The sequence below is a fragment of the Culex pipiens genome, chromosome 2 (genome assembly GCF_016801865.2).
Source record: "Culex pipiens pallens isolate TS chromosome 2, TS_CPP_V2, whole genome shotgun sequence".
Classification (NCBI taxonomy): domain Eukaryota; kingdom Metazoa; phylum Arthropoda; class Insecta; order Diptera; family Culicidae; genus Culex; species Culex pipiens.
Window position 1 is genome coordinate 65,896,440 of NC_068938.1, and position 72,089 is coordinate 65,968,528.

At 34.7% G+C, this 72,089-nt stretch overlaps 2 protein-coding genes across 2 annotated transcripts in view; both read right to left on the reverse strand.

Annotated features, from left to right (window-relative positions):
* Positions 1-12,095: 12,095 nt before the first annotated feature.
* LOC120418422 (cGMP-dependent protein kinase 1-like) lies at positions 12,096-40,294 on the reverse strand. The gene is made up of 8 exons (XM_039580800.2): positions 39,884-40,294; positions 27,584-29,146; positions 27,289-27,527; positions 19,087-19,184; positions 18,167-18,377; positions 12,890-13,121; positions 12,477-12,826; positions 12,096-12,301 (listed from the first exon to the last, which is right to left on the reverse strand). Exons 1-8 carry the CDS (start codon positions 39,965-39,967, stop codon positions 12,139-12,141), a joined length of 2,940 nt encoding a protein of 979 aa, XP_039436734.1. The 5' UTR covers positions 39,968-40,294; the 3' UTR covers positions 12,096-12,138.
* A 21,310-nt stretch (positions 40,295-61,604) lies between these two features.
* LOC120418429 (ATP-binding cassette sub-family C member Sur) overlaps positions 61,605-72,089 on the reverse strand; it is a 303,151-nt gene continuing 292,666 nt past the window's right edge. The window contains exons 24-28 of the mRNA XM_052708136.1: positions 65,582-66,027; positions 65,041-65,168; positions 62,776-63,067; positions 62,518-62,714; positions 61,605-62,084 (exon numbers count right to left, since the gene is read on the reverse strand). Of these exons, the coding sequence (XP_052564096.1) occupies positions 61,890-62,084; positions 62,518-62,714; positions 62,776-63,067; positions 65,041-65,168; positions 65,582-66,027 (1,258 nt within the window). The 3' untranslated portion in view covers positions 61,605-61,889. The remainder of the gene's footprint in view (positions 62,085-62,517; positions 62,715-62,775; positions 63,068-65,040; positions 65,169-65,581; positions 66,028-72,089) is intronic.

Here is a 72,089-nt window from a genome sequence, read left to right on the forward strand (position 1 = left end):
ACCCCCCCCCCACCCTTACGGGTATAAATTGCGAAAATTTTAATTGTTAAATCTAATAACAGAAAAAATAATTTTATTCAAAATATTAATTATGAAGTAAAACGATAAAATACAAACCATATTCTTAAAATTTATTTGATTATAGAGTTTGTGACAGCTTCAGGATATGTTAAAGGTACTTTTTATGATGTTTTGTACTAACCAACATAGAACTTAAATGTGGATCAGTTTCATGGATTGATCGCAGAAATTCATCATGCTAAGTCAACATTTTGATGAACACTTTTTTCGGTATCAAACTGAGATTCTCCAGTTTCGCTTGAGAAACTTCGGTACGAATACCTTATTTTGACTAAGGTACTCAATTTTAAATGTAGGCAACAGAAAATTCCAATAAAGTCATTTCGAACTTCTTGAAACCAGGTATTGATTTTTGAAGCGACGATGCCCACGAAGTAGGTAGCAAAGCAAGTGAAATAAACGGGCGCATATGTAGATTGCAGCAAATTTTGATAAAACGTAAATGTTCAAAATGGCATATCTCCGAAAACGCAAAAAATCGCAGGCTGGAAATTTCAGCAATGTTAGATTATAATCCAATCTTTCAAGTGATCTTAGTTTCATGTTTAGCATCGGTTAGCAAAAAAAGTACTCGATTAACAAACACAAAAAAATATGATTTGTCAAAAAAATGCTCCAGTTATTCGATGAAAACTTCAGTTTTTGGTTTGGAAACAACATTTTATCTATTAATAGCTTCAAAGCATATCTCAATACCTTTCCAACGATGTATATTTGTCCTAATAAAACATTTAAAATGGCTGAGCTATGTTAAAATTTAACAATCAGCCTTTTTTACGAAAAACGCTAGTTTTTTTCTCTCCATTTTTTGACTTTCAGCTTGCGTATCTCCGTAATGAACAAACTTAGAGCTTTGAAAATTTGGATTTTTCTTAGTTAGAATGTTTACTTTCGAGAAAAAAATACCAAAAAATATTTGGAGAAGGTCACTTTTTTGAAACTTGGCCACCCAATGTACCATAGTGGATTGTTGAGGCAATTACAAACCTCTTTTTACACCTAAGCTTCCATCCACCCCGGTATTCGAACTGACGACCTTTGGATTGTTAGTCCAACTGCCTACCAGCGACTCCACCGAAGCAGGACCCAGGGAGACGACTCCTACACCTGGACTGAGCTAACGACCTAACCTCTAGGTTAGACCGGGGCCAACATTTACTTCCCCATCCGACGGAAGGCGTGATCAGACAAATAAAAAATATAAATAAAAAAAATTAAATGAAAAAACTCTTTAATAAATTTCTAAATACAACCTAAAATATAACATAAATGTGAGGAAGACTTCAACCACCTTAGGGTGGATTATGTAACTTTTTTTTTAAAGGTCCAATAAACCAAATTTTCAGTTTTTGCTTTTTGGGTGATTTTTAATATTCCTGACTCAAGGCGCTTTCAAAAATACCCAGAAGCAAAAATTGGAAATTTGGTTTATTGTACCTTTCAAAAAAAAGAAAACTCCGGATGTATTCTTGGACCACCCTACTAAATTTGAGTTAACCGGTGGAACTAATGAAGACAGGTTATTGCGTTATGTCTGTTTTTGAGCCAAATTTACATAAAGGTGCAACATTTTTTATTCATTGGTAGTGTAGTTGAAAATGCTAATTTATTTTTCATCACCCTTTTAACAATCCATCCGACTTAAAAATATAAGCAAGCGTGAATAATAAATTAACATGTTTTAACTACACTTCCAATGTATAAAAAAAAGTTGCACCTTTATGCAAATTTGGCCCAAAAACAATACACATCAAAGTAAAGCAAAAAAAAATATTTGGGAAATAGTACCATACGCCATAATGAAGAAAGTTGTATCAGAATCGATTCCCAGCGCTTCTTGTTACCCGGATCAATCCTATAACCTTTTCTAAGGATAAAATCATGTGGAAGAGTGTTATGACTTTTTCTCAAGCAAGGTGTGTTAAGTGCTACTTTTCCAAAGTAAAAAGTTCAATATCCAGTAGAATGCGGTGAAAAACAACAATTTTTGTTTTTTTTTTACATTGATTTATTTTTGGGGAGAATTTCAAACGAGAAATATATAATTATCTACGTCGTTCCGAAACAGAATGGCAATTTTACCTTTTACCTCTTTTATTCTTTGCATTTTCGTGAGCCAAACATAAAACATTTATAACCCAAATTCATCAATGAAGAATATTTCGTCTCTCCGAACAGCGCCTAAAGGCGTTACCTACCTTCAAATGGATTGCACCATAAGCTGTTGAAAGAGGCATTTTTCGAAATTATTTGCTCTGCTGTCCCTTGTGTACATTCGAAAAAAAAAATATATGTTTCAGACGATAGTCAAACAACCTTTTTTTTTGGGGGGAAAATAAACAGAAATTTCCAGGTCTAGCTCCCCAGAGGTTTCATTCATTCCAATATTTTTCACGGCTAGTTGACTGACTTTATTTATTGCTATCACTTACTAAATGAATCACGAGTTTTATCACTTCTTCGCCAATATCTCAACAAAACGTCGCCCATCCCACATTGAAAATCGTAACGACAAGACGCACAATCTTTGAACCCAATATTTTTCAATAGATTAACCTATCGTTATCAGTCTTGCCATATGTGACCAGCTGATAAATAACGATGTCCAAAATGCCTCTCGGACGTGAAGTTTTATTTTGTTTTGGTGGAACAACAACAACAACCCACTCCCCCTCTCTCTTTTGCACCTGTAATCAAATCCCCGAGAGTCTTATCAGTTGAGGTAACTCTCACAGTTTACTTAATTTCTCAGAGAGTTCAAACGTTTCTCTTTTGAGAGTGGAACCCTCTCATCTGCACCACGCTGCCGACACCGTTAGCACCAGCCAAATTCCTCCACACACCGACGTCCAATCATTCCCGGGATTTTATTACTGACTGCTCGTCTCGTTCCATCCGGACAGTGCTGCCAGCTAGCACCAGCTACCGCAGGGGAAAAAAGCCGAACTTGTTTGCCGCGCTTGCGCAATCGCGAACCTATTTCCGGAACGAAATCGCCGAAAAACAGCTGCAGCAATCAAGTGACAGTGACTGTGGTCAAGAACACGGGCCTGGAACCGAACTCGGAACGCTTGGATCGCCGGATGGGGGACAAGTTCAACTTGGAGATTTACTCATTGTCACCTGCTACGGGGAATGCTGAAGGGGTTTGGGGACACGGACACGGTGTTTGCCCTTTTAGTTTCTAATGTGGTCCAGACCCGGCGATAGAATGGAATGGCGTGTGGACTATAGATGGGGAATACCAGTGGCGTAGAATACGAATGTCTTAATTATGTTGCACTTTGAAACATCAAATTAATTCAGGCAGGAAATTCCCTGAATTCAACATCCTAAACAAAAAACAAAAAACAAAAAACAAAAAACAAAAAACAAAAAACAAAAAAAAACAAAAAACAAAAAACAAAAAACAAAAAACAAAAAACAAAAAACTCAAAACTCAAAACAAAAAACAAAAAACAAAAAACAAAAAACAAAAAACAAAAAACAAAAAACAAAAAACTCAAAACTCAAAACTCAAAACTAAAAACTAAAAACTAAAAACTAAAAACTAAAAACTAAAAACTAAAAGCTAAAAACTAAAAACAAAAAACAAAAAACAAAAAACAAAAAACAAAAAACAAAAAACAAAAAACAAAAAACAAAAAACAAAAAACAAAAAACAAAAAACAAAAAACAAAAAACAAAAAACAAAAAACAAAAAACAAAAAACAAAAAACAAAAAACAAAAAACAAAAAACAAAAAACAAAAAACAAAAAACAAAAAACAAAAAACAAAAAACAAAAAACAAAAAACAAAAAACAAAAAACAAAAAACAAAAAACAAAAAAAATTGGGATTGGGATTGGGATTGGGATTGGGATTGGGATTGGGATTGGGATTGGGATTGGGATTGGGATTGGGATTGGGATTGGGATTGGGATTGGGATTGGGATTGGGATTGGGATTGGGATTGGGATTGGGATTGGGATTGGGATTGGGATTAGGATTGGAAGTTTTCCGGTAAAACACCATAATAAAAAAAATAGTTGAAAAATAAATAGAGATAAATTTTTAGGCAACATTTAAAGACATTCTCCAACGGCACTGCATTCCTATTGCCCAAATCTAGAACAAACTTTCGACACTTTTTCCCTCCTAACCACACTTTATAGCTATCGCATCAGTTCTCTACACACCAACGACCGAACCACTCAGGTACACCGTCCAACAACAAACACAGCTACCACCACCCGTTGACCAGTCAGAGTCCGGTGGAACCCAAGGTTTCCTTCCTGTTGTTGCGGTTCCATTAAAGCCTCATGTTTGGGGCCATTCATAAACAATGTGGTTTGAAAATGGCCACTTATAGAGTTTTCTGCTGAAAACCGCTGGAAATTGCGAACGATTTCCCTTTTAAAATATCGTAGTTTGGGGACGGCCCCCATTTTCTATTGGCGATGTATAATTTTTGGCATCATTTTGCGTGCTAGTGTTTGTTTTACTAGCATCATTACTGCAGCGCCAGGTCGCTCCGAAAAAGTGGCCCTTAGGGAGGAGTTGGGAGGTCCTGCGAAAGGGTTCCGTTCAGCTATTTTGCATGCTGTGCGACGCAATCGAGGCTGAAGCATTGTCATTGTGTTGCTTGCGAAATTCCATGTCAAATCAAAACAATCAGAAAAAAAAACGAGTTGAAAAAGAAAAAAAAATGTAATACTAGTTCTTAAAATGACAATACAATTCTAGAAAAAATAAGAAATCCACCTGAAGAGTACCTTCAACCATCCTGTTTTGAGCTGGATTTACCCCCCTCTTCCTACGTGTGCCATAGCAAATGTTGCCACTGCTGTGACTATGTCATGCCATTCCACCACCCATGGTTGCACCAGAATCCTGAATCCAGAAGCAGCCAAAAAGCAGAGCCAATGTCATGCGCTGCTCCAGTTCTGCTTCTGCTTGCCGGGCTTTGTCATAGAGCGGAACCATAACCTATGTCATGCACTGGTGCATTGGGCTAGACAGACATCCAAGCCTAGACACACTGTGCACCAGGGTTCTGGTGTTCTGGAAGCGTTTATCGAATGTCATGATGTGTGATGGAGAATTCTAGGTAGATAGAAGAAAAATTGCTTGAATAATAACACTGCTGTGATTTTTTAAAGAATTGGAGTCTTGTTTGAGTATTCATCAATGATTATTTTTCTAATCTTTGCCAAAACATAACCAAAGTGTGCAGTTAATCAGGGTAACATTATTAGGATTTCAATTTATTTTTTAAGTACTTTTTGACTCGCTGGGCGAGTCTCCGGCTAAACATTGAAAAGCGTATCAAATCTGCATCACGTTATAAAGAGTACCTCAATTCAATTGCTGCCCAGTTCAATATTTTTTTACAATCCGAATTTCTCAATATTTTTTATATTAAACATGAACTTAAAACAAAAAAGAATAGTTTAAAATGTGATAACGTCAAGTGGAATATAAGCAAGATTAAGTTTAAGTAAAATTAAATGAAACTATGCCGGGACCCGTGGTGTAGGGGTAAGCATAGTTGCCTCTTACCCAGTCGGCCTGGATTCGATCCCAGCCGGTTACCCCCCTCCCCCCTCCTTCCCTTTGTCTCGCTTTTCTTATACTTATAACATGCAATTTCACACTTGCTCATCTTAAACATCTAAATTAGTTACATTTGTCCTGATCTGCCCAGATGCCGGTGTTTGAATATTTAAATATGATATTTATTTCATGTTCAAAATTATAAATACACGTTAATATAAAATCAAGTCAATTTAAAAATGTATAAAATTAAAAGAAAAAAAAATAATGCGCTAGGCATTATGCGGATTTGTAAACTATATATGCCGGATACAAATTTCAAAGCTTTAAAATTCTTATCGATTACCGATTACTTGTTTTGGAAAAATCCCGGGAATTTTGTCCCTGTAATTCCCTGGATAGATAAACTAATAAAACCTGTATGTTTAAAAATGTTACAAGTGTGTGTGTGTGTGGTCCAATCCAATACCCGCTAACCGGTAGCGAAATTATGGGAAAGTATAATTTGTATCAGACTGTGTATATGCCGAATGCTGATACAGCTTATCTCAGTCCCGGGTATTAGGAGGTGACAGCCCTCGCGCTGCTTCCAACGACCCATTTCAGAATGACAGAGCTCCTTGCGGTCCAATTCCGAGGTCGCTGGGCATTGTTCGGCCCCGCCTATACATAGAAGCAAGCATCTGAAGGAAACTTGATCTATATTTAGACTTCCAACCCACTCAGGCAAATCAGGGATCAGCGCGTATTTAATATGAGAAGATAACATGTTTCAACACTACGGATCAATTCACTGCAAGAGTGTGAATCTTCTGATGGCCGACTGTTTAGCGTCCCAGACCACCAATCCAAAGGTGTGAGATCGAATCCCACCTGATTCATTTTAGTTTTTATTCATATTCAAATTCCTGATTCCAAATCTCAAAGGTACCGCCCGGGATTAGATCCCTGAACCTTCTGCTTGGGAGACAGAAGCCGTAACCATTAAGCCACGGAGCCGGTTATGTTTAAAAATGTTACTAGGGTATTTAAAATACATTGCATAAAGTTATTATGTTTATTGTATTTTTGGTGGGGTGGGGCCAATGATTAATTTTCAAACCACAGATCGAAACAAGAAAAAAAAAATAAGAAAACTAAAATGCATAAATTCATGAACATTTTGCAAATTTTTGGTAGTTGCATTACTGCACTAATGTATAAGGGTCATTCCATCTGAAGCGGAACAGCATTTGAAAATTACCCTCTCCGATCCTGCTCAAATTTGGCAGGGCTGTTGATACTATCAAAACATGCAAGAATCCCGAATTTCATCCAAATCGGACCACCCCCTCCATTTTTGTACCTCCCCAAAAAATCGACTTTTTGGCGATTTTTGAGCAAACCTCCTAGTTTCAAACAACGATAACTCAGGAACCACAAATCTTAGAGGGTTGGTCTTAGGCTCAATTTTGAAGTAAATTGAACGTCGAATACATTTCCGTGATCAAAATTTTGATTAATTTTTTTTCTACCTGTATTGCGCAATTGAAAACTTTAAACGGCCGTATCTCACGGCGTGTTTTCTAGAACAACCATATCATTAAAAAATAGTCATCGCTACTTTCAAATGTGTCTTATAGGAAATTTTCTCAGCTTTCCAATGCTTCTAAGAGCGAAATGTTTCATCGGGAAATTCCTGAGATATCTCTATTTTATTATTTTTGGTTTTAAATTCCTTTATTATTTATTGGAAACTTTTAAATAACAGTCCAGGAAACTTGTCTAATGATGTGTTTCATGTGTCTTTTACTCATCAAAATGTGCAGAATAAGACAAAAAAAACTTTGTAGAAGGTTGCAAACCGCTAAACATTTTGCAAATCATGTTTTGTCTAAGTTTTTGAATATATGGAATTTATTCAGAAATTAAAATCATAAAACAGTGTAAAAATATATTTTGTACAAGAATTATTTGATAATTACATTTTTTTTTTGTACAAATAACACGTGTCTACTCAGATTTAGCTTGTTCAACCGAAACTATGGCAGGTTTGTGATTGTTAATGGTATTATTGAATTTTAATGAATAAATTTGATATTTTCTTAAGCAAACATTAACCTGGAACATAAATACAAATATGATTTGAAATCGAAAATATACTACATATTACTGTAGCAAGCTTCAAAAGTCATATTTTCATTAGTATAAAATAAAAATTAAATTTTATAAAATGGTTTCTGTTGAAAATGCACTTAAAAGTAGCACTTAAAGTCGAGTCTTCCAATTCAGAATGCTGAAAACACCGTCACAAACATTTTTTTTGTTTGAACAAAAATTAAATAATATTTTAACAAAAAAAAAAAAAAAACAGAAACTTTCTTATCAAACTATTTGAAAAAAAAAATCAAGAAATATATATATTTTTTTATAGATGAGATTGAAGATGAGAGTCTTATAAACTTCTAAAATATTGCTAATCATTTAATCATTTAATACAAAAAAACTAAAACAATCATTTCGTACTAATGAAAAGTATTTCTCCTAAAGCTCGCAACAGTAATTTGCAGTTTAATTTCTAGTATTAAACATGTTTTGTATCCATGCAACTGTTTAGTGTTTGATTAAGGAAATATTATATTTATTCATAAAAATCATGTAATACCCTATCAATCTCAAACCTGTAGAAATTTCGGTTGTATCAGCTAATTCCAAGCTGGATCAGAGCAGACCGGTGTTATTTGTACACATAAATTATGTAATAATCTATTTGTTCTTTTAAAAATAATATTTCAATACGATTTTATTATTTTAATATTTGAATAAATCCCACATATCAAAAAATTCGGTTAAAACATAATTTTCAAAATGTTTAGCGGTTTGCAACCTTCTACAAAGTTGTTTCTTGTCTTATTCTGCACATTTTGATGAGTAATAGACACATGAAACACATAATTTGACAAGTTTCCTGGACTGTTATTTAAAAGTGTCCAATTAATAATCAAGGATTTTAAAAGAAAAGGCTTAAAATAGAGATATCTCAGAAATTTCCCGATGAAACATTTCGCTCTTAGAAGCATTGGAAAGCTGAGAAAATTTCCTATAAGACACATTTGAAAGTAGTGATGACTATTTTTTCTACTTAAGGTTGCCCAGAAAACACGCCGTGATCTCAAAACACCCCAACTTATTTTTTTTATTGGACCTCACCATCGTATTCCCCGGACAATTTTACATAAGAATCACTTATCCACAGAAATGAATATGTTTCGTTCCAGAGATATCGAATTTTAAAGTTTTGTGTTTTCGAGATTACCTACATCAGCTTCATTCGCCGCATCTGCTAGAAGCACACAGGCGGGCTGATCAATAACTGCTACCTGGTCATTTATTGAAATAATATTTCATCATAAATAATCTTTATCAAATTGGGAAAAAAATAACTGTATAACACTTTAGAAAACTGGAGTTTAATCGCGAATGTTTATCCGCTCAAAAAAAAAAAAATAATGAAGTGAATTTCTGTGCTAACCCACAGGACAGAGCAATAACGAAACACAGTAAAGGGCAGAATTGGATTCCGACGGAGCGAGCAGGAAAATGCAATTAATCTTGTTAGTAACACTGAACAATAAGTGCACGATATATTATTGAGTAAAAAATATGAATTAAAATGAATAAAATTTGTTGATACGTTGTACTCTAGTGAAGGACGATCACAAGGAGTAGGAAAAGGATTTCTGGAAAGTATAAAACTGAAAAATGTAAGAAAATCACAAAGTTTGATCTGCTGCAAAACGGCTAAATCCCCAAATTTAGTTGCGATGATTTCGACACCGTCCGAACAACAGTGTTTTTTTTCTTCTATCATTCTTGGATTCTTGGAACACAATACGGCTGCTGTCCTCACGTATTTGCCAAAAAAAGTTTGTCCGAAGAGATAATTTTTGTCCCTGATCACGAATCTGAAGCCCTCTCCCCCCCCCCCCCCCCTGCTTCCATCACGAGATATCGAGTCAAGGAATCTTTTTTCCTATTTCATGTAAGTTGGCGAAGAATTATGTATTTCTGATTTTCAGAACTATTATACATAAATGAAATAGTGAATATCAAAAATGCTAAGGATTTTTTTTAAAGTTTCTTGTTTTGTCTTCCTAACTGAGGTAAGGGTATAATCCTGCTCTTAAAATGAACTTTTCACAGAAAGCTCGTAGACCCACCTTCATGTATACCTATCGACTCAGAATCTAAACTGAACAAATGTCAGTGTTTGTGTATTTGTGTGCGTATTCGCCTTGGTGCTTAAAATTCATGCCAAGTTTTCTCGGCACTGGCTGATCCGATTTGAGTCAAACCGGTTGCATTCGATCTGGTTTGGTGCCCTATACTGCGCTTTTAAATTTCTTAGAGATCCGATAAGTAGTTCAAAAATTATGTATCAAAAAATCGTTGAGAATCAGATGCTGGATTTTTATGGTCGGATACATTGCAATGAAAATAAGGTCCGGATCCACTATTTGACTCCTGTTAGATTAGTTTGTTAAACTTACTTTTTAATGAGTCTGAAAGTTTGATGATCTGGCAACCCTGTCTCGAGTTATGAGCACTTAAGTAATATTTATGTACTTTTATGAAGCCGGATCTCACTTATCTTTATGAAAACTATGTCCGAATCTAACATCTAACATCTCGCTGGATAGGTGATCGAAAGACCTTTCAAAGGCATCTAAATGTTTGAAGATCTGCAAACCCTTTCTCAAGTTATGACCACTTAAGTGATATTTATTTACTTTTTTGAAGCCTGAACAACATTACACGAAGTTGGCTCTATATGCACTTGGTATTCAGTTTTTATCATTCAGATGAATATAATTTTCAGATATTTTGTGTTATCCATTTTTGTAAGGAGTGAGGAAGGCACCAACCACATAGGTGGATTAATTTATTTTTTTATTACGTCATATAAGCTTTGTTTATATAATTAAAACGTTACTTAATCCACCTTAAGGTGGTTGGTGCCTTCCTCGCATTCATGTTGTATTTTAGGTTGTATTTACAAATTAATTTAAGAGTTTTGATTTAATTTTTTTTTAATTTTTTTTTCATTTATCTTTTAATAATTATTGATTTTACTTGAACAGCAATTTTCAATTCTTTTTTTACCAACACTTTTTCCAGAAGAGACGCAGACATTGCTTAAGCAATGTGGCAACCCAGTCAAATCAATCCGAATTCTGAAACGGAATTTGAATACGATTCTAATTAGATTGCGTACACGATTCTAATTAGATTCCGTTTCAGAATTCGGATTGATTTGACTGGGAACCAGGCGATACGCATGCAAAGGGGTGTGGCTGCCAACCCTCCGCGTGGTCAGACCAAAATCCCTACGCATGCTGCGCGACTCTCGCGCGTAAGCAAAAAGACACGGCCTTTGAGGTTATGCAAAAATCACCCTTTTTTGTAGCTACAAAAAATCTTTTTCTTGGCATAACATTAAAAGTACTTCACTAAACAGAAATAAATTTAATAGGGTCTTAGGGGACCCCAAAGCGAACAGAATAAGGCGGATCCGGCCAAAATCGGTTCAGCCAATTCTAAGATAATCGTGTGGAAAAAAATCATGTCTACACACATCCCCACAGACATTTGTTCAGAATTTGATTCTGAGTCGATAGGTATACGTGAAGGTATATCTAGGAGTCGTATTTAAGAAGTTCATTTTTCGAGTGATTTTATAGCCTTGCCTCAGTGAGGTGAGGAAGGCAAAAATGCCAAAATATTATGGATCAACATGAGAAAAAATATCTACTACAGTTTCACAAATATTCAACCAGCAAAATTTTCTTTTCCAATGTTTAATAAAAGTTTTAAATGTTGAAAAAAAAAAAGGTTTGTGTCATATGACGATATCCATTCTAAAATAAATTAAAATTTAAAAACGTGATTGATCCATGAATGTAATTACACCAAATTATTTAAAATCTTTGATGTTGGAATATTAAACCACCTCCAGGTTATTAAATCCTTTTCCATGCACCTATGCCCACACATTTACGATGTAAACGATCCCGTTTTGACGGAAGTGCATGCATCAACGAGCAAAAAAAAGTGTTGCCAGAATTGAATAAAATTGAAAATTAATCCCCATTCCGGATGGGCGGCGGCGTCGCACGAAAACCAATTAGCACCTGGGCGCGCGCACGTTACACGTTGATTGAAAAACACGCAAATTAATGTGCGTAAGTCCCGCTGAAATCGCCGCCGGGCCAGCAATCAGGACTCGATTCATTGCGCCGCTGACGGTTTATATCAACACCAATTAGTACGTAACTTTTTTTGTTTTTTCATCCTGTGTTATTGTGTCGAAAAACAACCTATAATTGCAACCGGCTTAAAATCGGTAAAAAGCGGAAAATTTACACGATAAAAGAAAGAGAGGTCGTTTTTTATTTCCTTCGGATTATATGCTGAACGGCCAGCATTTATTTTAATTAGTAAATATCGATTGCAGCACACACACAGACACACGTATGATGACGGTTAAAAATTGATGTCCCAGCCGGAGGTCTCATCTGGCGGTTCGTCCTGATCCTTGGGGTACTCGTCAAAGTTGGACAGATCCGTGTCGGATTGGATGGGCCGGATGAGGGGGGCGACCAGGGTGCGCTCCTTTAGCCGTTGCCACTCGAAACCGGAGAACCAACTGGATAAAATAAGAGAAACAGAAAAAAGGATGAAATTAAACGCAGGATTAAGCGGCGGGTGATGAATGTTACTTTGGGAAATTTAACCGGGGAATTAATTTTCATCGACCTTTCTGGTGATCCGAGACCACTTAAACCTAACGAAATGTGAAGTGAAACAGCATAAACACTTACGCGTTGTTTTTAATATCGGCGATCCCGTTCTTGCCGTATCCGAGCCGCTCAGCCGGAATCTGCCGGCAAAGACGCTTGATCAGCACCTGGGCCTTTTTGGGGATCCGCGAGGGCAGCTCAATAATGTCAATCCCCCGCAGGATGGCGTTGTACGTTTTCATGTGGTTTTTCCCCCGAAAGGGTGGCTTCCCCACCAGCAACTCGTGGATAAACACGCCCAGAGCCCAATAGTCGACGGCCCGGTCGTGGCCCTTGTTCAGGATGATCTCCGGCGCCACGTACTCGGGCGTCCCGGCAAAGGTCCACGTCTTCTGGTTCGCCCCGATGCGCTTGGCAAAGCCAAAGTCAACCTTAAAAATGTAATTGTTTAAGTAGAGCATGCCTTTTCACAAATGTCCCCCTTAAAAACTCACCAGCTTGATGTAGCCCCGCTCGTCCAGCATCAGGTTCTCCGGCTTCAGGTCCCGGTAGATCATGTTACGGCTGTGCAGATACTCGAACGCCTCGACAACGCACCCCGTCATGAAGCGGGCCGTCCGCTCGTCAAAGTACTTGCTCTTCTGCAGGATGGTCCACACGTCCCCGCCGAGGCAGGCCTCCATCAGGAAGTACAGGTACTTCTTGTCGCGGTACGTTTTGTACAGTCTGTGGAGGGGAAATGCAGTCAGTATGTGTATCATTGAGGCTGACAGGAACAACAAGTGGTAATGGAAGGTTGGTTGCATTAAATGTATTTTTAATGTGATTTTAAAAGCTCAAATGAGGGTCGTGATCCAATTGAAAAAAGAAATAATTGAAATTATCAACGACATGGAAATACTTCTACTAGCTTCAATTAGTATTTGCTGTCAGAGGAAACAATGCTGAATAAAGGGGCTACCTCCTGAAATCAAAGATTGACCCAGGCTAAATTCAAAATTTGAGCTCATTCTGACCACGGGAACTCCTCCCTCTAAGTCGTTGAAGTTTGAATGGGAAAAATTTTCAAAATGGAGAAAAGCAACTGTTTCAGTTTTTTACTTGTAGAGGGCGCAATTGTCGTCCAATCTTTAACCATTCTCACATGTAAGGCATTAAATAAATTCAGAACAACTTTCTACAAGACACCATATTTTTTTGATTTTTGCTGAAAAGTTATTAGCTTCCATTTTTGCGCGAAAAGAAAATATCGCTAAAGATCAAATACACAAAATAAGTATTTTTTTATTATAGAAATTTTATGATATGTTTTGAGAACTAAAAAAACATCTTTGATAAAAATTCATTAATGAAAAAGAATTGGAAAACAATAAACAAAATAAAAACTATTTTTTTATCAAATTGAATTTGCAATTGAAAAGATTTTGACATTTTTTTTAAATAAATTGTACCATTCTCAAGTTAAATCTACATTCAGGTATAAATCTTCGATCTATTTTGGTTTTTGCATTTCAAAAATACTTTTTGAAAGAAAAACAATGAGGGTGTTTTTAAGCTGAGTAAAATACCAGCCATTTTCTGTCTAGAACTTTGAAAATCGGCAATTAATTTCAAAGATACAACCTCACAAAGAATTCTATTCGATGACAATATTTTTTTTTCCAGGTGTCACCTAATTAGTCTGCAATTTTCAACTGACGATTTCTCGGAAACTATTGTTCTTCGCCAACTCACACAGCAGTTGCCCTGACCCCTCTTCGATTTGCCTGAATCATTGTCCTAAGGGGTAACTTTTGTCCCTGATCACGAATCCGAGGTCCGTTTTTTTGATATCTCGTGACAGAGGGGCGGTACGACCCCTTCCATTTTTGAACATGCGAAAAAAGAGGTGTTTTTCAATAATTTGCAGCCTGAAACGGTGATGAGATAGAAATTTGGTGTCAAAGGAACTTTTATGTAAATTAGACGCCCAATTTGAGGGCGTACTCAGAATTCCTAAAAAACGTATTTTTCATCGAAACTAAATACTAAAAAAGTTTTAAAAATTCTCCAATTTTCCATTATTCGACTGTAAAATTTGTTGGAACATGTCATTTTATGGGAAATTTAATGTTCTTTTCGAATCTACATTGACCCAGAAGGGCCATTTTTTCATTCAGAAAAAAATATTTCATTTTAAATTTCGTGTTTTTTTTAACTTTGCAGGGTTATTTTTAGAGTGTAACAATGTTCTACAAAGTTGTAGAGCAAACAATTACAAAAATTTTAATATATAGACATAAGGGGTTTGCTTATAAACATCACGAGTTATTGCGATTTTACGAAAAAAAAAGTTTTGAAAATGTTGGTCGTCGTTGATCATGGCCGTTCATGGTCACCCGCGACAGACACGGACGACGAAACAAAGAGAAACGCAAAAAGTAACTTTTTCAAAACTTTTTTTCGTAAAATCGCGATAACTCGTGATGTTTATAAGCAAACCCCTTATGTTTATATATATTTTTTTTGTAATTGTCTGCTTTACAACTTTGTTCAACATTGTTCCACTCTAAAATAAAACCCTGCAAAGTTATAAAAAACACGAAATTTGAAAATGAAAAATTTTGTTCTAAATGAAAAAATGACCCTTCTGGGTCAATGTAGATTCGAAAAGAACATTAAATTTCCCATAAAATGACATGTTCCAAAATTTTTTGACAGTCGAGTACCGGAAAATGGGAGAATTTTTAAAACTTTTTTAGTGTTTTTTTTTTTTGATGAAAAATACGTTTTTTCGGAATTCTGAGTACGCCATCAAATTGGGCGTCTAATTTTACATAAAAGTCCCTTTGATACCAAATTTCTATCTCATCTCCGTTTCAGGCTGCAAATTATAGAAAAACACCTCTTTTTTCGCATGTTCAAAAATATAAGGGGTCGTACCGCCCCTCCGTCACGAGATATCCAAAAACGGAGCTTGGATTCGTGATCAGGGACAAAAGATACTCCTAAGGACAAAGTTCCACGCAAATCGAAGAGGGGTCGTGGTAACTTTTCCCGATTTCGTGTGAGTTGGTAGAGAATCTACCATGTTAAAAATTGAACTTTTGTGAAATTTTCAGATCTTTTTAATAAAAATAATTTTCAAATTTTAAAATCAAGCTTTACATTTGAAAAGGTGTTCAAATAGATATTCACGGTGTATTTTTTCGAGACCTCAAAGATAAAAAAATCGGTATGTCTGATATTTGGCACCGTGAAAGAAGGGCTCTTTCCCGACATTTTGCGGGGTATACCGAAATATTTCGTCGGACCCCCCAACTTTTTTTTAAGATTATTTTTCGATTCTATGGGATATTTTTTCAAAAAAGTCACAGAAAATTGGTGCATTCTTGTTGATATCACTCAAACTTCTTATGAATATGCCTTGGGGACTCTAACCAACTATATTTGACCAATATTTGACCTCCAATAAAAAAAAATCGAACCAAATTTACCAGATTTCTAGCTTTCTTTGAAATTACCCCAAAATCTAAGTTGGAAACCCCGATACGATCGAAAGTAAATCTTTTCTTTGTACAACTTGTCATGAAATAACAGCAACACATTGCCCGGATACAAATTTGAGCGTTAAAGAATGCAAACATAACTTATTTATTTAATAAGCTGTTTATTACTCAATAGGAACCGAAAATTATTTTTTCAATCCTCTGCCACATTTCTCCGATACATTTTAAAACGTTATAGAATCAATCACATTGTAGAAAACAGTTTTCTGAACAAGTTCCATAAAAAAGTATCACTTTTGGTTCAATATAAGCAGAGATATGCCCAATTTCCTGAAATAAATAGTGCCTTTCTCCAAAATTTTCTTAATTTAATTACCTTTCACATGATGGGCACTGCCTACTAAGATATTTTTTATGATGATAATATTTTATTGAAACATAAAAATTATAACAAGTTTTGACGAAATTCATGAGAATTTATTTATAGCATTCGTTACAAAACTCTGTAGGTAGTGCCCATCGTGTGAAAGGTAATTAAATTAAGAAATTTTGGAGAAAGGCACAATTTATTTCAGGAAATTGAGCATATCTCTGCTTTATTCTTTAATAATCTTCAAAAAAAAAGTTGCACTAGACCCCCCGACGAAATATTCCGGCATACCCCGCAAAATGTCGGGAAAGAGCCCTTCTTTCACGGTGCCAAATATCAGACATACCGAATTTTATCATTAGTTTGTTCTAAAAAATACACCGTGTATTGTTTACCAATTTTATTTAATTTTTACTAAAGATAATAGAAAATAATGCAACAATTTAATTTTTTAACATTATTTTAACGGTCCAAGAGTTTCCAAGATATTTCCGATTTTCTAGAAAAAATTGAAGGAAATTTTCTCAGCTCTTCAAACAATTTTTTCAGGTGTGCTTTTTTTTCATGAAATTTTCGAATGAAATTCAATTTTGCTTCAAAAATATGTTGTTGTATTTTATTTTGTCGAGGTTTTTGATATTTTCCAAAAAAACACAAGTTTTTCAAAAAAATCATCTCTCTTAAACCAGATACCATCACGCACTTTGGTTCAGAAGTTGTCTTTCTTAGTCCCCTAAAACATATCAAAAAATTCAAAAATAAAAAATAATTATTTTTTTTAATTTTACGTTTAATGATAAAAAATTAAATCAAAATCGGAATTGATTATCATATTATACATACCATTTTTTTTTTTCAGAAGAGCCTTATCATAACCTACAACTTTGCTGAAGACACCAAATCGTTCAGAAAAAAACCCTTTCTCACTGTAAAGGATTTCATACATTTACATACTCATTTTGTACGTCCAGCCCCCAACATTGAATGGAGACTTTTATCGAAAATCTTGACATAGGGAATGCATGGACAAAGTTTAATTCAAACCAAAAGTGGAAATAAAAAAATTGGTGAAACCGTTGACAACTATTTAGCTGTTTTCTTTTTGAGAATTAAATGTTTCGAAAAACGGAAAACTTTTTTTGCTTAATTCATTATGTATTCAATAAATATTTATTTTAACTGATAGAGATGCTGGTATTTTGTAAAGATTATGACCCTTGTCTCCACCCAAAGTCGTGGAGAGGGGCAAAAACATGAATGAAACATTAAGATTTCACAAAATTTTCTGTATTGTTTAGCTGGTTCAATCGTACTAAAAAATTCGGTATGAAAGAAGGGTTCTTCCCCGACATTATGCGAAGTCCGTCGAAATATTTCGTCGGGGGTCCAGAGCAACTTTTTTAAAGTTTTCTTTTTCGATTTTATAGGTTATTTGCTCAAAAAAAGTCGCTGGAACACGATGAATTCATGTACGTTACCACCAAAATTATTAGGAATATGTCTTAAAAAAATCTAAATTAAATTTTCCACCAACGTAAGACATGAAATAAATAGTTTCCGAACCAAACTTGCTAGGTTTCTAGCTTTCTTTGAAATCATCTCAAAATACAAGCTGGAAACCACGATCGAATAAAAATCACTTTTTCTGTACAATTTATCATTAAAAATACAGCAACAGATTGCCCGGCGATTGGGTTTCACAAATTCTAGCATTTTTGTATGACCAAATATTACTCCCCAGACACAATGTCACCCCGGATGACGGTACGAAAAGTGTCTACATTGCATGTCTCAATCAACCTTAAAATCGACTAATTGAGACAAACTACTGCTTCGCCAATCAGTTCATCAGTCAGTGCCACCTCCCCCTACCCCTCTCTAACCCTGACCACTCCAAAAAAAAAGTGACTCACCTCACGATAAACGGGCTGTTACAGCTCAGCATGATGTCCTTCTCGCTGTAGGCGTGCTCCTGCTGCTGCTGTCGAACCATCTCAATCTTCTTGAGGTATTTGAGGGCGAACGTTTTCCGGTCCTGGCACTGGACCAGCTCGACGCGGCCAAACCCCCCGATGCCGAGCGTGCCGATGTAGGTGAGGTCGTGCAGCTGGATGTGGTCGTACTCTGGTGGTGGTGGGTGGGAGCGACGAAAATCCAGAGAGAAAACGGAAAAAAGGGAAGATAACAAGAATTATATGAATAATGCCACTCACTGTCCGGGAGGGGGGAAGTTCGTCCGTTCCGGGATTCCCCACCACTCCGTAATCTGGCCGGATGGCTGGCTAGCGCTTCGGTCTTGAACTGGAGACCCTGAACCTGGTACCACTGGCACTGCCACCCCTCGTGGGAATCTGCAGCGTTTGAGGATGGTTCTCAATGAAACATGCAATAATTTAGGTACTAATTCTTTTTTTGTGGTTAAAATTGATTAAATTTTTGGGTTTATTGGGGTCTTCAAAATTGAATAAAAATCAGTGTTTATGTGAGGACGGGTTAATACAATTTCAACATTAAAATGTGTATTTAAAAAATTCTAATTTTCCAGAGGATCACCCCCCAGCAAACCAAAGTCACCACGCCCCGTGTCTAACGAGGTGAATATTGGACGAGAAGTTGTTCAAAATCGGGGAACATAAAATGCAGGCCAACCAAATCGGATTCTTTTTGGTTGCAACCTGCACACAATTGAAACCGAACTAGTCAAGTCAAATGGCAGTGTATCCCCTCCCTCCTCCCAATTTTTTTGAGTTTCAGATTTTGGAATGTGAGGAACAATTTGCATAAATTGGGCAGAGGTGGCTGGGTGCTGGGTGTCAGCTTCCTGCACACTTACCGGAGACAGTTTTCCGACTGCTGGACGTTCGTGGAATATCGTCCGATAGTACTATCTCACGGAGCTGCTCCAGGCCGCCGAGGAACTCGTTGAATGCGCTGCAATGAGAAAGATGAAGTAGTTAGGAGAGATAGACCATTAATTACGGGATTTCGATCAAAAGTTGCTAATCGCGTAGATTATCTGTTGAGTCTTCAGTTAAAAAAAAAGAAAATGAGCAATATTAATGGAACTGCTCTTCCAAAGCACAAAGAAAAACAAATTGATCGAGCTTCATGCTTTAAAAAAAATTAATTATAAAAAAATAATCATTTTTGAATATTTTGTCTGGAGATATTTCTGACAAGTTATCTAAAAAATCTTCATCCTGATTTCTGTTTTTATAAACATAAATCAATTGCTCATCGCCAATGAAATCATATATTTTTTCTTTTTAAATCTTTATGAGAAAAAAAATTGTAAAATTCAAAATGTATTTTGAACCATGCTAACATATTTTCTAACCTAATCTAACCCTAATCTAAAGCCAACCTTTTGGAAGCATCCTGGAGAATATCGGGGTGATTACTTCCAACATCCTTCCAAAAAGAATCATAAAATACCGTAATTTTTGAAAATAGTAAATTTTTTTAATTTGCAATATGGGTATCAAACGATTCAAAATGTTGCATGCATTTTCTCTGTTTTAGATTTTTTTGAATTAAATACCAAAATTTCAACAAAATACCGTATTTTCTCGAAAATACTTAAAAAATTATTATCCGCAATATGGGTATCAAACGATTCACAATTTTGCATGTATTTAACGGTTTTAGAGTTTTTTGAATAAAATACTCAAATTTTCACAAAATACCCATTTTCTCGAAAATTCTCAAATTTGTATAATTCGCAATATGGGTATCACACGATTTGAAATTTTGCTTGTATTTTAACTGTTTTATAGTTTTTTTAATGTAACACTCAAATTTTCACAAAATACTATATTTTCTCGAAAAAACAACTTCTTTATGATTTGCAAAAAGGGGTATTAAACGATTCAAATTTTTACATTGTTTGGACGAACTACTGAAATTTACACAAAATGCCGTATTTTCTCGAAAGTACTCAAATTTTTACTCAAAATTTCACAAAATACCGTAAGTTACGGAAATTGCTTTCCGCATAATTGATCGACGCCACCAACATCGTCAGCACAGCCGACAACAGTAACCCAAACTGCGAGCAAAGCTAAACTTCGTTTACCTCGCTGCGATTAAAGCAAGTAGCTTGATTAATGCTCAGTAAGCAAAACCTCAGTATCTCATGTGTGAGGCTCTGGGGGACTTTTCGATTACAATAAAATCAGAACGTTTTGCACAGTTAAACTCAACACTTTGGCGTAATCAATTAAGAGAAAACCACCCTTTCATCATGGAAGTTCTATAACTCGTATTATCTCGAAATTTGAAATAAAATTTGAGTATTTCATTCAACATACTCTAAAACAGAGAAAATGTATGCAAAATTTCAAATCGTTTGATACCGCTATTGCGAATTATAAAAAAAGAGTATTTTCGAGAAAATACTGTAATTTTGTTATTTTGTGTAAATTTGAGTTTTACATCCAAAAATCTTTAAAACAGTGAAAATACAGGAGAAATTTCGCTTCGTTTAATACCCATATTGTGAATTATAAAAATTTGTTTATTTTCAAAAAAAACGGTATTTTGTGAAAATATTTAAATTTCATTAAAAAACTTTATAAAAGTGAAAAAAGCAGGTAAAATATGGCTTCTATTTATATCCCTATTGGAAATTATGGAAATTTCGATATTCTCAAAATAATACGGTAATTTGTGAAAATTTCAGTATTTCATTCAAAAAACTCTAAAACAGTGAATATGCATGCAAAATTTCGAATCGTTTGAAACCCATATTGCAAATGAGCAATTCTCTACCAAAACCGGAAATGGATTTTATTTGCATTTTTTGATTTGGCTCAAACTTTGTGGGGGCCTTCCCTATGACCAAAGAAGCCATTTTGCATCATTAGTTTGTCCATATAAATTTCCATACAAATTTGGCAGCTGTTCATACAAAAATGGTACGTATATATTCGAAAATCTGTAACTTTTGAAGGAATTTTTTGATCAATTTGGTGTCTTCGGCAAAGTTGTAGGTATTGTTAAGGACTATTTAGAAAAAAATAGGTACACGGAAAAAAAAATTTCCCGATTTTTTTATTAACTTTTTTTTCACAAAAACTCAAATTCCCAAAATACGTATTTTTTGATTTTCGAGATTTTTTGATATGTTTTAGGGGACAAAAATCCGCAACTTTTGAGCTATAGAGAAACATGGTCAAAAAATCTGCCGCCGAGTTATGATTTTTTGAAAAACTGGTGATTTTTGGAAAAAATCGAAATTTCATACATAAATTTTTTTTGACCTCATTTTTTTATGCAAAATTGAATTTGCAATCGAAAATTACTTTACAGATTTTTCGATAAAGGGCCCCGTTTTCAAGATATAGCCACCGAAAGTTTGATTTCAGCGAAATATTTGCAGTTTTTCAATTTTTAAAAATAGTGACCATGAGTGACCATTTCTAAAAATATTTTTTTTGAAAAGTTCAGAAAATTTGCTATAAAATTGTCTAAGAGACATTGAAGATTGGACCTCTGGTTGCTGAGATACAGCGGCTTAAAGAAAAAGAAACACGAAAATTGAAGTTTTCTAAGTCTCACCCAAACAGCCCACCATTTTCTAATGACGATATCTCAGCAATTAATGGTCCGATTTTCAATGTTAATACATGAAACATTCGTGAAATTTTCCGATCTTTTCGAAAAAAATATTTTGAAAAAAATTAAATCAATACTAGCATTTTTAATGGGCATAATATTCAATGTTTGGCCCTTTTAAAATGTTAGTCTTGATTTAATTTTTTTCAAAATATTTTTTTCGAAGAGATCGGAAAATTTCACGAATGTTTCATGTATTAACGTTGAAAATCGGACCATTTGTTGCTGAGATATCGTCATTAGAAAATGGTGGGCTGTTTGGGTGAGACTTAGAAAACTTCAATTTTCGTGTTTCTTTTTCTTTAAGCCGCTGTATCTCAACAACCAGAGGTCCAATCTTCAATGTCTCTTAGACAATTTTATAGCAAATTTTCTGAACTTTTCAAAAAAAATATATTTAGAAATGGTCACTCATGGTCACTATTTTTAAAAATCGAAAAACTGCAAATATTTCGCTGAAATCAAACTTTCGGTGGCTATATCTTGAAAACGGGGCCCTTTATCGAAAAATCTGTAAAGTAATTTTCGATTGCAAATTCAATTTTGCATAAAAAAATGAGGTCAAAAAAATTTTATGTATGAAATTTCGATTTTTTCCAAAAATCACCAGTTTTTCAAAAAATCATAACTCGGCGGCAGATTTTTTGACCATGTTTCTCTATAGCTCAAAAGTTGCGGATTTTTGTCCCCTAAAACATATCAAAAAATCTCGAAAATCAAAAAATACGTATTTTGGGAATTTGAGTTTTTGTGAAAAAAAAGTTAATAAAAAAATCGGGAAATTTTTTTTTCCGTGTACCTATTTTTTTCTAAATAGTCCTTAACAATACCTACAACTTTGCCGAAGACACCAAATTGATCAAAAAATTCCTTCAAAAGTTACAGATTTTCGAATATTTACGTACCATTTTTGTATGAACAGCTGCCAAATTTGTATGGAAATTTATATGGACAAACTAATGATGCAAAATGGCTTCTTTGGTCATAGGGAAGGCCCCCACAAAGTTTGAGCCAAATCAAAAAATACAAAAAATAAAAATGGTCGAAATCGGCCGGTTTTGTAGAGAATTGCTCAAATGATAAAAATTTGAGTACTTTAAAAAAATACGGTACTTTGTGAAATTTTTGAATTTATGCTTTTAAATAGGGCGTCCATATTTCCCGGGTTTTGAATTTCCCGGGAAACGGGAAAAATATTTTTGGAATCCCGGGAATTACCGGGATCCCGGGAAATTTTTCAAACAGTAATAAAATCTAAGTTTTCATTATATTTGTTATGTTTTCAAGCATAAAATCATAGAATTAGCTCAATCATATAAATTACTGATAATCTACACTTCAATCTATACAAGGAAGACAGTTTTTAAAAAGCCTATAAAAAATTAAAATAAGTTTTTTTGTTCTTTGTTGTGCTTTGGATTTTAAATGAACTACAATGTGTGATTCAAATTAAATAAACTTATACAAATATATTTCTTTTTTATGTGACATGATCAGAAAAGCTTGAAAAATTTCTTGAAAAATAGCTTTAAAAAACAAGAGGCGACAACAAATTTAATGACACCAACCAATGTAAAATTTAAGATAAGTTTTGAATTTCATGTTTTACATAATAGAAATATATGCAACAAGTGGCAAAAAGAAGATTTTTTCAGCACGAGTTGTATATTTATCGGGTAAATCTCGATTACTTTTTCAAAAGGTCCTATGTACATAGGAAACTCTTGGCGCATTTGTTGTTTTGAAAAAGTTATCTAGAAATACGACAAGTGCTGGAAATATAAAGTTTTACAACAAGTTGCTTACAACATCTTTTGCAATCCCGAATAAACGCCTTTCGAATGATTTTTTTGCAAACATCCATGTGTTAAATAAATTCACAGTTAAAATTAAAAAATAGTTTAAAAATTTTACTTATTGATACAAGTGCTAAAATGTTTAACTTTCACAAAAAAACATTTGCAAAAAACATATTTTACAAATTATTTTTAAGTTACTACCGCCAACTAGGAAAAAACAGTCTAAATAGGTAAGTTGTTCTGTTCCTGTTTTAACCAATGTAATTCAAAACATCATGCAAAAAAAAATACTAAATAGCTGTCTAAATTCGTTTCATTTGTCCTGATTTGTCCCACATACCAGTGCTTGATGAAACATAATTTTATTTGATTTTTTTTTTCAACTTTTAAATCATAAATATAAGTAGATATATCAATCTTTTAAAAACATATAAAATTAAATTTTTAAATATTAAAGCGCTAGGCATTTTGCAGATCGGTAAACTAAAATTTAAACAGTTTGCCCTAATAAACTAAATTAATGCTGATATATGCCGAATACAAATTATAATGTTTTAAAATTATTATCAATTCTGAGGTATTCAACTGTTCATATCTCGACTTTTTTTTGATTAGGTCCTTTAAACATATGAAAGACAATAGCTTATAGGACCTTTTCAAAAAAAACTCTGGATATATTTCCACAACCAAATCAGAATTTCCAGACCAAAATTTGTTTTTTTTTCGGGAATTCCCGGGACAAATTATAAAAAATCCCGGGATTCGAGAATTCCCGGTTCTGGAAAAATCCCGGGATTTTTGTCCCGGGAATTCCCGGGATGGACGCACTACTTTTAAATTTACAACATTATCAAAAAATATATTCGATGCGAATGCATTGAAAATTTTACATGGTATTGATGAATAAAGCCAATTCAAGAAAGATTTTTAAAATGAGTTATCGTCCGTTATCGGCGATAAGGTTATCGCCGATAGAATTATCGAAATAACAATAACGATAGATGCCCTATTGAAATGGAAAGCACGAATTATGCCCATTACCAAAAATTATCGACATGACTGACGACTATTTGATTGTATTGCAGAAAAAAGTCTTTACAGGACGAGGATTGAACCATCAACTTCTTGGTTTATGCTCCGACACGCTGCCACTGCGGCATGGACCGAATAATGACATGAGAAGGACAGAACCCAAACATATTCTTCTTTCAGACCAGTTGCTTGTATTCGTGCGGACTACAGATCAACTACAGATCGTTGATGAAATTGATATATGGGCTTGCTACAAAATCTGTTATAAATGGTAAAATTTTTTGTAGAGAATCCACTATGACAGATTTTGATATATTTTTTTTCATCTGGGTTGGAAATATCCGTTCCAATCTGTGCTTCCAAAACTCAAGATATAGAAAAAACTTAAAAGTGACAAATTTAATTCAAAACGCTTAAATAAACGAAAAGTTATGTAAACAATAGATTGTGAAATTTTTCTCAATGATTTTTTTTTAGAATTAATTTTGAAGGGGGGCCAAAAACGTTTAATAAAATTTTTATTAACTTCACAGCAATCCTGCTTCTCTAATTGTGTGAACATTTGATGATTTCAAAGCTGACACATGATTTTTATTTTTTAATTGTACTCAGTTCTTATAAAATATTTTTTTTAATGTTTGTGTTCCTTCCAATCTTAGAGGTTTCCTCAAGAGTTCAAAAAATAGTTATCGTGTTTTTCAATAAAAAAATATGATGTTTACATTTAAAACTTTTGTAAATCATGTATTTTTTGTATTTTTTTTCATGTCTATGCTTTTATTTCAAGAAATACTTGAATCTCACGGAATTTCGCAAAAAATGTAGAAAAGTTACGAAATTTACACTGTCCGTGAAATTGTGAAAGTTCACTAACGATCAACGATCTTTCAGGCCGTTGCAAATATTTTTCAAAGTTTTTCAAAACTTTTTTTTCGCAAAATCACGATAACTCGGTTTGATTACAAGCCAACCTCTTATGTTCATGCTTCAAAATTTTTGTTCAGTTCAAAAACTTTTTAATCAGAACTATGTAGAACCTTGTTATAATTTTTTTAAAATAACCCACCAAAGTTGCATAAAACACGAAATTTTAAAATGAAAATATTGGTACTAAAAAAAAAAATTACCCAAGGAGCGGCCGTGGCTGACTGGTTACGGTGTTTGCTTTGTAAGCGAATGGTTCTGGGTTCGATTCCCATCTGCTCCCAATGAGAAAGTTAAGAACACAGCAATTTGAAATGATGAATATGAACGAAAAACCAAAGTCGCCCGAGGCGGGGGTTCGATCCCCCGTCCTTTGAATTGGTAAGCAAAAATGCTAACAACTAGGCCATGACGACTTGGTGAGCATAAACTGGAATTAGGAATACTGTTACAACCAACCCGCAACGCCTTTCGAGGTGTATCCTACACAGTAAAAAAAATGATGGTAATATTCATCAGTATATGGTGACAGATTTTGTGGCTAAAAAAATGATGAATTTTACCCCAGAAAATGATGAATTTTCATCAGTTTTTGATGAATATTCATCAGGTTCACATTTTTACACATTTTTTATGTAATATTACTCAAAAGAAGAGGTAATATTCAACCTACCAAATTTTCAACATTCCAAAATTCAACTTTTTTTTTCTGTGTAGCTCCCGTGCTGGATTATTGTTCCGGATGAGGGTCTAACACAACCACACCAAACAGTGGGATAAGCATTGTGGAGCCTTCCGGTGGTGGGGCGTCCTCCAAATGCTAATGCTAATAACAAAAATTACCCCTTCATAAAAACAGTTTTCTAATTTGTTTACCGTTTAGTAAATTTTTAATTCACTTATCTAGAGTTTTTTTTTTCAAAAGGTCCTATTAACAAAATTTTCTATTTTTGCTTTTGTTTTTGAATACCCCAGACTCAAAAAATGACAAATTTACTGTTTTTTAGAATTCCGAGTACTGATATTTGAAATGACTAACAATTTTCAGTCGTTACGAACAGAAAAGTCACTCTGTTAATCAACATAACATGAATTGTATAAACATTTTTGCCAAGGAAAAAAATGAACATTTTTTAAATTTATTTTTGTTTTCTTCCGATTAAACTTTGGCCCGAAACCCTGAACTCAAAACCTGATTTTTAAGAACTCGTGTTCTGAAACACTTGAGCGATGTATGTAACCGCACTCAAAAAGTTGTGCCCTCCATCATTCAAAAACTGCAAACCCACTATTTATTTTTATGACTTTTTTGTTTGGCAGTGGGTTCGGCGACCACAATTATATTATGAACTCGCAATTTAGGACCGGACAAGGTGTATTTTTAAATAATTTTTTGACTGTTTTACAGAAAACACTTTCAAAATCAAATTACTCAAATTTCCAACAAAAGTTATTCGAAAGTTGGCGCCATAAACTGACTGTGCCCAAAACATGGAGCTTTTCAAAAAAATATTTGATAGTTATTTTTAGTAACTAACGTTTTATGTTTGCCCTACTTTTGCTTTCAATTTTTGGTTTAACACATTACGAAAGACACTTAAGGACCACCCTAATGATTTTTCAAGATCCACTTAGATTTCTTCAAGGCAAAACTCTGTACTCACATTCGATTCAGCGTCAAGCACTCCGTCCCGGGTGGATTCGCCACGATGCTCGCCAACCGGCGATCCTCGTGCAGCAACGCCTGCTCTCCAAAGTACGCCCCCCTCTGCAGCGTCCCCACCAGCTTATCCGTCCCGCTGCGATCCGTCTTGATCACGTTCACACTACCCCCGCGGATGATGTAGAACTTGTCGCCCGGATCTCCCTGCTGAATGATCGTCGATCCGGTTGCGTAGAATTCCTGAAATTGAGGTTGATGTTTAGGAATTGAAGTTAGGATGATGTTTTTCGTCTTACCCGCTTCAGCAAGTCGGAGATCTTGTGCAGCTTCTCGATCTGGAGATCCCGCAGGATCGACACCGTACTGAGGAACTTGACGTTTTCCTCGCGCTCCTTCCTCCCGCTCTTCATCATGATCTTCTGGAAGATCTTGCGCTCCAGCATCCACACCTTCGCTTCGGTGGTCACCCGAATCGACGCGAACCGTTTCGCCTTGTACAGGATGGCCAGCTCGCCAAAGACCACGCCGCGACCAAAGGACTTGATGACCTTGTTCTCGACCACCACTTCGTACGTCCCCTCGGCAGACACGAAGAAGTGCGCCCCGATGTCACCCTCCTTGATGATGTAGCTGTTGGATGGAAATACCATCGGACTCATCGCGTCTGTTACGGCTTTGAGGCGCTCCTCGTCCATGAGGTTGTTCAGGAACTCGTTCACTGTGATCGCCTTCTTGATGAGCAGTTCGGCTTCGCGCGTTTTTGGATGGCTTGGGATCACGATTTCGCGGGACGTTTTCGGCTCGGGCTTGTCCGAGACGACGCCCTCTTTGCGAGCCTTCTTCAGAATTCCCGACCGGCTGTTGTTGAGTTCTTCGATCTTGGGTGGTGGGTTCGAGTCTTGGGATTCTCGTTGTTGGGGGAACTTGCTGGGGGAAGGTTCCTCGATTGGGGTTGGTGGAGGATCGCGACTTGGTGGTGGAACCGTGGGTTCTGGGATCGTCTTTATCGTTTCATGGCTCACTTGGATGTGCTCCGCTCGGCTGATCATGCCGTTGATCTCGGGAAGTGTCCTGGGTGGGGGTAACTTCGGTGGTGTTGGTTCCTCGTCCTGCGAGGTATCGTCATCACCGTGGTCATCACTGTTGTTAAGTCTGCTCACGCTGATCCGTGGCGGAGGCAGCTTTGGTGGATCCGGTTCGTCTTCCTCCGAGGTAAACACCTCCGGGACGGACTCCTCTACCAGCCTGGACAGCGTTATCGTGTCGTAATCGTCCGAGGTCTCCGACTGCAGCGGCTTCAGTGGAGCCTTCTTTCGCTGGTGGACGGACTTTGGCTGCGGGACGAGATTCGAACTGGTCTGCTGGACCTTCTGTCGTTGCACGATCGGTTCCTGGATCGCCCGAATGACCTCCGTCTGGCTGATCCTGTTCTGTAGTTCTTTGATCTCCTGCCTCAGCTTGACCAGATGGACCTTGTCCTCGTTGTTGGGCTCACTCCTCAGCTTGGATTCCAGTGCCAGCTGCAAGAGTATCTTCGTTTGCTGGATCTCCTTTAGCAGTTCCTGGTTGACGTTCACGTACTCCGTCGAGCTGGCGCTTATCCGATCCTTGGGGGGAGGACTGCTTTTGACCGTGGGTGCCACTTTGCGGGTGAACTGAGGTTGTGGAGCGAGGCTTGGTTTCGTTGTGCTGGATTCGTACGTCGAGGAGGATTCGTTGGAGGTGGTGTTCTGTTCGTCCAAGCTGCCAAGGCCAGATTCGCGGGTTCCCTTAGGTGATAGCTTCCCGTTGGGTGCTGTGGATCCATAGCGTATCGGGTTGAATTCGCGATCGTATACGGTGGTGCTTATCCGGACGGGCTGGAATTGGGAAATTTAAAGATTATGAAAAATGTGGAACATCTTCACGGCAAATAAAGTAGCAATCCAGCTGCGTGTAATAGGCCTTGGTGTAAAGTAAATTTTACATTACCTATTATAAGAAATTTTATGTAATGTTAAATCCTGAAATATGTATCAGTGTGGGGAACCTACTTGACCGAAATGTCAAGCTCATATTCGACGCTGTCGTGCTATCATGTCGCACCCGCCATTTCGACGTTCCGAGAAAAACGCGTTTTAATGTTTGACCTTGAATAAACAAAAACGAGAGCACACAATGTAAACAATAACAAACACGTTTTGTTTGGTTGACCATTATGTGCATTGCGCCGAAGTTTGGTTGTATTTGGTTGCTGAAGTCCCGAGTTATAATTACAAATGTTTACGGTAGTCTAACTTGTATGTGCGTCAAACGCGTTCTGACCTGAAATCCCTTTGGCCAATTGTCGTACTTACATCAATTTTCAGGGAGTGACAAGATAGCACCAAAAGATTGAAACTTTTTTCATATGAAAAGTGACAAAAATCCGCGGAAAAGTGACAAAAATAGAATTTTGGAGATCTGTGAAGGTCATTGTGAGCTGCACAAAATGGCGTTAATAACTCAATTTGGCCCAAAATGCACGTACGACAAGTTAGCACGACGACGACGATATATAGATGCCTCTGTGCTCTCTTATGCTAATTACATAGGAAAACCAGCAGTCTTTGAACAAGAGAGCACAGAGGCATCGATATGCGTGTATAAAGGTGGTACAAATCCAGCCTTTCTCGGGTAGCGTGGCTCACGGATATATGAAAAAGACAAAAGTATTCAATTTCGAACGCCTCGCCCGGAATTTTGTAGCAATATGGCCCTAGAACATAGCCTGAAATTTTGAGCGCATTAGGTTAAGGTTTAGTACTTCCACCATTGGCCTGAAGTTAGTATGGAACTTCTAAAAATTTACTATTGGAAATTTTCACTTTTAACCTCTTCTTAGAGAAAATTTCCCAAAACCCAATCAAATTTTCCTATTCTCAAGTTTCTTATAGGTTTTGATCCGGGGAACAACTTTGTAGAACATCGCAAAGCGCTAGGGATTGATCCCGAAAAGATACAGGATATTTTTTGGAGTTTGGAAAACAAATTTAACGTGCTCTAAAAATTTGCCTGTATCTTTCCGGGATTAATTCCTAGCGCTTTATGATGTTCTACAAAGTTGTTTCCCAGATCAAAACCTATAAGAAACCTCTATTTTGAGAAAAAATCATAGGGCATAGGAAAATATACTCGAAGAAGAGTTAAAAAGTTGAAAATAAATAAATTAAATTTATTGAAATTTCTTTATAACTTCAGGTCAATGGTGGAAGTTCTAAACCTTAACCAAATGCGCTCAAAATTTCAGGCTAGCTTCTGGGGCTATAATGCTACAAAATTCCGGTCGAGGCGTTCGAAATTGAACACTTTTGTCTTTTTCATATATCCGTGAGCCACGCTATTCTCGGGGTTACCCTCTCAAATCAAAGATTGACCCATCACTAGGCTAAATTCCAAATTTGAGCTTATTCTGACCACGAGAGCCCCTCCGTCTAATCCAGGCTTGCCCAGCGTCCAACCAGCGGTCCGGATCCGGCCCGTGAAGCCATTTCATCCGACCCGCGACAGCATTTCAAAATAGTTCTATGACTAGCCCTTAACACTGTTAATGAAATATTCGATGAATTAATTATGTGTCTAGATTTAAAAAATAAGCTTGAGACCAAATTTTCGATTATTTTAACAGAAGTTTGATTGAAAAAATTGAGTTGTTTTTTTTTTTGCTTTAGCAATGTTTTTCTTTCCAATTCAAACATTATTTATGTTTGAATTTAATTTATATCTTTTCTTTTTAATGTTTTCAGAATCAATAAACTGAAAAATGAGGCAAGAAAACATAATTATCAAATTCGAAAAAATGTGGAATGTACGAAAAAAGAACTTGGATTGTTGTACAGAATGACTCTAGTATCGAATTTCTTACAGTTTTGAACGAGGTTTCAAATTTAAATTCAAATATAAGTTTTTATTTTTTGAGGAATTTGATTAAAATTGATTTTTTTTATAAATGGATAATTCTCTACCAACTCACACGAAATCGGGAAAAGTTGCCCCGACCCCTCTTCGATTTGCGTGAAACTTTGTCCTAAGGGGTAACTTTTGTCCCTGATCACGAATCCGAGGTCCGTTTTTTGATATCTCGTGACGGAGGGGTGGGACGACCCCTTCCATTTTTGAACATGCAAAAAAAGAGGTGTTTTTCAATAATTTGCAGCCTGAAACGGTGATGAGATAGAAATTTGGTTTCAAAGGGACTTTTATGTAAAATTAGACGCCCGATTTAATGGCGTACTCGGAATTCCGAAAAAAAGTATTTTTCATCGAAAAAAACACTAAAAAAATTTATAAATTCTCCCATTTTCCGTTACTCGACTGTAAATTTTTTTGGAACATGTCATTTTATGGGAAATTTAATGTACTTTTCGAATCTACATTGTCCCAGAAGGGTCATTTTTTCATTCAGAACAAAAATTTTCATTTTAAAATTTCGTGTTTTTTCTAACTTTGCAGGGTTATTTTTTAGAGTGTAACAATGTTCTACAAAGATGTAGAGCAGACAATTACAAACATTTTAATATGTAGACCTAAGGGGTTTAGCACAGCATAGCATTGCTATTTTAACTTTTCAGGTTTATAAATCTTTTTTAAAAATGAGATAACCGTTGATTAATACTTCCCAAATCCTTATAAATATTGTGGGAATTCAAATTGAATTGCGATTTCCAATTTTTAAATTAAATTTTAGATATTTTCATCATTTTTCTTTTTAAACGTAAACTAATTCATCATTCTTCTACACCCAAAATTCCGAGTCGAGAGAATCGTTCCCTCAAAATTTATTGAGGGCTCAGCGCCAAAATCGAGAGAATAGTGCTACCAACGCACACCACCATAACAAATGAGTTCATTCGTTAATTGAAACAATAAATCTCCAACAAGTGCCATACATTGACATCTGACCACTCCTTGTTCACCAAACTGTGGTGGCCTAGGCAGTTAAGTCATTGAGTTAGTGTGTCAAAGGTCTCTGGTTCGATTCCCGTAGTCGACACTTTTGGTTTTTTGTTTTGACGGATGAACTTTTTTTGCAAATAAACCTCGATAGAATAATTCTCTCACCAATCTCGAGCTGTGTTCTCTGTGTCCGTGAGTGGTACCACTATTCTCTCGACTCGAGACCATTATTCTCTCGGACAAGCGCTGTCCAGTTTTGGGTGTAAGAAGCAACCGCATTGATTTGATTGACGTTGCTTGCGCCCCCAAAACATGGTGTCCAACATTTTCCTTGAAACAAAAAACAAAACAACCGCGATACCTGCATCGCGATAACGATCTAATGACGTTCAAGACCGCAACCGGCAACCGCATCTGAATATCCCTCCCCACCCAACGTTGACGCACATCCATTCATTGGCGATGAGCTCACAACAAGTAAAGTAGATTTTAATTACCTCGAAATTTGTTGTGAACCGCAGTTCACACCCTTCTTCATCGAGCTGTTATCTTCCCCTGAAGTGTGGGTGAAACCTTGTAATTACTTCCAAGTGACTAACCGTGTTTGGTCGTATTTTTATTCGTCGTTGATAACGGACTGGTCGGGGTGTGGGTTGCCGGGGTTGCAGTTTGACGAAGAAGACGTTGCCTAGGACAACGTGGACGGAAGCAACCAGCGCCAACAGCAGCAGCTAGCAATCAAGTGATAATTATCTGGGAGAGTGTTGCGAACATTGTAACGCTTCTTGAGGGCGTTGAATGGATGGGAATTTTGCTATTTGAATGTGAAGTTCCAACTTCTGAATTTCAGTGGAAACAGATTTCAAGATTCGAATATTAACAAGCCCATTTTGTATGACTAGCCCGCAAAATTGTATGGAGACCTGCATAGAAAAATTAATTATGCAAAAGGGCTTGAAGCTTCAAGAAAAATTACGAAGCTAAAAAATCATTTAAATTTGGACCCTCCTTAACAAAACATTTAAATAAAGCATTTCAAAGTTCCACGGAAACCTACCATAATTACTGTAAAAATATAATCCGCTTGTGCTGATGATTTCACAATCGAACATTTAAAAAATTGTACAACTCTCGATACCTACCAATTATTCGCCCATTGTAAGCCCATCGCTTCCCGCTAAAATCGCTCAAAGGGCCCAAAGCTGATTGGCTCGAAAGGATTTTCCCCGGTGAAAAATAATTCCACAAACAAACCACTCCGGGGCGCCCCCCGTAACATCCAATTAGTAGGAGATTGTTTGAAGAGAGTATTCGTCATTCTTGCAAGCCTTTTGCCTTGATTGTTCCGAGGAAATGTTCTGACCAAACGACTGACTCTATCGTCGGTGGAAAACAATGCTCTGAACTCAGTTCTCCGCTTCTATCTGTTAATGGCCTATGAATAATCCCCCCAAAAGGCTCTCCCCCGATCAAAGCTTCCAAACTGATAAGATGACTTTGGAATGTCACGGCGTCCGAAAATAATCAACGGCGTGCCACGGCAAGATAATGACGTTGAAAGCACGTTGCCGTGGTGAAAATAAACCGATTTGGTTTGTAGACAAATGACTTGGTAAAATCCTCACTATTAAAAATAAATATTTTTTTAAAGCTGAAAGTTTCAAAAAAAATGTCAATTTTGCTGACCGTTCCCTTGGCAAATTACCCGCAAACAAAAATAGCTTATCAAAAGTCGACAGGTTTAAACTGGCTGGCTGATGTTAGGAAAAAATCATTTAAAAAAAAAGCAGCAAAAGTTGACAAAGTGTGACACTTGTGACGTGGCGGATATCGCAAAAAAAAAATCACTGATAACGGAGGTGATTTACAATTTTTCGTACTACATGAGGTCAACTGCCAGATTAAAAATAAGAAAGCTTTGAAGTGATCAAACAATTCCGTTTGAAATCACTTGAATGCTGAAGAAGTTCAACATAAACGTTGCATAAAAATTTTCAACGGTCCAAAGAAAAATACGTTTTTTTTTGTAGATTATGGATGAGATGAATACTCAAACGAGTATTCAAATCAAATTCTTTGCATGACATAGGTAACAACATAAGTTTCAAAAAGGACAAGCCCCAAAAATATGTATTCCATCTGCTGTTTACCTTGAATTATACAGATATGAAATCAAAAAATAAAGAAATCGATGAATAAAAATGATTTTTAATTTGGTAGAATTTGGGGTAAAAGTCAAAGAAAGTTGAAAAGCTTTTTGTCATGACGATGATTTTTCCGTTATTATACAACTCAAAATTTAACGACTTTGTGAATAGCAAAAACCTGAAAGAAAGACAAAAATGAAAAGTACCTTGAAAATATGAAAAAAAAAAAACACAACTAAGATAAAAGTTAGTATTAGAATTAGAGCTGTGATGTTTTTGTTTTTTAATCAAAGTTGCTCAAATTTTCTCCCTGTACAAGGAAAAAAATATTAGAAAAGCACATGGCTAAAAAGTGTTTGAGTATTGAAAAAAAGTAAAAATGTTCTGAAGAAAAACAAGCTGGCCAAATTTTAATATACAGCCTAACTTATGAAAAGGGCGTATGAAACTTTAAAATGCCGTTTTGACGGTGTCTGGACCAAAGAGCCTATGTCTGGAAATATTTTTATTGGATTCCCCGGACATTTTTACATAACATACTAAAAAATGGGAGGAGTTCATTAACAGGATTCCGAGATATGATTTTTTGAAAATAAAATCCGTGTTTTTTGACGCGCCGCGCGCAAAAACCGGAAAATGACGAAATTGGCAAAAAAACAACCAAAAGTTGCGTCTTTTAACTACAAAAATTTTGGTACCCAGACATCTATAGGTCATCGCTGAAATTTTAAAGTTATCGTAGTTTTAGTGAAAAAAGTTGTTTTTTTGCCAATTTCGTCATTCTCCGGTTTTTGCGCGCGGCGCGTCACAAAACACGGATTTTATTTTCAAAAAATCATATCTCGGAATCCTTTTGATGAACTCCTCCCATTTTTTAGTATGTTATGTAAACATGTCCGGGGAATCCAATAAAAATATTTTCAGACATAGGCTCTTTGGTCCAGACACCGTCAAAACGGCATTTTAAAGTTTCATACGCCCTTTTCATAAGTTAGGCTAGATTTTTGAAACTTCTTACTATTTTTCTTTGAAAGGCCGACTTATCACCTTTCATTTGCGTATAAGACAGTTGAAATCGGTAAAAATGGCGAGGAGTTATGATTTTTCGAAAAAAGTGGTTTTTGCGAAAATCGACGAGAATGGCCATATTTCAGACCACCCTAACACGGCGTAGGTCACCCTAATGGCCAAACAAAAAAATACTGGTCTAATTATTTCGGCCAGGGAACCCCCGAAAAATTTTGAGCCCGATCCGATTACTTTTGTTTTTTTCCATGCTGTTTTCGTGGGGAATTGCTGTATATATATATATAAACATAAGAAGTTTGCTTATAATCATCACGAGTTATCGCGATTTCACGAAAAAAAAGTTTTGAAAAAGTTTGTCGTCATTGATCATGGCCGTTCATGGTCACCCGCGACAGACACGGACGACGAAATAAAGAGAAACGCAAAAAGTAACTTTTTCAAAACCTTTTTTCGTAAAATCGCGATAACTCGTGATGTTTATAAGCAAACCCCTAATGTTTATGTATCCAAATTTTTGTAATTGTCTGCTCTACAATTTTGTAAAATATTGTTACACTCTAAAAAATAACCCTGCAAAGTTAGAAAAAACACGAAATTTTAAAATGAATTTTTTTGTTTTAAAATGAAAAAATGACCCTTCTGGGTCAATGTAGATTCAAAAAGTACATTAAATTTCCCTTAAAATGACATGTTCCAAAAAATTTTACAGTCGAGTAATGGAAAATGGCAGAGTTTTTAAAACTTTTTAAGTGTTTTTTTCAATGAAAAATACGTTTTTTCGGAATTCTGAGTACGCCATCAAATCGGGCGTCTAATTTTACTAGAAAGTCTCTTTGACACTAAATTTCTATCTCCTCACCGTTTCTGGCTGTAAATTATTGAAAAACACCTCTTTTTAAGTGTGTTCAAAAATTGAAGGGGTCGTACCGCCCCTCCGTCACGAGATATCAAAAAACGGACCTCGGATTCATGATCAGGGACAACAGTTACCCTTAAGGACAAAGTTTCACGCAAATCGAAGAAAGGTCGGGGCAACTTTTCCCGATTTCGTGTGAGTTGGTAGAGAATTACCCATTTTATAATCCGACTGAAACTTTTTTGGTGCCTTCGGTATGTCCAAAGAAACCATTTTGCATCATAAGTTTGTCCATATAACTTTCCAAACAAATTTGGCAGCTGTCCATACAAAAATGAAATGTGAAAATTCAAAAATCTGTATCTTTTGAAGGAATTTTTTCATCGATTTGGTGTCTTCGGCAAAGTTGTAGGTATGGGTACGCACTACATTTTTTTTATATGTTTTAGAGGACATTTAATGCCAACATTTCAGAAATTTCCAGGTTGTGCAAAAAATCTTTGTCCGAGTTATACATTTTTGAATCAATACTGATTTTTCCAAAAAATCCAAATGTATTGATCGCAAAAAAAATTCAACTTCATTTTTCGATGTAAAATCGAATTTGCAATCAAAAAGTACTTTAGTGAAATTTTGATAAAGTGCACCAAAAATATGAAACATCCGTGAAATTTTCACTATTTTTAAACCAAGACTAACATTCAAAAAGGGCGTAGTATTGAATGATTGGCCCTTTTAAGATGTTAGTCTTGGTTTAAAAATTTTGAAAATATTTTTTCTCGAAGAGATCGCAAAATTTCACGAATGTTTCATGTTTTAACATTGAAAATCGGACTATAAGTTACTGAGATATCGACATTAGAAAATGGTGGGTTTTTGGGTGAGACTTAGAAAACATCATTTTCCTGTTTTTGAACCTTTGCATGGCAATATCTCAGCAACTGAGGGTCGTATCAACAAAGTTCAAAAAAGCAAAATATAGAGCATTTTCTCAGCTTTTCAAAAATATTTCAAAGAGTGTCAAAAGTAAGCAAACATGTGCACTGATTTAAAAAAATGAAAAACTGTGACTTAAAAAAAGTCACCTAAAAATGGATTTAACATGAAAAATCAGTATTGATTACAAAATTCATAACTCGCTCAAAGATTTTTTGCACAACCTAGAAATTTCTGAAAAGTTGGCATTTTATGTCCTCTAAAACATATCAAAAAATAAAAAAAAAAATAAAAATAGTGTTTTTTTGCAAATCAAGATTTAGTGATAAAAATTTAATTAAAAAATCACCAATTTTTTTTTACCGTATAACTTTTTTTTACAGTGTAGTCTTTATCCATACCTACAACTTTGCTGAAGACACGAAATCGATCAAAAAATTCCTTCAAAGGATACAGATTTTTGAATTTTCAAACATCATTTTTGTATGGACAGCTGCCAAATTTGTATGGAAAATTATATGGACAAACTAATGATGCAAAATGGCTTCTTTGGGAATATCGAAGGAACCATAAAGGTTTCAGCCGGATTAAAACATACAAAAAATAAAATTGAAGAAAATAGACCGATTTCGTAAAGAATTGGTCATGATTGGAAATCATATTTTTTTTTCTGCGGAAACCAAAAGAAACCCGAAATAATCAATCCAAAAAAATCTGAATAAATTATAAACAAATAATTTTTTGACAATTTAGGCAAAATTATAAAAAAAATATTTTCTAAAGCTAATAAATAATAAATTGAATTGCATAAAATAACAAAATAATGTTAAGCTTTTCAGTACATGACATTTCCTGGTTCATCATAATTTTACAGTTGACTATATCTCTGTCGAAATTGAAGGGATCGTCGAAGGAAAATTGAAGCAAGCTTTTGAAGTGACTGACAAATTTATTGACAGATATAGCAATATTGATATCGAGAAGATCGACAGAAGAAAATCGACTGCAAAATAGGGTGACAAAAAAATTTAAAATTTTGGAAAATCTGAAGAGATACCCCATGACTCGATTCGTTTGGCAATAATAAGTAACTGTGTCAATTTTGACCCAAATTGGTTAAGGTTAAGGGGCCGCTTTTTATCGGTGACGGTTATATGGGGAAAATCTCGAAAATGTATGGGAAAAAACATCGCTTCAGGATTTTGGCAGCAGGTGACGCAGGTCTCGCCCAAAATTGTCCAAGAGGAGTCTTGTAGGAAATTTAATTGTCTTTGTCGAAGGGAGCAAGAAGATCCGAGTTGATCCTGATGAGTTATTAGCAATGCGATGAAAATAAATTGGTTGTGGGGAATTAAATTTTCTACAAGAATCTCACACTTGGACAATTTTGGGCGAGACCCACGCTACCTGGCAGAAAAATACTGAAACGATATTTTTCCCCATACATTATTGCGAATTTCCCCATATAAATTTCAACGATAAAAGCGACCCATAAACCTTAACCGACTTGGCTCAAAATTGGCACAGATACTTGTTCTTGTCTAAGGAATCGAATCAGAGGGTTTCCCTGATGTCGATTTTTTTTATTGTCACCCTACTGTATAACCATTTTTAAACATTTAAAACAAAAAACGTTATTTTAATCTTTTTTTTATAACGCAGTTTTAAGAACCTTACTAAGGAAAGGCTATGCAATGACTCAAAAAATGTTCATCATAAAAACTTTAGTTTTGAAAATTTTACTATAAATAGTATGCATGAAATTCTCGACTTTTCCGATTTCTCGAGGATTTTGGCGTATTCTGGACTTTAACGACATTTAAGATTTCTCGACATAAGTTGTCACCCTGGAAAAAGGATATTCAGAAAAATCCGTTTTATTTTTAATAGCTATATTTTGAATCTAACATTTCAAATTTTCAAATTAAGTTATGCATCATTTAAATTTACCTATTTTCAACTGCTGGATGATCGGTGAACTGAAAACTACTTAAATTTAACCCGAACTCAGTAGGAAAGTTTATTTTTTTCTTTCAACTGATTTTCAGGTAAATTCTGTTCATATTGACAGACTAAACTGAACAACCTATCCTTATGAGTCTTGAAGTTTGGATATTACACAGCATTTTTTAAGAAATAAAAAAATCAATTTGATTTCTGTGTTTTTATATTGTTCAGTTTAAACACTTATTGACTTCAAAAAAAAAAATAGTAATGTTTTTTGGCAAAATTAAAATTGAAGTAGCTTTTTAAAGAAAGTAAACTTCACAGAAAAAAAAAAATGATGGTAATATTCATCAGGAAATGGTGACAGATTTTGTGGCAAAAAAATGATTAATTTTACCCCAGAAAATGATGAATTTTCATCAATTTTTGATGAATATTCATCAGGTTGACATTTTTACACATTTTTTATGTAATATTACTCAAAAATAGAGTTAATATTCAACCTACCAAATTTTCAACATTCCAAAATTAAACTTTTTTTTTCTGTGTTGCAATAGGACAACCATGACAAAATAAATTACTTTGAGCTTGGTGAAGATATATTTTTGGAAATTATGAATAATTTCGTTTGCCTTCCATCATACTGCGCAAATTACCATACTAAATCAAAAATAAGCATCCATCAGTTCATCAAAAACTGATTATTCCTTCCTGAACACACTTTCGCCCCTTTTCCCGGTGTGTTCACGTCACATTTTCCAACTCACCACAATGCCGTCATTTCCACCGGTGGCGTCGGGCAGGTTAAATGAACCGTGCTTTCGGGAGAAAAATTTCGCGAAACACGCCATTATTATCACTGCTCTCGTTCCACTTGCCTCCACGAGAAGATTGATTTTATTTATTCACTTCCCCCTCCCTGGAGGGGTCCTCACTCACGTTCACCCACCCACGCCCAGCGTGTTAGTTGATTCATAAATTTTAATTTTTTAGCTTCTTGGTTGTTTCTTCTTTGATTTCCGGATCTGCTTGATTTAAGACTTCCTTTTCCTTCTTATTATTTGCTTCGTTACACTTTCACGAGAAAATTGACACAGTTAATCAATTTTTTTGAATATCTTCACAAAAGAGGAGGGTGGGAAAATTCCGCGTTCAAACCGCGCGACACCTCGGAAGTGACTGTCCGTCAGTTGTGGTAGACAATTTCCAGCCCAAATCAACCAGACAGGTGTGAAGTGTGAACCTCTTGACCGTTTCTTGGGCCGTTATCAGTTGTTTCTACTCGCGGGGTGGAACGCCAAAGACGATGGGTTTTTTCTGTGCTTTTCTTCACACGACTGATAACAAAGTCGACGTTGGGCACGACAGCGAGAGAGAGAGGTAAACTGGCCACGAAAGATAGCAGGCCAGAATTGGAGCGAAACTTCAAGTGGACACATGGTGGCGGTAGGGTGACTTTGATTTGTTATGATTGAAAAACGATCGAAAAATACGGGCGGTATTGAACAAAATCCATCACTTTTGAAGACTTTTTTTTTGGGGATTTTCCAATTACTAAATAAGGAAAGGAGCCAAAACTCCTGAAATATAGGAATTTCTACTACTTTCTACTAGGATTTTGCATAAATGACGTTTTGGAAGACAGGAGCTGATAAATATCAATTTTTGAGGCAATTTTTCCACTAAGGCCGTTGCAAATATTTGTCAAAGTTTATGTCATCCCCCCTTCAAAATTGGTCCAAAAAATCAGGGGACAAAACAATATTTTTTCAAATAATATAAAAATATAAATGGAAATAGAAGTAGAATCAACTGAAAACAATCTGAAATGCATTTTTCTGCAATGATAATCATATTTAGCATATTTTGGCTTGTTTAAAAATATTTTGAATTTTTATGATATTTTTATGATACTTAGAAATTGTAGAAACTTATTATTGCAAAACAACTGGACAGATGTGTAATGCATTTTAAAACACTTTTTTCATTCAAATGTTGAAACTGTGGCTTTTAATTGGAATTTTTTTTTTCTTGATTTTAAAATTTTTATAATATTTTTTTCTCCTGAAGATTAACAACATTTTCAACATTGAAAATTGGACCATTAGTTACTGAGATATTGGCATTATGAACTGTTTGGATGACACTTAAAAGAACTTAAATTGTCTTGTTTGTTGTTATTATCGCTATATTTCGGAAACCAGAGGTCCAATCTTCAATGTTTCTTAGGCAATTTTATTGAAAATTTTCTGAGATTTTCAAAAATCTATTATTAGGAATAGACAATCATAAACACTGATTTAAAAAATATAAAAACAGGATTTGTCAGTTAAAATTTAACTTTAAGGGGATATATCTTGAAAACGGTGCCCTTCATAAAAAAAATCTGTAGAAAAATTTTCGATTGCAAATCTGAATATTATTTTTTTTTGGGTTAAATGTCATTTTTTTCCAAAAAACATTTGCTATCAAAATTATAACTCGGCAACAATTTGTTCATAATAATCTTTGGCTCATAAGTTGCGTTTTTTGTCCTTGAAAACATAACAAAAAACAAATTTCATATGTCTTTCACTTTTGGGGAAATGACTGTCAATGATGGTTCTGTATCCAGGGTCCAAAAATAGTAAATTGAAATAAAAAAAAAGAATCACTATTATGTAAAATGCTTCTACAAACAACACAAAGAAACCCATTTTTCGATTGAAACATTAAGATTTGAATGTATTTCTAAAACAAATATGGCTGCCAATTGGCCGATCGGGAATGATGCCTTTCAGAGCCTTAAAAAAGTTTATTTGACAATCCACATTTTTTTTTCATAGCCCTAATCAATACCTACAACTTTGCCAAATAAATCAAATCGATCAGAAAATAACTTCAAAATTTACAGATTTTCGTATATTTACGTACCATTTTGGTAAAAAGCTGCCAAAATTATATGGATACTTGTATGCGTGAACCAATTACACAAAATGGCTTCTTTGATTATAGCTTAAGCCAAATCAAAAATATAAAATATAAATAAGTTCGAAATCGGCCGATTTCGTAAAAAATTGCTCACTTAACTTTTTGCCCAAAAGCCAACATTCAAAAATTTGTCCAATCGTTTGTAAACTTTTTTAAATACTTAAAAAACGCCATTTATCTTTTCCACAATTCATCAAAAGGAACACTTAAAGTTCAAAAATAATGAATTTAGGGAACATAGATCAAAAAAATAAGATCGTGTATAAGAATAGAAATAATTTATTGGGTTCGAAAAATTTATGTTTTTTGCAACATAAAATAAAAACAATAAAAACGATACAATTATTAAAAGGAATTAAGCAAAGTCACAAATGCAGGTAAAATTAAAATTATATTTAAAGTTCTGAACAAAAAATTACCGCTTCGGGTTATTAAAGATTTGAAAAGTGCTTTGAATTTCCCATAATCTAACATACTTGAAAGTTTTTTTTTACAATTTTGTAACAAGAAACAGGTTTTAAAATATGTTACAACTTTTTTCTTATAAAAAATACAATCGTTCAGAATTTTGAATGTTGTCACGGTTTTGAGCTAAAAGTCTTTTTAAAAACGTAGCTTTGTAAACTCTTCAAATGGAAGGATCGGACCGCTCCATCGTTCCAAAATATCGAGAGGGTCTCTTTCGTTTCGGATTTGTTAGCAGGGACCAAATTTGTGAGTTGGCAAAGAATAATCTTTGTTGAATATCTTTGAAAGAAATAAAAATTTATGATTTTTTAACAAGAAGTACAACATTTCAAGAAAGATCTTATTATCATCACCATATTTTTCTTAAATTCAAATTGATGTATTTGCAATATTATTCACAAATATGAATGAAATAATGAATAATATTCATAGGCCTAACATAGGCCACTTTGAATTTTGCATGATAGTTTATATCCCTTGGCCAAATTTCCAACATCCTGCTAAAATTTAAAATATTTTACAAAATTATCACAACATTCTGAAGACTTAATAAGAGCTATGCTAATGCTTTGAATTTGGCAATTATTTAAGAATTCACAGTAATATTCATAAATCATAATTTATAGTTTTAGCTCTTTGTTGGTTTGTTGTTCAAAAATTTAATATTCAAGCTGGCAAGCTTTCATTTAAAAAATAACAATGCTAGATTAAATACAAAATGGAAACAAATATTAAAAGATAAATATTCTGATATTTCTCAGTGTGAAAATCAACTAATGCGATCAGAATGACTACCCTTTGCCTTTGGATCATTCATATTGTTTTGTTTGATATGATAAAATCGTTTACAATCAATTGTACTAGGTAGGGGAAAAGACAATACTTTATATCAAACATCAATTGAATTGTGATAAAAAGCCTTGGTAATCTTAAGATTATTTAGTTAAAAAACGATCTACATCTCAAAGTTTACATTTTTTTTTGGTAAAATTTCTTGTAATGGAATTTTCTTAACTATTTTTTTGTGCTTATAATCATAGAATAGAGATAGGTAGAATTGCCACTTGCCGATTCCCCCTTGTAAACGTCAAGCGACTCTGCCGACAGCGCCACCACTGTTCGAAACGGGGAACTTCAGTCGAAATGCGCACTGTGCACTTTGATGGAACTGCCCTGTGCATTCTGGAGGGTGCATTTTGTTTGACAGTGACAGATGGAAAAAGGCTTGTTGACGTTCAGTTGGCAATCAAAAATGTGAAATGGTGCTTGGAAGCCGGATGAAAAGACGAGACTAGTGAAGGCGGTAGAACGTTAGGATTAGGCGCAAATTGCGGTTTAAGTTGGAGTGCGGAGTCTTTGCTGGAACACCACGACCACTTTTCTTCACTCCGAACGGCAAAATAGTCATTTCCTCTTCCGATTCTTCACTTGGTTTGACAGCGACAGCGAAATGTCAACATGACAAAACAGATGTCTTGGAGAAGTGAAAACGGGTGTCAACTTATTTGGCATAATCTTGAAATTTAGAAAAAAAAGATGCTGATGCGAAATAAAAATCATTTAATCTTATTTAAAACATAATATCCTAGTTAAGGGATGCACTTATCTTGAATTTTCATTATTGTTTTGATTTGTTTTCCATGTTTTTTAAAATCATTTTACATTTTTAATAAATAATATATATGTGCCAACCAGTTCTCCACATTCTTGACAGTATTATGCGCAGGGTGTTGTAGTTCCCCGTTTCGCCGCTGGCATCAGTTAGGCAGCACAGTTTTGTCCCCCGTTCGGTAAATGAGTGGCAATTCTATCTTTCTCTATTCTATGTTATAATGCTTAATGTTTGAATATTGATGGTGATTTCTTTGATCATTCGCCAATCCAATCAAGACATTTTTTTCTCAGTAAAATTACAGAGTCAGCTTTTAATCCAGCATGCAACCTTTCAAACATATAAAGTACAAAAACATTCAAGACACTCTAATCGTTTCCTACAAACTAGCCACCCACAACGTCCTAGCCAACAGCTCTTTTATTTTCACCTTAAGCTTTGGTCTCGTTATCATAAAGACAAAATGACGAAATGCACTAAAACTAATTAAATTTCGGCCCAGAATTGTCGCACTTTAATAACTTTGTTTTCCATCATTGATTTCAGCTGAAGTTGCCCACATTGATCATGACGAGTTGTTCCAAGATTCATGTCGTTTCTTGTAATTATAAATCAGTTCAATTCAATCATTGATGCCTTGTGGTGATGTAACTTATCAGGAATCTTTCTGGAATATCCCGTACCAGTTTCTATTCTTTCATCAAAGTATCTAAATTTAAATTTTCAATTCTACAATGACAATATTTGCACTGCAATTATGATGATCAAACACAACCCGAGTGCAGCTCAAAGACGCATCAAGAAATTGATGTTTTCCAAGTAAACCGACTAAGTTTTCAAACAAAACAAAACCCTTTGGTTTAGACGTCACTTCCGTCGTACACTCTCAAGTGCACCTTTTAAGATATTGCTCGATTAGCCCGGCTTGGTCTTGCGAGGAAAGTGCAATCAATAAAAAATAGCCCATGCAATGTACTCTCCCCACCCCCCAATCGACACTTTAGAGCGGTGCTGATGCTCGTACGGGACGTGTTTACCAAGGGTAAATATTGGTCCAAGTCATGTCGAACCAGCATGGTACCTGTTGGGGTATGGTGTATCAAACACTTAAGGTTGCCTTCGGTTGATGGCGAAGTTGTTGTTGATGTTATTGGAGACTCTTCAAATCGGGTGGTTTTGCGGAGTGATTTCGATAAGGCTGAGGTAATGCAATTGAGTCGTTCTCTGGATTAAAGCCCTCAAAACTAAAAACTAAAAACTAAAAACTAAAAACTAAAAACTAAAAACTAAAAACTAAAAACTAAAAACTAAAAACTAAAAACTAAAAACTAAAAACTAAAAACTAAAAACTAAAAACTAAAAACTAAAAACTAAAAACTAAAAACTAAAAACTAAAAACTAAAAACTAAAAACTAAAAACTAAAAACTAAAAACTAAAAACTAAAAACTAAAAACTAAAAACTAAAAAACTAAAAACTAAAAACTAAAAACTAAAAACTAAAAACTAAAAACTAAAAACTAAAAACTAAAAACTAAAAACTAAAAACTAAAAACTAAAAACTAAAAACTAAAAACTAAAAACTAAAAACTAAAAACTAAAAACTAAAAACTAAAAACTAAAAACTAAAAACTAAAAACTAAAAACTAAAAACTAAAAAACTAAAAACTAAAAACTAAAAACTAAAAACTAAAAACTAAAAACTAAAAACTAAAAACTAAAAACTAAAAACTAAAAACTAAAAACTAAAAACTAAAAACTAAAAACTAAAACTAAACTAAACTAAAACTAAAACTAAAAACTAAAAACTAAAAACTAAAAACTAAAAACTAAAAACTAAAAACTAAAAACTAAAAACTAAAAACTAAAAACTAAAAACTAAAAACTAAAAACTAAAAACTAAAAACTAAAAACTAAAAACTAAAAACTAAAAACTAAAAACTAAAAACTAAAAACTAAAAACTAAAAACTAAAAACTAAAAACTAAAAACTAAAAACTAAAAACTAAAAACTAAAAAAAACTAAAAACTAAAAACTAAAAACTAAAAACTAAAAACTAAAAACTAAAAACTAAAAACTAAAAACTAAAAACTAAAAACTAAAAACTAAAAACTAAAAACTAAAAACTAAAAACTAAAAACTAAAAACTAAAAACTAAAAACTAAAAATTAAAAACTAAAAACTAAAAACTAAAAACTAAAAACTAAAAACTAAAAACTGAAAACTAAAAACTAAAAACTAAAAACTAAAAACTAAAAACTAAAAACTAAAAACTAAAAACTAAAAACTAAAAACTAAAAACTAAAAACTAAAAACTAAAAACTAAAAACTAAAAACTAAAAACTAAAAACTGAAAACTAAAAACTAAAAACTAAAAGCAAAAAGCAAAAAGCAAAAAGCAAAAAGCAAAAAGCAAAAAGCAAAAAGCAAAAAGCAAAAAGCAAAAAGCAAAAAGCAAAAAGCAAAAAGCAAAAAGCAAAAAGCAAAAAGCAAAAAGCAAAATGCAAAAAGCAAAAAGCAAAAAGCAAAAAGCAAAAAGCAAAAAGCAAAAAGCAAAAAGCAAAAAGCAAAATGCAAAAAGCAAAAAGCAAAAAGCAAAAAGCAAAAAGCAAAAAGCAAAAAGCAAAAAGCAAAAAGCAAAAAGCAAAAAGCAAAAAGCAAAAAGCAAAAAGCAAAAAGCAAAAAGCAAAAAGCAAAAAGCAAAAAGCAAAAAGCAAAAAGCAAAAAGCAAAAAGCAAAAAGCAAAAAGCAAAAAGCAAAAAAGCAAAAAGCAAAAAGCAAAAAGCAAAAAGCAAAAAGCAAAAAGCAAAAAGCAAAAAGCAAAAAGCAAAAAGCAAAAAGCAAAAAGCAAAAAGCAAAAAGCAAAAAGCAAAAAGCAAAAAGCAAAAAGCAAAAAGCAAAAAGCAAAAAGCAAAAAGCAAAAAGCAAAAAGCAAAAAGCAAAAAGCAAAAAGCAAAAAGCAAAAAGCAAAAAGCAAAAAGCAAAAAGCAAAAAGCAAAAAGCAAAAAGCAAAAAGCAAAAGCAAAAGCAAAAGCAAAAAGCAAAAAGCAAAAAGCAAAAAGCAAAAAGCAAAAGCAAAAAGCAAAAAGCAAAAAGCAAAAAGCAAAAAGCAAAAAGCAAAAAGCAAAAAGCAAAAAGCAAAAAGCAAAAAGCAAAAAGCAAAAAGCAAAAAGCAAAAAGCAAAAAGCAAAAAGCAAAAAGCAAAAAGCAAAAAGCAAAAAGCAAAAAGCAAAATGCAAAAAGCAAAAAGCAAAAAGCAAAAAGCAAAAAGCAAAAAGCAAAAAGCAAAAAGCAAAAAGCAAAAAGCAAAAAGCAAAAAGCAAAAAGCAAAATGCAAAAAGCAAAAAGCAAAAAGCAAAAAGCAAAAAGCAAAAAGCAAAAAGCAAAAAGCAAAAAGCAAAAAGCAAAAAGCAAAAAGCAAAAAGCAAAAAGCAAAAAGCAAAAAGCAAAAAGCAAAAAGCAAAAAGCAAAAAGCACAATAACTATCACTATCAAAAATTCAGATGAAATTTATTTACGGTTTTCAGAATTGCTTAGTAAGTTATGTTAATTAAGACTTATGTTGATTTTCCAGAGAATCGCTCAAGGGCCTCAGCGATAGGTTACTCAATCGCGGCCTGCACTTGTTTGAAGATAGTGCTCTCTCGGTGCCCTCACCCCCTCCGTTATCGCAGTAAGGCCATGCTCACGTACGCGACCACCCCCGCAAGGCTAATCAGTTCTGGGATGTGGTTAATCGGATTAAGTTGCCGGGTGGTTCAGGCAATGAGCGATTTGTGCCACGCCAAACGTGACCACCGCCGATATATTGGCAGGTTGTGGCCGCCACCTGACTGCGGGGTGTCGTGTTTTGTAATCTGAAGATATGAATGGTGATGAATTTGAATTGTGGCGAAGAGATTAGCGATTCTGTGGAACGCTTGACAAGATGGGTCATATGGTTTGATAGGGGCTCAAAAGATTTGTCACTGAAGTGATGTGTGAAGAAGAAATTGTTTAGAAACCACTTCAAACTAAACCACTGATGTAATCGACCTGAATTACCTAATATTAAATTTATTGTAGATTTGGTCTTGTTATTCTTGATTGCATTGTTGTAACCTCAAGCAAAATCCTATGATTTCAAACCGAACAAATCATTCCTCAAACAACTCGCTTTCCCAGATTCAACACGTCAAACAACTTACCGCAAATTGAATTGCACATCATTTCGGGGGAAACTGTGACTGTCACTCGCACAAAGCAGCATTTGACAAAGCTCCAACAAGGAAAGAACTATTGTCACCGAGGTGGGAAAATCGAGACAAATTGTATCGTCTCTTGTACGAACCCCGGGACGACACATTTATTTCGACTCCGACGCGCGTTTGTCACATGCAATCGGGAAATGGGGAAGCAAATTCGAACTGCGGAATTGAATTCCTTGAATTTCCAAACACGCTGTCGTGATTTTGAAGAAACTGTTTCTGCATTTCCGGTCAGTCGAGGGGAAAACTGACTAAATTTTCTCTTGTAATAAACTTTTTGATCATTTCTTGACAATTTTTGTCTTGTCTTGAAAATCCCTAGCAAAAATTAAGTAAACTTATTAACCTCTAAACAAAAGAATACATACAAAATTAGATTTGAAAAAAACATTCAAACAAAGAAAATAACCAGCTTTTTGGTTCAAGCAGCCAAACCGTTGCTTCGATAAAATATTTAAAATTCCTCGCGTTCGCGAACCACATCACAGTTATGATGACTGCAGGAAAAAGCTCTGAAGCATTTCCCAAGGAAAAGCGTCAGCCGCGAATCTTCCTCGCAGACGTGTCGGAGGAGGAAAAATATGAGAAAATAGTGGTTGCGACGTGATTTCGTTGCATGCTTTCCCAAACGTTAATATTGGAGTGCACGAAGAAAATGTTAGCAGGATGTGAAAAAAGGAGCTTTTAGCTGGCTGAAGATTTATCGGATTTGTCGCATAAATCCAGTTTAACACTGTTCTGGCAGTTGGGAACAGCATAATCAATGTCAAGGCTTTTGGTGGCAAAGAGTAGCTTGAAAAAAAAAACAAATTTAAAAAAATTAAGAATGGGCAACGATAAGGTGAAACGGGAAGGCACCGCACATCTTGACACCACGACTGGAGTTTTTGAAAGCAGTTTTAAGTTTAATTCCCTAAATTAAATGATATCTGTGAGTGACAGGCGTTAAATATAAAGGTAGCAAGAAATCTGTCATGTTCAGGATTTGATAGAAGTTGATCAGAAGATGTCTAAGGACTGGCGTCCCGTTTCACCTTAAATGGATAGTATGTTGAAAATGGTTTGTTCTAGAGGTCGTATCGAGGTGCTCTGATTTGGATAAAACTTTCAGCGATTGTTTTTCTATAAATGAGATGAACTCATGCCAAGTATGATCCCTGTACGACAAAGGGAAGTGAGGTAAACGGGCATTGAAGTTTGAGGTCCAAAAACAATGAAAAATCTTGAAATTGCTCCCATTTGCGTAAAACTTTATCAATCCTTACTCTTTTAGGTGCATATACACAGCAAAAAAAAGTGTAAATTTGGAAGGTTTATTTTAGAAGATTGAATATTACCTCTTTAATGATGTAATTTTACCTCAATTTAGACTGAAAATGCGACATAACACCAGAATAGTTGTAAAATTACACATTTTCAGAGGTAAAATTACACATTTTTTCTGACATAAAAGATGTACCCCTTTCCAGATGTAATATTACCATGATTTTTTTTTCTGTGTATCTAAGATTGGTTTAACTTTTTCTCATAGATTTTGCAAATTACTGTTAAAAATATATTTTTCAAAACCTTAATATCTTTTTGCAACAGCCTCCAACACCCATACTCCCATAGGATCATATTGTGGTTTCAATAAATTTGTGAATTTAGTTGGAATGTTTTGGAAAAAAGTTGCACAGATTTTTGTTTATTTTTGAAAATTTCACGAGAATTTTGAAAATTTTTGCGGAATTATGCAAATTCTAAACTTTTTGGAATGAATGTGTTTGAAAATAAATGTGTTGAAATACATTACACATTTGGTTTTATTTAACTCAATTTACTATTGAGTGGTTTTCTATTGGTCAGGTATTCAATGTTAAAAATTAAAACTTTTGTAAAATAATTTGATCTTTTCAATAACAATAAATTTTAAAACCAAGCTTTACTTATGAAGTTTTTGCCAATAGATAAAGATCCGCATTTCATAGTTAAGACCAAATTTTATTTTTTTTGAAATATTCTATAGAAAAGTTCAAAATTTGTTGCTAAAGTTTAATTTTTTAACATTGAATATTGGACCAACAATTTCCAAGATATGGTCAGTTGAAAGGTGACACTTAAAAATCAATTTCATCTATCCGAATTCTTTGTAAAACTGTGTTTCAGCATCCTTATGCCCGATTTTTGAAGTTGCAGGGTGGAAATAGCAGGAAAATTTCTAAGCTTATTAAAATATGTTGTTCAGGGATTCATTTCTTATAAGAAGTATTTTTTAAATCCAAAAGAAATCAAAAAATTATACATAAAATTAGGTAATACTTGAATTTTATCAAAAAAAACTTGTTAAGTACTTTTCTATTGCAAATTATTTTTAATATATATTTAATTCAGGTTTCCAAAAAAACACGATTGTTTAAAAAATTCATATCTCCTAAACCAGATTTTGCACTATCACGCACTATGGCTCAGAAGGTGTTTTTTCAGTCCCTTTAACATACAAAAAAAGTCGTTAGTTAAAAGTAACTATTTTTGGAATTTATCTTTTAATGAAAAAAAAATTGAATAAAAAGATCTGATCTGAAAAGTCCTCAACAGAACCCAAAACTTTGCCGAAGACATCAAATCGATTAGAAAATCCCTTCTCAAGTGAACTTAAGGTAAAATGGGTGAGCCTACCGGTTATTTTATATTCGAGAATAAAAAATCTAATCGTTCATAAAACAATTGCCTAAAAAACCAAAAAAAAAATTCTTAAAGTCCTGTTTACCATTAAAAAAAAAACTAGAATTATTAACTTTTAGAAGAGATATTCATTTTTCGACATTAAAAACATTACAGGCTCACGGAAAAAATGATGTAATATTCATAAGGAAATGGTGACAAATTTTGTGTCAAAAAATGTATAATATTACAAAAGAAAATGTTGAATATTCACCAGTTTTTGGTGAATTTTCATCAAGTTACAATTTTTAAATATTTTTAAGGTAAGTAACATTACAAAAAGATTTTATATTCAACCAACAAAATTTTTTTTTTATAGAAAAAACTTTTTTCAGAAATAGTGCATGGACTTTGTGTGGCCTACCCCAGTATATGTTTAAAAAATAATAATCTTTAGAAAAACCTTTCCAGTTGGGAAATATTCCAAAAATAAATTGAAATCCTATCAAAGTTACCCCGGTTTACGGTAAAACAATTTATAAATAACATATACAAATGTCATTCTCGAGTAAAACTGGCTCCACTTGGGCCTCGAATAATATTTATGTCTATAATGTTTCATTGATATCGGAGAGGGTCCAGTAGAAAAGTACCTGAAAACAATCTATTTTGAGTTTGAACTGGTCTGCACAATATTTTCGGTATCTTATGTTCTATTATAAAAAAGGAAAACTATTTTTTTCGAATGTTTTATGTATATTTTTTCTAATAATTGGCCATAATTCACCAACACAATCTTGAGATGAGATTTTTATTGAATAACCTGGACAGAAATCTTTTGAGGATCTGTAAAATCTTTGTTTTTGAATTTGTAAATATTGAGTTGATTCCAAAATCATTAACAATTTTACATGCCGAATACACACTGAAAACATGTTTAAATCTGAAAACTAACTATGCAAAGAATTTTTGTCTACTTCTACATGTTATTAACTCCGACTGATTCACACTGTCTACTAACATAATTGCCAGAATCAACCAACTTTCTCATGAAACGTGTCAAATTCCGGCCAATTGTGACCAACCAGCCTTCCGGAAGCACCCTCCAAGCACATCAATTAGCCATCGCTTCCGCTCCATCAACCATTATCTGCGCTCACAAATCTGTGTCCCTTCTCCCGTCCCCCAAACCGACCATTAACAACTATAAGAAGTGTATAACATTTGCTCACAAGCTCAACCAAAAAAACAGAGACACACTTAATATATCACCCGAAAAGCCAAGAAAATGTTGTCGTCGCACGTGTTTGGCGGGGCCGAAATCAGTCATCAGCCATAGAGTTCCGTTCCTCCCTCGGAATCAAGCGCCAAAACGCGCGCCATTTTGCACCATTTACTTCCTCATTTGTCATTTTTATCGCGTTTCGGCGAAAATCACGCGTCTGTTTTAATGATCCCATAAACCATAAAGGCGGTCGCCGTTTTAATGGACGCTAGGATTCAATTTGCCCCGGCTTACGTCGACTGTTAAAATGGAGGTGCGGAATGTTTGAGACAAATAGATTTAAATTTGTTTAATTCTACCTTAATATTTAGCTATTCAGTTTTCTTTTAAATTTCTACAAAAAAAACCGGTTTCGAGAAATATCAAATTTAGCCCATTTTACGGTTCTCCTGTTACGAGGGTGTGGCCATCCCTAACAAACGACCATGGTCACGACATTTCGCGATACACAAGGAATCGGACTAGATTTTTTTTTATGTTGGCTTCCCCTGTGATGTTCAGTGGCTCTGGTTTTATTGTAGTTTAGGATTCATTTGGCACTTGGAGCCTAACATTTCAAAAGGGCACAAAACTTTTGTAAACAATAGTGTATCCCTTTCACTCAAATGACAGTTCGCATAAGGTGTGAAAGGGATACACTCTTGTTTACAAAAGTTTTGTGCCCTAATGAAATGGAAAGCACGACTTAAGCTGCCCACGACTCCGGGCCACATCCCTGTGACCTCCAATGAATACGAATGACTTTTGGGGGAGGTCGACTTGGCTTTGAAGACACATTGTCTAGTGCGGTTTATTTATTTGTGAATGACTTTTTTGGCGGTTTATTAAGGCGGAATCTAGTGTTGACGTAAACGTTAAAAAACAGTCAGGAATTTGAAAAAAAAGGTAGACAAATTTAATTAAAAACTCATTGATTTTGCAAAGTGCTGTCTCTTAAAAAGGTCTAAAGTGTTGAATTATGATGAACTTATTTTTTTTTCAAATGAGAAACAATACTAAAATTAATAAAATTATACAATTTCAAAATCAAATCAAAAAGCAAAAAAGCAAAAAAGCAAAAAAGCAAAAAAGCAAAAAAGCAAAAAAGCAAAAAAGCAAAAAAGCAAAAAAGCAAAAAAGCAAAAAAGCAAAAAAGCAAAAAAGCAAAAAAGCAAAAAAGCAAAAAAGCAAAAAAGCAAAAAAGCAAAAAAGCAAAAAAGCAAAAAAGCAAAAAAGCGAAAACGAAAAAAAGCAAATAAGCAAAAAAGCAAAAAAGCAAAAAAGCAAAAAAGCAAAAAAGCAAAAAAGCAAAAAAGCAAAAAAGCAAAAAAGCAAAAAAACAAAAAGCAAAAAGCAAAAAAGTAAAAAAGCAAAAAAGCAAAAAAGCAAAAAAGCAAAAAAGCAAAAAAGGAAAAAAAGCAAAAAAGCAAAAAAGCAAAAAAGCAAAAAAGCAAAAAAGCAAAATAGCAAAATAGCAAAAAAGCAAAATAGCAAAAAAGCAAAAAAGCAAAAAAGCAAAAAAGCAAAAAAGCAAAAAAAGCAAGAAACAAGAAACAAGAAACAAGAAACAAGAAACAAGAAACAAGAAACAAGAAACAAGAAACAAGAAACAAGAAACAAGAAACAAGAAACAAGAAACAAGAAACAAGAAACAAGAAACAAGAAACAAGAAACAAGAAACAAGAAACAAGAAACAAGAAACAAGAAACAAGAAACAAGAAACAAGAAACAAGAAACAAGAAACAAGAAACAAGAAACAAGAAACAAGAAACAAGAAACAAGAAACAAGAAACAAGAAACAAGAAACAAGAAACAAGAAACAAGAAACAAGAAACAAGAAACAAGAAACAAGAAACAAGAAACAAGAAACAAGAAACAAGAAACAAGAAACAAGAAACAAGAAACAAGAAACAAGAAACAAGAAACAAGAAACAAGAAACAAGAAACAAGAAACAAGAAACAAGAAACAAGAAACAAGAAACAAGAAACAAGAAACAAGAAACAAGAAACAAGAAACAAGAAACAAGAAACAAGAAACAAGAAACAAGAAACAAGAAACAAGAAACAAGAAACAAGAAACAAGAAACAAGAAACAAGAAACAAGAAACAAGAAACAAGAAACAAGAAACAAGAAACAAGAAACAAGAAACAAGAAACAAGAAACAAGAAACAAGAAACAAGAAACAAGAAACAAGAAACAAGAAACAAGAAACAAGAAACAAGAAACAAGAAACAAGAAACAAGAAACAAGAAACAAGAAACAAGAAACAAGAAACAAGAAACAAGAAACAAGAAACAAGAAACAAGAAACAAGAAACAAGAAACAAGAAACAAGAAACAAGAAACAAGAAACAAGAAACAAGAAACAAGAAACAAGAAACAAGAAACAAGAAACAAGAAACAAGAAACAAGAAACAAGAAACAAGAAACAAGAAACAAGAAACAAGAAACAAGAAACAAGAAACAAGAAACAAGAAACAAGAAACAAGAAACAAGAAACAAGAAACAAGAAACAAGAAACAAGAAACAAGAAACAAGAAACAAGAAACAAGAAACAAGAAACAAGAAACAAGAAACAAGAAACAAGAAACAAGAAACAAGAAACAAGAAACAAGAAACAAGAAACAAGAAACAAGAAACACCACGAAAACAGCATGATTTATTATTATGATTATAACTCATATTTCCTTCTTCCAATTCCTGCAGGATTTAGCCAAACTGTTCTGTTGTTGTCGTTGTCTTGCTGACGTGACTGTGACTGGCTGGTTGACAAAACATATGCTATCCACTGCAGAGCATCTGCTTACGTCAAATGAAATAATTTTCCCCTATCAAAACCATTTTTATTATGATCCCGAGTACATAAAAGTATTAGTTTTTTATCGTCGATTAAATTTATTATTGTTGCTATTTATTGCTTTTTGGAAAGCAATTAAACATAATCAAAATTAAATTGAAATAATTATATCAGTTATTATAAAAGGCTTCAATGATTATGTTCTACTTTAATATTTTCATCAGCTCAGGGAACATCACCAGAAGAAAATCCCGAAGCAGCAACAGCAGCAGCTTTTCACCAATTGGAATATTCATGGCGCGCTTCAGCGAACGGGAATTGCCGTCATTATCATTTGCAAATGTGATGATTTGGAAGCGAAAATTTCACGCCGGAAATATTTCCGGAACGAACGGGGTATAGCGGGCCACCATTCCAACAGTCGTTTGCTGTTTCCCGATCGACTTTTTCGCTCGAGTTCGAGTTAATTCGATTGGAATATGATTATGGGTGGAAAATTTCCGGGGAAAGGAAAAAGTTCGATGGGCCTTTGTTTTCGGAAATTAAATAACTTTTGTTTTATTTTTTCCCTTCTTGAGTTATGCAGAAATTAGTAAAGCAGAAGTTATTACCCGAAAAATGAAAACAAAGGAGGTTTTCTCTTTCGTTCCAAACCCAAACCAAAACACCCCACTTGACTTTGGATTGACATTTGTAATTTGTCACTGACATCAAATCCACTTCGGCTTGGATGACGTGACGGATACAGAAAGAAAAGCAAAAAAATACTTTCGCACACACAGAGTAGATAACGTCAGGCCAACAAAACTGCACCGCGATGCGCGATGTGCGGAATATTCTATCAGTGAACCGTAAAATTTATGACAAGCACGTGATTCTTAATCCAATTTGATTGTACTCTTCGGCAGCAACCGTTTTAGCACACACACCACACTTGCGAACACTCTTGATCCACTTCCACTTGCTTGAGAGAGGTTCTCTAGAAGAAGAAGAAACATATTGTTTTTTGTTAAATTTGTGTAAATTTTTTACGATATACCTTTTGATTTTTTTCAAAATATGTTTCGAGTATGTTTCTTAAAAAAAATAAAAGTGTGAAAAAAATCTAATTTTTTATTTGACATTTTATCTCAAAAAGTTGAATTCCCAAAATACATAATTACCAACTGTCTGAATTTTTTTATTTGATTTAGTGGACTTAAAAAACATCATTTGCGCAAATTTGCTCTAGAGCATAGGATGGTTTAATATCTTGTTCTGGAGATATATATTTTTATCATTCGATCTTTGGGAAAAAATCCAGAATATTGTCAATATTTATATAAAAAAAAGATGTAAGATGAAAAACCAAGTTTCAAAATTTTTTTTGGATAAAGAAAAAGTTTTCGAGTTTTAGGCATATATGGTAACAATTTTCGAAAAATGTTTTATTTTGGCATTTTAAATAGATTTCATGAAGATAAAGCAGCCTGCAAATATTTTTTTGAAAAGCTGACTAAATTTCCTACAATTTTCCTTTATTTGTTATTGACTCTTTATTAATCGTACTGCTGGTTGCCGAGAAACGGCTTCTTAAACTTTTTAATTGGTGAAACATGAGTTTTTCTCAGTGTGATCTGATAAGCCCCCATTTTTCAACTTGCTATAAATGGCAAATAATGGTTCGATTTTTTATTGATAAAGAATGAAACTTTTGTAAAATTTTGGAAGAGTTCCGAATGTTCGAGAGGTTTCATCGGTGTGTGTGTGCGCCGCAGAGGAACACAAAGTGGAGCGAAAACAGAATCGCCGTCAGTTGAAAAAGAACCGTGCGATTAAAATGTTCTTTTTTTGGTTTGCTTTTTTTTTCGCGCTGACATATAGGATAGACCATTAGCGTTTTTACATTTTTTTTATTCGATTGTGAGTAGCGAGACCTCGCGGTTACTCTGCAACGTGTTTTCCGAGCCTTTCATTTGATATTTTATTTTTCATACGTCCTTCTTTTATCATCGTTGATTGGAAGGCACGCCGCCGGTTTAGTTCGTTTAAGTTATTGTTTTAATATATTAGAATCGGTTACGTAGTGTCCTGTTTTCTTTTTGTTGATAATCGTGGATCGTAATAACTTATTCCAACTGGCAGTTCTAGTATTAACTCATCAAACTATCGATTTTATGAAGAGTAAAGCGTTTTTTATTTACTATTTTTGAAATTTGCACGCGTTATCTAAATTGTACAATTAGTAAAAATATACTGATAATTCCCGCCCATAGCACTACTGCTCGGTTGGCACGCGTTCGATTAAAAAAAACTTTCTAACTAATCAATAATTTATCTTTCCGCAGCAAGCTGCCTAAGATTTAAAAATTTCAACCGATAAACAAAATGCTCATGGTCACATCACTGCCACTCGTGAATCCTGACCTCAAACCCATCTACTAACCCCCTCAAAACTCATGTGATACTTTGTCGGAGAAGCAGTCGATTGGGCGGTCTCTATCACTCAAGTATCGGACTAACATTCCCATCCACTTCCCCGTGACTCTGCCACTGGTCGTGGCCGGCGCCGGTATTGATCACATGATAGGGGCCTTTGAGAAGTTGCGAAGCGAGGAAAGATAGCACCCACTCATCTTGTAACTTCTGGAGGTCCTGGTCAATAACGGAGTAGCAACTGCGGGTGGGCACCTATGCTTATGCTTATGCTTATTTATAAAGAATTTTCTATTCTATAAGGCTGGTACAAATACTTTAAATGTATCAAAAGCAATAAGCTTAAATCAATTTAAAATGCATTCCCTTGCGTTTAAAATCATTTAAGTATGTTTGGGTTTATTCAAAAATCCTTTGAATGTCAACCAGCAGTTCTATCAATAAATAAATATGATGCAATTTTTTTCAGCTTTCGTAAACTATTTTGTAGGGGTGCTTTTCATTAGTTATTGCAAATTTTATTACAGTTTTTTGCAACCCCCCCCCCCCTTCAAAAATTCCCCAAAAAATCCGGAGGCAAAAAAAGGGAGTTTTGCGGAAAATTAAAATTTACATTGAATAAAGATGTACAGTTGATTGTTTACTATTTTCAACACATTGTTTAATGTTTTGTATTTTTAATGAAATAGGGCACTTTGAGAATTTTTGCATATTAAAGATTTTAGGACCTCAGATCAAAACTTTAGGAAAAATCGATTTTACTAATTTTTGGAAGCAGCATAACTGTAATAATGTATAAAACATTTTGTGATGCATTTTTCTTCAAAATTTTGAAAATTGAGCTTATTATTTGAAAAATAAACATTTGTTTGCCCCCACTGAGATTTTTTTCTAATCTAATCTAATCTAATCTAACACAAACGCAGCCAGTCCGATGAAAGCATGCTGGAAAGTCTTGTGATTAGATTACGCCCCAAGCACTTTTCTTGTCATTATTAATAATTGCAGTACATCCGAGAACACCCAAAAATGTATTGCAAAAATTAAAGCGGCCAGCCCTACTACGTTGTGTTTACCGCAGAGAGGATTCTGAGAACGGATCACATTTCACAGAATCTACAGGGGAGGAAGGATGCGTGGACATACCGTACCAAACGCTCCAGTTTACAGTTTCATATGTGTTTTGTATAATGTGTTAAGTGTAAAATATAGTGTGGTTATATAATCAATTAAATAAAATAATGCAATATAATGATCATTTAATAAAATCCCTTCACCTATATATAATAACCACGCACCCAAGCACACAAACAGCGACGCAAAAGAAATGAAAATGTGCATGCAAAAACAAGACAGCGCATCCCCGTGGTCAGCGCACTAATGATGCCATTATTTAATTATAATAACCACGCACCCAAGCACACAAACAGCGACACAAAAGAAATGAAAATGTGCATGCAAAAACAAGACAGCGCATCCCCGTGGTCAGCGCACTAATGATGCCATTATTTAATTATAATAACCACGCACCCAAGCACACAAACAGCGACACAAAAGAAATGAAAATGAGCATGCAAAAACAAGATAGCGCGTCCCCGTGGTCAGCGCACTAATGATGCCATTATTTAATTATAATAACCACGCACCCAAGCACACAAACAGCGACACAAAAGACATGAAAATGAGCATGCAAAAACAAGATAGCGCGTCCCCGTGGTCAGCGCACTAATGATGCCATTATTTAATTATAATAACCACGCACCCAAGCACACAAACAGCGACACAAAAGAAATGAAAATGAGCATGCAAAAACAAGATAGCGCGTCCCCGTGGTCAGCGCACTAATGATGCCATTATTTAATTATAATAACCACGCACCCAAGCACACAAACAGCGACACAAAAGAAATGAAAATGAGCATGCAAAAACAAGATAGCGCGTCCCCGTGGTCAGCGCACTCTTGCCCCCACTGAGATTTTTTTCGAGTTTAAATTCAAACATTCATTCAAAAAAAAAAAACATTCAGAAGATACATTCGACTTTCTCTGAGTCGATATTATCGTGAAATATAATAAGCAATCCGAGATCGCAGTTTGGAGCATCGATAGTATTTTTCGGAATTAGACTACCATTTTATTTTGAAGGTAGAATTACAAAAGATATAATTTGTATATTCAACATTGAGTAAATTTTGTTTCATTAAATGATTTTTGATCTTAAAGCTCAGCTTTTTAAGAATATTAAGCATATTTCTTTGTGTCGTGAAACCATAACGATTTTTTTTAACAGTCAGAATATTTAAAAGTTTAATCTTATTTGAAATTTTTCAGATTTTGCTACAGACTTTTGCTTCATTATTTTGTAATGAAATTAACAATGGAAGATATTTAAAAAAGGATGGGATTTAAAAAGTTTGTCTAGAAAAGTAATTTAAATTTTGTTTTGTAATATAATTATATAAAATGCGTCAAATTTGCTTTTAATTTTGTGTTTTGGAATCAAGCAATTTTTCTAGCGTGAAAAATCACTTAGCCTAGGCATAATGCATTGAAATAGTTTCATCCAATTTTAAAAATACCAAATAAACATCCTGAAAAAAAATCTATAAGTCCTGAAAACTACACAACTTTCTTCAGCCAACCACTAAAAGTAAATAACTGAGATTAAAATTAATTCCAGATCAATTAAGCATCAACAAATGACCTTGTTTCCTAAACTCTAAAAATTATTCGGGAGGTTATTTGGTCCAAAATATGAAATATCTACTACTTTCTACTAGTAGACCATTACAAAAATCAAAAGATTAGAATAATTAAGAAAAGTTTTATTTTTTAACATTAAAAATCAGTTAAAATAAGTTCCGAGATATCGTCGCAGTAGAAAATTACAGGTCGATTCGATTTCTTTGTGAGACTGTTTTTCATAAACTCAGCCTTTCAAAAAATATTGTTTGGGGTACTTTTCTTTCAAGGAGTACAAAAACGAAAATAATCGGACATTTATACCTAAAGTAGCTATATAACTTCAAACAGTACATATTATTAAAACTGGTAAGAAAGGCAAAATGTATAATACTTTTCGATTGCATATCCCATTTACTCTGATTTTTTGTCAAAATTTCAAGATTTTACAAAAAGCATGATTTTTTCAAAAATTCCAGTTTTTTTGAAATAGAGCCAGATTTTGCACCATCACGCATTATGGCTTAAGAGATGTCTTTTTTCTGATCTTCAAAAGGCATTGGAAAGCAGGAATCTGGTTGGAAGTTTGACTAGTTTTATGTGATTTTGCCATTTTTTTTTTCAAAATTTCATTTTTAAGGGTTCAACTTTGGCTGTATTTTTGACTTAAATATCCTATATTTTAGGTAAATAGAAGTATGCAGAAATTTTTGCGTTTTGAATGGTGTCATTCTATAGCAGAAAATGTGAAAAACGAGCAAAAAATTGAAAAAGTGACTTAAAAAACATGAAAAAATAAGGTTGGCAAAATGTAATGATAGGAAGTGCTAGATTAAGCCAAAAACTATCAGATACAAACATAAGCTAAACAAGATTTGATTTGATTTGATTTGATGTGATAACCAACAGGGCCACAAGGATGACAAACATAATCTAAACAAGATAAACGCAAATTAAAATACTTCAAATGAAACAAGAAACTTTAAAATAAGAAAAGTAAAGTTTTTCTTAGAAGAAAAGTTGCTCAAAATTACCTCCTGAACACGGGAAAAAAATGGGTCGAAAAAAATTTGGGCAGTTGAGGGTTAAACAGTAATGAAAAATTAAAAAAAAATTTTTTCCGTGTACCTTTTTTTCCAAAAAATCCTAAATCGAAAATCCTTTCTCAAGAACAGAATTTCATACATTCACAAACCCATTTTGTAAGGCCAGCCCTCAAAATTGTTTGGAGACTTGTATGGAAAAATGAATGAGGAAAAATTGCTTTATTTGACATCGGGAATTCATGGACAAAAAATCATTCAAATCAAACAATGCGGGATCGTAGAGAACTTTTTAATATGTTATTAAACTCGAAGCTTTATTGTTTTTAATCTAATGTTGTTTATTATATTTTAAAAAAGTTTGTAATTTGTTGACTTACACTATGGATCAACTTATTCTCAGTGTTACAAAGCTTCTCCTAATTTTTAAAATAGTTAAGATAAAAACTTGACACTTTTCCAGAGAACTGCTCCACTTGCTTTCTTCGCAAAACGGTTCACGCTACCGCTGGACAAAGAATGGTGTTTATTTCTTCCATCTATTAAATATTAAGGCGCAACCCCTTAAGTATAAGAAGCATAAATCCTTAATAACTCTGCCGCTGCTGCTCGTTGCATTCGCATCCCCCTTTTTTCTAATCCCGGTCACCACTTTGAGCAGGTTCCGGAACCGGGTGCAGCAGCTGGTGCTCCGAGGTCGAAGCCTTCACCATGGTGGCAAAGCGGGACGCGGGACGCTTCCGGAGCAGCCGCGGACAACCGTCCTCGACGATAGCACCGTGCTCCAGGACGATGACGCGGTCGTAATCGAACAGCGAGTGCAATCGATGCTAATCGGATCAAGATGATGAGAGGACGAGGAGCAGAAGAGCAGAGTGTTTATGATACGCAATTTCGTTGCAGCGTGGCGAAAAAGAGAGAAATGAGAAGAAGGGGAATAAAACGATGATTATTATGAGTCATTATCGGATGAAGGCGTTCGAGTGGATTGTTGGAGGGCGTCCCTTAAAGATTTGAGTGGTGGAGAATTGGCATCTTGAGGGGTGACGAAATTGTGAAAATATGTTAACAGCCAACGAGTAATCGATACAAGCGAATTGACGGCAATGCTCTTATTACTCAATTCAGAAGGAGAGAAAATTTCTAGAGATAAAAATATCACTGTGGCATTTTATCGCAACACCATCTCAAGACAACCTGTAATCATCACCAATCAGTAAACTAAGAAAAAGCAGAAGAAAAAGCTAAAACATCTGTAATTACCGCTATCGTGAGCACGGTCCGTCCTTTGAACGCTTTCGCGGCAGCATCCAGCACCAGCTTCTCGGTCTCCGTATCGAGCGATGAGGTGGCCTCGTCCAGCACCAGACAAACCGAACCTCGCAGCACAGCCCGAGCAAGGCAAAGAAGTTGCCTCTGTCCAGCGCTAAACAGCGGTACTTCCTCGCTGAGGTGGGTGTCTTTTGATAAAAAAAAAGAAAATAATTCAAAGTTACGTCATTTGTGAAAGCTCCCACTTACCCAATCCTTTAGCAAACCCCACAACCAACTCCTTCAACTGGGCCATTTCCAGACAGTTCCACAGCTCCAAGTCACTAAAGTGACCCCGCGGATCCAGGTTCTCGCGGAGACTGCCCCCAAACAGCATCACCTCCTGAGGGATGATTGACAGTCTGCTGCGCAGCTCATCCGTGTGAATGTTGGCGATGTCCACGTCATCGATCAGGATTCGACCGTCGACCAGTTCTAGGACTCCAAAAAGTGCCAGGGCTAGGGAGGATTTTCCACTTCCGGTGCGGCCACAGATGCCAATCTGCAAAGAAAAACAAAAATATAAAATCATCAAATTTTATCAAGATTCAAGATTCAAGATTCAAGATTCAAGATTCAAGATTCAAGATTCAAGATTCAAGATTCAAGATTCAAGATTCAAGATTCAAGATTCAAGATTCAAGATTCAAGATTCAAGATTCAAGATTCAAGATTCAAGATTCAAGATTCAAGATTCAAGATTCAAGATTCAAGATTCAAGATTCAAGATTCAAGATTCAAGATTCAAGATTCAAGATTCAAGATTCAAGATTCAAGATTCAAGATTCAAGATTCAAGATTCAAGATTCAAGATTCAAGATTCAAGATTCAAGATTCAAGATTCAAGATTCAAGATTCAAGATTCAAGATTCAAGATTCAAGATTCAAGATTCAAGATTCAAGATTCAAGATTCAAGATTCAAGATTCAAGATTCAAGATTCAAGATTCAAGATTCAAGATTCAAGATTCAAGATTCAAGATTCAAGATTCAAGATTCAAGATTCAAGATTCAAGATTCAAGATTCAAGATTCAAGATTCAAGATTCAAGATTCAAGATTCAAGATTCAAGATTCAAGATTCAAGATTCAAGATTCAAGATTCAAGATTCAAGATTCAAGATTCAAGATTCAAGATTCAAGATTCAAGATTCAAGATTCAAGATTTAAGATTCAAGATTCAAGATTCCAGATTCCAGATTCCAGATTCCAGATTCCAGATTCCAGATTCAAGATTCAAGATTCAAGATTCAAGATTCAAGATTCAAGATTCAAGATTCAAGATTCAAGATTCAAGATTCAAGATTCAAGATTCAAGATTCAAGATTCAAGATTCAAGATTCAAGATTCAAGATTCAAGATTCAAGATTCAAGATTCAAGATTCAAGATTCAAGATTCAAGATTCAAGATTCAAGATTCAAGATTCAAGATTCAAGATTCAAGATTCAAGATTCAAGATTCAAGATTCAAGATTCAAGATTCAAGATTCAAGATTGAATGATGAATGATGAATGATGAATGATGAATGATGAATGATGAATGATGAATGATGAATGATGAATGATGAATGATGAATGATGAATGATGAATGATGAATGATGAATGATGAATGAGGAATGATGAATGATGAATGATGAATGATGAATAATGAATGATGAATGATGAATGATGAATGATGAATGATGAATGATGAATGATGAATGATGAATGATGAATGATGAATGATGAATGATGAATGATGAATGATGAATGATGAATGATGAATGATGAATGATGAATGATGAATGATGAATGATGAATGATGAATGATGAATGATGAATGATGAATGATGAATGATGAATGATGAATGATGAATGATGAATGATGAATGATGAATGATGAATGATGAATGATGAATGATGAATGATGAATGATGAATGATGAATGATGAATGATGAATGATGAATGATGAATGATGAATGATGAATGATGAATGATGAATGATGAATGATGAATGATGAATGATGAATGATGAATGATGAATGATGAATGATGAATGATGAATGATGAATGATGAATGATGAATGATGAATGATGAATGATGAATGATGAATGATGAATGATGAATGATGAATGATGAATGATGAATGATGAATGATGAATGATGAATGATGAATGATGAATGATGAATGATGAATGATGAATGATGAATGATGAATGATGAATGATGAATGATGAATGATGAATGATGAATGATGAATGATGAATGATGAATGATGAATGATGAATGATGAATGATGAATGATGAATGATGAATGATGAATGATGAATGATGAATGATGAATGATGAATGATGAATGATGAATGATGAATGATGAATGATGAATGATCGTTCATGATGAATATTCAACAACTTGAAAAAAAAATCCGAATTTATTTGGCTTTTTTTTAAATCATGTCAAATTTTAATAACGTCCTGCAACCCTCACTCCTTACCCTCTGTCCAGCCGGAATGGTCAGGCTCAAATTTGTGATAACATTCTCCTTCTGGCTCTCATACCGCAGCGTGACGTTCTCGAACACGATGTCACCTTTCTGGGGCCACGAGATCGGGACGGGTTTGTCTAAAAAGTGCAGTGAATAAAAAAATACAGCGAAGCAAAAATTAGATTTAGATTCTCTTTTAAAGTTGCAGCGGATGGGTACATTTCAATCGAAACTCGAGAGCTTTCGATTTTGGTAAAACTGCTGGATGGAGTGCACAATTTGTTGATGGAGTTTATGTGACACTCGAAACGAACCATCGATAGCTTTGAAGTGTGTACAGCTTCGATGACCCTGGGTCTTGACGATTGAATTGCAACAGGGTAAAAAAAAAGAGTTGAAACGAGAACGTGATGATGCCCAAGTTTGGTCTGCGTTTTGGTTATATCTTAAATTGCTTTGGTTTGTTTGCAACCTTGGGGCGCATTCGTGATATGAAAACTGGTGATACTTTAGCATGAAATTTTCCATTCAAAAAAAAGCAATTACTCACACTTCACCTCACTCCTCTCACGGTACCTCTCCTGGCTGCTCTCGATGCAAAACTGTATCCGCTCCACGGCACCCACGTACATCTCCATCTCGGCCGTCAATTTCACCACCCAGTTCAGGTAGATCGGCACCAGCAGCGCGTAATTTATCGCTAGCCCAATGAGCGACGAACTCGTCCCCGCCGGACTCAGGCTGGCCGTAATGAGCGCACTCAGGATCGCCACAAAAACGATTATCGCGCCCAAATAGTCCAACGCAATGCCCAGCCATCGGTTGCTGCAGTTCAGCATCACCTGGGCCACGTTGTTGGCCTCCATCCGGCGGAACAGGGTGTCGGTGAAGCGGGCCTGCTGCCCGTAGGCCCGGATCGTGGTGACGCCCTCGATCGTCTCGGAAAAGTGGGCGATGATCGGCGAGTAGGTGAGCGACTCGATGCGCTGGAGTTCTCTTAAAAAGATATTAAAATCCGGTTGAATTTTTTTAACTACAAAGTTATTCTCTACGTCTTCGCAAAAAGTCTTTTTTTTATCATTTGTCAGCCATTAACGTTTAAAAAGGCCTGGGAGTGATTTAGTTTTTGGCATTTTCTATATGATAGACTTGATTTTCAGCCTCGAAAATATTTTTACCGGAAAGCTCGTCTAATTTTCCATAAGTTTGCCTTTGGCAGCTTTTCAATTGAATGTATGGGCAAACAGATATAAGCTTAAATACATTGCTCATAACTGAAAATAGAATAGTTTTTTCAGTATGCTAGAAACCTGAAAAGTAAATAAGCTTACGCAAATATTCAAACGAGTCAAATTAAAAAGCTGTTGAAGGCAAACTTATGGAAAATTAGACGAGCTTTCCGGTAAACATATTTTCAAGGCTGAAAAATCAAATCTGTCATATAGAAATTGCCAAAAAACACCAAAAAACCTATTTTTTCCATATTTTAATTTTTTAAACGACTGTATCTTTCCAAGGATTGGTCATATGACAATCAGGGCTGCGGAGTCGGGTAATATTTCAAGCGACTCCGACTCCGGCTTTCTGAGTTAAGCCGACTCTGACTCCGACTCCGGCTCCGGCTTTCCACAAATTGTTGACTCTGGTTCCGACTCCGACTCCGGCCTACCAACTCAAACCGACTCCAACTCCGACTCCAGCTTTCCAAAATTTGTTGACTCCGGCTCCGACTCCGACACCTAATCTGTATAATAAATATAAAAAAACGCACAACAATTTCCTGAGTAAATTTGAATTTTGTTGTTTGAAAAATTGGAACATTTTATTTAACTACTTTAAATTTACATTTATTTTTCAAGTTAATAAGCTAGCTACACTAATTTTCAATTGTTTTTTTCAGTAAGTTTTCATTTACTGAAAATTTCAGTAAATTAAACTGAATTCAGTAATGAGTGAATTGGTGTGTCAGTAACTATCTGGGTCTCGTGGCGCAGGGGTAGCGGCTTCGGCTGCCGATCCCGATGATGCTATGAGACGCGGGTTCGATTCCCGCCTTATCCACTGAGCTTCTATCGGATGGTGAAGTAAAACGTCGGTCCCGGTTTCTCCTGTCTCGTCAGAGGCGCTGGAGCAGAAATCCCACGTTAGAGGAAGGCCATGCCCCGGGGGGCGTAGTGCCAATAGTTTTGTTTTTTTAACTATCAAAGATACCCTGGTTTTGAAATAAACAATTTTCAAAGTAACTATTTTTCAAAGCTTTTTTGAATTTACTTGAGAAGACATACATGGCATTGTGTGATTCAGCCCAGTCCACACTTTAAACATACAAATCATGAGAAAATTCTAATATTTGAAAAATAAATTCAATTATATCAATTATATCACCCCGATTTAAGGCATTTTAAAAAAATAGACTTGTTGCATATGTTGCATATTTATTTACATACAAAATGAGCATGTTGCGTTCTATGTAGAAGATTGATATAATAGTTGATAATGTTAAATACTGATAATGAGCTTTCCAATCACAATAAAAATGCTTCGAAAACATCATGGCATCTGATAAATATCTTGAACCAAAAAACAAAATTAAACAAAAAAATGTCAACGCAGTGCACGCAAAATTCAAAAAATAAATTTAAAATATAAACCCGATAAAATCCCACCAGGGGTGAGATAGAGCCTTTCTTACTAAAGAATTTAACTTCTTTCAATTCATAACATCGACTTGATACAAAAAACTTATGATGAAAGCAAGGTATTATTAATGATGTGTTTTCCAAAAGAAATTGAAAACGCAATTTTCACCAAAAGAATATTTTTAATCGTACAAATTCTTAATCAAACAAGCGTTTATGACAAACGCGAGCATAGCAAGCTTCCCATGCGCCAGTGACGACGCACACTGCGGTTTTGGTTTTCTAGTTTTGGTACGAGCCCAAAAACCGAACAAAGCAGGCGCAAAGTAAAACCGAGTTAACCGCACAGTGGGAAGCTTGCCATTCAGCATCTACGAAAGTGAGAGAGCCTGAGATAGCTATTTTTACAACCGCACCACTACACACTCAACCGCGAGAACCTTAGTTAGATAGCCATAGGGACGTGGCGTTACATCGTGCTGCCATCTGTTTTTTTTTAAGTGCAAGAGTGGAAAAGTGCTGAGTTATCGTCTAAAAATAGACGGCGTCCTATCTCGCCCGGCAAAATGAAGTCGATAAAGTAGTCGGTTTCGAAGAGAAAAAGTGGAAAACGGGGTCTAAAAATAGCGACACCATCCCCCTATTGGCGTTGCGAACATTGAAAACTTTGAAAACAATATAAAGCTTAGAAGCTTAGAAAGCTCCTATTGGAATCCAATGAACTCTGTTAAATAAACTTACGACATCACGACAAAATGAAGCCTACTTAAAGGCGATTTCAGGAGCACACGGGAAACAAATTGTTTGTAGCGGGATGAATGTCCTAAGTCACAAAAGTTTTTGCATAAACATTGGACAGTTATGCAAAAACGGACAGAGCAAAAGAAACCGAAAAGCTACGATATCTTACATGTTGTAGGAAACATCGGTAGACAAGCTACTACAAACGAGTATAAGTCGAGCAAAACATATATGCGCCAGTATTCGAAGCTCAACTTGACAACTTGGCGACGAAGCGTCAAAAATCAATGCAGTGTGATTTTTTGGCGATTTTTCCGATTAATATTCATAATGTATCGTTTTATTTACGAAGATGAAAATGACGTTCAGCCATAAAGTAAAACCTATAACTTTCTTTAGTAAGAAAGGCAAAAAGTAAATCGTTCTAAAAGTTGTTCGGGATTGCCGATCGATGTCAAATTTGTTTAAGATGCTCACTCATGGTCTGTACTATGAATGTAGGAAGAAATTTCGGATAAAATTAGAAACGAAAAATGTTGGCGAAGGTCACCAGGTGGGCTTTAACCTTTTTTTAGGGATTTTTTTTTTCTTATGGTAAGTTAATCAAACGGCTCTAACTCCAGAACCATATTATGAATCTGGATGAATGTTTGGGAGGTTGTAGAGCTCAAAAAATGCAATTTTTGAGATAAATAAAAGATATGAAAATGAAAATTTTTGACCATACTTTCATTGGAAAACTGTGTATTTTGTTGAAAAGTCTGGCCACATCCGAAAACAGATGGATATTTCGAAATTTGAGCGGCAACTCGCCCAGGTTCAGCACACTAGCTTTCTTCTGCATTCAGAAGAATCAAAATTTGATTCAGGGGAGCTGAGAACGACGCGACACAAAATTTTGCAAAATTTTACCACATACGAACATCACTCGACCTCCACGGAATTTATTTTCTATAAATTCGAGAGTTGGAGATAGACGAGTTCTGTCAAGATAAATCAATAGAGCGTCGAAAATCAATGCAGTGTGATTTTTTGGCGATTTTTCCGATTAATATTCATGCTGTATCGTCTTATTTACGAAGATGAAAATGACGTCTAGCCACAAAGTAAAACCTATACCTTTCTTTAGTAAGAAAGGCAAAAAATTGGAAGCAACCTGAATTATAACTAATATTTAACAATAAATAAGTTCGTAAATTATATTAAATTTTTTGACAACTCCGACTCCAGCTCCGACTCCGGGTCTATCAAAAATTTACGACTCCGGCTTCGACTCCGACTCCAGCTCTTACAATTTAGCCGACTCCGACTCCAGCTATTAGAGTTTTGACCTGGGATGGGATAAACAAAGAGAAAAAAACCTATTGTCAAACTAAACCACTTTCAACATGGCCGCTTCTGTCAACCTAAACCAGTCCTTTCTTATGAGGAGAAAATGAGAAGTATTGTAATTTGAATTGAAAAAATAAAAAAAAAATCAATTTCACAAATAATTGTAAATTGCTTGAATAGATTAATCAAAATATTTTCAATTGAAAGGCATTTATTTCTATCGTACACCGAATGTTGACTTATCTGCCTTTTTATTTTAAAAAACAATACATTTCATGAACTGACTATTCTTTTGCCCATTTAAAACTATTGTTATTTTTTTTGCGCGTTATAAAGAAATGTCATCTAGATTGAATAATATTAAACCTGTGCTTCCTATGAAATTAAAATGTGGCGTGAAGAAACAACGCCGTAGAACTGGATTTAAAAAGCAAACAAAAATAATGGCCACAGTTTAGCCTATTTGATTTTTTCGCACTTTTTTATTTCAACACATTGCCACAAACTGAAAAACAAACTTTTTTGCTCTTTGAAGTGAATGAATTGGTACAAATTTGAATTTTTGCCAGCCATTTCTTTCGATTCTGACACCTTAGGGCGTGCGACCTATGGAATGTTAAATATCTTTAAAGTTGAGTAAAAATTGCCGTTGAATTCAACGTGCTCCTCTTTGGGGAACTGGGAAAGGTTTATTTACTTCCTTTGCGTAACGGGACAACGACAGGAGCAGATCTAAGAAAAAATCTCCCCTCCCATTTAATGACTTGCAGGCTTTTTAGGATTTTATTTAGATTGAAGTAAGAAAACGCATTTAAATCGTATTGCATTTTTTACATCCAAATGAAAATAAAAAATCTTTCATATAAAAAACACAATAAAAATAGAAGAAGTGATAATTTTTTGACTCATCTTTGATTTGCCAACCATTTCAAGTAATTTGAATCAGGCAGCTCCTTATGAACGGATCCACCGTAAAACGATGGAACATAAACTCTCTCCATAAATTCTCCACCCACATCCAACTGCAAATTTTAACAGCCAAATAAAAAAAAAATCTGCGAGGAAAAACTAAACAACATTTCAACCAAAGAAAAAGTCATCCGCATGCTTGAGCACTGAGTTGAAAAACATCATCAAGAAAATTTGAATTGTCAAGCTATCTGAATCACAGATTGCTTGATATTTGTTTTCGAACACGAATTTTCTATCAAAAAACAGAAGAAGAATACAAACGTAAACACTCAAAAAGAAGACTCTATCCAACCGTCCCGTCCCAGGTTTTGACGACTCTGACTCCGACTCCGATTCGAGGTCCTCAAAAAGACCCGACTCCACTGACTCCGGCTCCGACTCCGACTCCACAGCCCTGCTTAAAAGTATCACTGAAGGTGTTGTGTTGTGAACAGACTCTGATATTTTTAAATTTAAATAATAATTATAATTATTGTTTTTTTTTTTACAAAAGAGCCGGTCTTAACTCCAAATATATCAAATAATCAATCATTCAATCAGTTAAAGCGTCATTTATAGTTATATCCGTGTGTAACTTTAGAATAAAGGATTTAATTTTTTATCAAAATGAAAACTTATATCATATTCCTTGTGACAGACCAAGTCCAGTTACAAGTAAAACATTTCCAGTTTATGCAACACTCAAGTTTGGCTCCCGAACTTTCCCAGGTACAACCCAATAACTCAATAAATAAACTTTCCGGAAGCTTTTATTGCCTGCCTTACACAAGCACACACCACCCTCCCCTCCCCATCAAGTCCGACTTGCTTTCTTTCCATTAGCAAATTTGCAGAAGCACATGTTTAATTCCACCCGGATGTGTCCCATTTCGGAGGAAAAAGCTATCTTCCTCATCTCTGGCTGTGTGTGTGTCTGTTTGAAGAAGGTGCAACTTTGGGACGCAAAAAGTCCGCAAAATGTACTTTATCAATATATCTGCCAAATCTTGCACACAAGTTTGGTCATACTAATTTCGACGCAGTCAGCACAGTTTGGTGTGGGTGTGGGTGTGTGTGTGTGGAGAAATGTGCAAATGTTGCAATATAATATTCAATCAAAAGATGTGGTCCAATAAACCGGGATGCCTGGACAACTTTCATCTGGTTTTATCTGTTTCGCAACTGGTTCTGGATGTGTTCGAGATTTGAGAGAGAATTCAAATGAGGTAAAGGGTTGATTTACCTTTTTTCGGACTGATGTAGATAAAAGTACTGCAATTTAATTTGTTATTAGCATCACAGGTCAAACTTAGGTAACCGTACCTTAATCTTCCACAATTCATAAACTTCATTACGAAGTTGATGACGATTACGAGTGGAGCTTTTTGGGTGAAC

Bases quoted from the DNA above. Each gene is read 5' to 3' on its own strand.
- LOC120418422 (XM_039580800.2), bottom strand. From the start codon at position 39,967: ATGGCGTGTTTCGCGAAATTTTTCTCCCGAAAGCACGGTTCATTTAAC. The intron at 29,147-39,883 runs GTGAGTTGGAAA...TCCCAATTCCAG, and splicing joins GTGGAAATGACGGCATTGTG to CCCGTCCGGATAAGCACCAC. The intron at 27,528-27,583 runs GTAAGACGAAAA...CCTCAATTTCAG, and splicing joins TCTCCGACTTGCTGAAGCGG to GAATTCTACGCAACCGGATC.